The sequence below is a fragment of the Mirounga leonina genome, unplaced genomic scaffold (assembly GCF_011800145.1).
Source record: "Mirounga leonina isolate KUSES-001 unplaced genomic scaffold, KU_Mleo_1.0 Mir_175, whole genome shotgun sequence".
Lineage (NCBI taxonomy): Eukaryota > Metazoa > Chordata > Mammalia > Carnivora > Phocidae > Mirounga > Mirounga leonina.
Window position 1 is genome coordinate 23,604,902 of NW_023270453.1, and position 63,272 is coordinate 23,668,173.

At 54.8% G+C, this 63,272-nt stretch overlaps 4 protein-coding genes across 8 annotated transcripts; 3 read left to right on the top strand and 1 right to left on the bottom strand.

Moving 5' to 3' along the window:
• The first annotated feature begins 9,041 nt into the window (after nt 1-9,041).
• Nucleotides 9,042-19,887, top strand: MMP25 (matrix metallopeptidase 25). Its single transcript, XM_035022073.1, has 10 exons — nt 9,042-9,448; nt 9,833-9,965; nt 11,410-11,545; nt 11,621-11,913; nt 16,187-16,363; nt 16,452-16,536; nt 16,705-16,787; nt 17,065-17,217; nt 17,289-17,546; nt 17,655-19,887. The coding sequence occupies exons 1-10, from the start codon at nt 9,359-9,361 to the stop codon at nt 17,924-17,926; spliced, it is 1,680 nt and encodes a 559-aa protein (XP_034877964.1). The 5' UTR covers nt 9,042-9,358; the 3' UTR covers nt 17,927-19,887.
• IL32 (interleukin 32) lies at nt 18,027-26,147 on the top strand. Of its 2 annotated transcripts, none has more exons than XM_035022093.1 (7): nt 18,027-19,409; nt 23,231-23,282; nt 24,394-24,432; nt 24,587-24,646; nt 25,044-25,070; nt 25,248-25,310; nt 25,750-26,147. In XM_035022093.1, the coding sequence occupies exons 2-7, from the start codon at nt 23,259-23,261 to the stop codon at nt 26,062-26,064; spliced, it is 528 nt and encodes a 175-aa protein (XP_034877984.1). In that variant the 5' UTR covers nt 18,027-19,409; nt 23,231-23,258; the 3' UTR covers nt 26,065-26,147. The 2 variants fall into 2 exon arrangements, with proteins under 2 accessions (XP_034877984.1, XP_034877983.1); XM_035022092.1 differs by lacking the exon at nt 18,027-19,409 and adding an exon at nt 21,516-23,115.
• A 3,495-nt stretch (nt 26,148-29,642) lies between these two features.
• On the bottom strand, nt 29,643-33,431 carry ZSCAN10 (zinc finger and SCAN domain containing 10). Of its 2 annotated transcripts, XM_035022095.1 has the most exons (5): nt 33,015-33,431; nt 32,533-32,800; nt 32,254-32,318; nt 32,023-32,080; nt 29,643-31,255 (listed from the first exon to the last, which is right to left on the bottom strand). In XM_035022095.1, the coding sequence occupies exons 1-5, from the start codon at nt 33,408-33,410 to the stop codon at nt 29,694-29,696; spliced, it is 2,349 nt and encodes a 782-aa protein (XP_034877986.1). In that variant the 5' UTR covers nt 33,411-33,431; the 3' UTR covers nt 29,643-29,693. The 2 variants fall into 2 exon arrangements, with proteins under 2 accessions (XP_034877986.1, XP_034877987.1); XM_035022096.1 differs by lacking the exon at nt 32,533-32,800 and having other exon boundaries at nt 33,015-33,297.
• Nucleotides 33,432-46,361: 12,930 nt separating this feature from the next.
• On the top strand, nt 46,362-57,205 carry ZNF205 (zinc finger protein 205). Of its 3 annotated transcripts, none has more exons than XM_035022070.1 (7): nt 46,362-47,152; nt 49,996-50,133; nt 52,952-53,165; nt 53,483-53,574; nt 53,970-54,090; nt 55,648-55,746; nt 55,924-57,205. In XM_035022070.1, the coding sequence occupies exons 2-7, from the start codon at nt 50,077-50,079 to the stop codon at nt 57,054-57,056; spliced, it is 1,716 nt and encodes a 571-aa protein (XP_034877961.1). In that variant the 5' UTR covers nt 46,362-47,152; nt 49,996-50,076; the 3' UTR covers nt 57,057-57,205. The 3 variants fall into 3 exon arrangements, with proteins under 3 accessions (XP_034877961.1, XP_034877963.1, XP_034877962.1); XM_035022072.1 differs by having other exon boundaries at nt 46,363-47,152; nt 55,981-57,205; XM_035022071.1 differs by lacking the exon at nt 46,362-47,152 and adding an exon at nt 48,900-49,347.
• The last annotated feature ends 6,067 nt before the right edge of the window (nt 57,206-63,272 follow it).

Genomic DNA, 63,272 nt, shown 5'->3' on the forward strand with positions numbered 1-63,272 from the left:
TTTGATAGTTGACAGCCTTAAAGCCACATGCCTCCCTCTTCCCCTTGTGCTCCACATCTGGGCAAGCCAATAAGAAGGCCCTGGTGTTCTCTCTCTGGCACTGGATTGGAAATTTAAATCAGGGAACCCCTGGCCAGTGTGGAGGGGCCCTCAGCCCAGCCCCCCCCCCCACCAGCCATAATGAGAGCACTTCCTTGCTCTCTCAAGCCATTTCAGATCTGCTTGGGGGCTGGCCATGCTCCCCATAGAAAGCCTCATTATGTCAGTAATCAATCTTGTCATAGTCTCTTGGTGTGAGTGGCCTCATCAGTCTTCACATTTGAACCAAATTTTGTGTGAAGATTTGATCCCATAGTGGGGCAACCATGAAATACACTCCTGACAACAGCACATGAGTTTCACCTGCCTCACATCTGGCTACAACTTGGCATCATCAGACTTTTAGATTTCTGCCAATCTGATGGTAAACATGGTGTGAAATAATAGGGAAAAAAATGTGTGTCTATATCTGTATATCTATATATCTATATATGCCCCCAGTTGCTGGCACAAAGTTCCTAAAACCCTTATAAATCAGGGTGCCAGGGACACAAGGTTTTCATTACAGTTGGTGTCGGGGAACTGGGATTTGCTAGAATGGCCCTGACTCACAGAAACATGGTTTGGGAAGAGAAAGGCAAAAAGGTGGGTGACAAGCAAGGAGCCTCTGATTCCTACACCCATGGTATGGAGCAGCACCTGTCCTGCACTCAGTCACTCCAGGTAAGAGTTACCAACTCCCTGAGAGCTGGTTCACTGGAGGCATACGGAAATTCAAACTAGTAAGGAAAAGGCAAAATATTTAATCCCTTGGTTATCTGTAAAAGTTAAAATGCAATTAAAAGAGAATGCTGGGTCTGACCTTGTTGCTGGACCAAGCTCGGTTTGGGTGCATCTAAGTTTCAGCCACTTGCCTAAAAGCCACTCTCCAAGGGAAAAGTTATCCAGTGACAACAAAAAGTACCTCTAAGACCTCTGCTCACCAAGGGGGTAATCAATGTAGGGGAAGGGCAAAACTAATAAGCCACTGAAACCAGGGGCCAGGGTGAAGGAATTGTTTCATTTCGTAGATTGCTATCATTAGCTTCCTGAGGAGCCCTTACTGACAGGATTGTGAGAGTGATTCACGTGGGGCCTGTCTTTGGTTGTGAATGCTGCAGAGTGGAAGAACATGTTTGGGTGAGTCAGGACCCACGGCTCCCTATTAAACTATCACAGATGGTTGCACATGATCCGGACACACGGGAGGGAACAGCCAGCCTGGCTGTTGGGATAAAAGCCACTGTAAGGACCATTTCCCCCAAGAAGGTGGGCCGTCTGTTTCCCCCTTATAAATGCCAAGTGGATCACCCCAGATGAAGCAGCATATGTGCTCTGTATGTAAGCCATGCATGTAAGCTCTATGTAAGTTTCATGATGGACATTCACCCTCTGAATATGCTTGTTTCTTAGGTCATGGTAAAGGCTGTGGTTAAGGGATGCCCTTTTGCATGGAAACCCCATATAATCTGCTGCAAAACCAAAGGGCAGTTTGGGAAATCTTACTGCATTTGCTGTCTCTGCTTCCTCTTGTGGGTCTTAGTAAAAATGAAAATGTGGGGCACCTGGCTGGCTCAGTCAATAACATATGAGCCTCTAGATCTTGGGGTTGTGAGTTTGAGCCCATGTTAGACGTAGAGAATACATGAAATTAAAAAAAAATTTAATATTAGATTAATTAATGAGAAAATGAGGAGTCAGAAGAGAGAGTCAAGAGGCTGGTCTTAGCAGCGTGGAAAATTTAAACAGTTATTAAGGAATAAAGTGAACAAAGTGAATATTGATAGAAATGAAACAAAGAGGAGAAAGAGAGGGAAGAGTGGAGTGGCAGTACACATCCCAGCAGGGTGGAAATCTTTAGAAGGTTTCTTTTAAGTGGGGTGAATAAATGCTGAATTGATGGAATGAGAACAAAAGTTTTACTACAGCACCGTGGGTCTCAAATGAGTCTTCTCTATTGACCCTGGCTTGGAGAAACTGTAGAATCCAGGAGGTAGAGATCACAACCAGAAGCCTGACCAGCACTCATCTGGGGCAGTGGTTGGGCAGATCAGTCAGGTTATGGAGAACAACGGGGCCAGCGTCCCTTGGCTCAACACCTCCCTGGGGACCCAAATCGCTTTTTTTTTTTTTAAACTCTTTTCCAAAAAGTGTTACTGTGATATGAGGGACATACAATAAGCTGCACATATTCAAAGTGTACAGTCTGATACATTTTGATGCATATATACACTCCTAAAACCGTTCTCATTATCCTGGTATTCGGCACCCCCCACATTAACCTCGTGCCCTTTGCTTCCCCCAACCCTGCCCAGGCAAGCACTGATCTGCTTTTTAGCACCATTGACTAGTTCGCACTCACTAAATATGTGTGGGACCATGCAGTGTGATCTGTTTAACCAAATAGCCTGGCTATTTTTGTTTGTTTTCCGCATCAATCTTTTTTGTCACTCTGGTGGAAACACACAGATGTAAGCTTTACCATCTCAGATGTTCAGTGGTACTGACAACATTCACACTGTCGCGCACCATCAACCCCATTGCCCCCAGATCCCTCCTCAGCTTCTTAAACCCAGACTGTGTCCTTATTAAATACTGACTCCCCACACCCCGTCCCTTGGCCCCTGGCACCCACCATCTACTCTGTCCCTGTGGTTTTGATGACACTGAGTACCTCATAGAAGTAGAATCTTAAGAGTGTTTGTCTGCCATTAGTTTTTTTTAGGTATAGTTCCGTTGATTTATTTTTTTCCCCTTTGAGTGGGCCATACTCTCCTGTTCCCTTGTATGCCTTTTTTTTTTTTTAAGATTTATTTGTTTATTTGAGAGTGGGGAAGGGGCAGAGGGTGAGGGAGAGCAGACTCCCCACTGTGCATGGAGCTCCATGCAGGGCTGGATCTCACAACACCGAGATCTTGACCTGAGCCAAAACCAGGAGTTGGATGCTTAACCCACTGAGCTGCCCAGGCGACCCTGCCTTTTTTTTTTTTTTTTAAAGTAATCTCTACACCCATCGCCAGCCTTGAACTCATAACCTCAAGATCAAGAGTCACCTGCTGGGGCTCCTGATCTCAGGGCCTTGAGATCAAACCCTGCATGGAGCTCAGCACTCAGGAAGAGTCTGCTTGAGATTCTTTCTCTCCCTCTGCCCCTCCCACTGCGTGCTCAATAAATAAACAAACAAATAAATAAATAGCATCTTAAAAAAAAAAGTCACCTGCTCCACCGACTGAGCCAGCCAGCCAGCCTGGTGATTATTTGGTGGCATACTAGACATTTGAGTATAATAATGCCCTAGCTCTGGACACCAGATTCTCCCACCCACTTTGTTCTTGTGCTTATTGATTGTTTTTGTTTTTGCAAAGGTCATGGGCGGTCTCTGTGCCTGGGAGCAGCCTGCAGGGTTCACTTACCGTCTTCCCAGGTCTTATCTGAGCCCTTCCTTGGACGCATGCAGTTGCTTTCTCATTCCTCCCATATGCACAATTGTTTTGTTTCATTGTGGTTTTGGGGGGTGGGGGTGGGGGCTGGTGTTTTCTTTAGCTGAGGTATAATGGACACAGAACACTGTGTAAGCTGAAGGTGTTGGTCTAACACGTTTATACACAGCGACGGGTACTACCGTGGTGCGGGTGAACACGCCAACATCATTATCATTTCTTCCACGTGGTGAGAACACCTAAGATCTCATCACCTGGCAATTTTGAAGTGTGTGATACGGGACTGTTGACTGTAATGCCTGTCCTGGATATTAAATCTCCAGGACTTACTTATCTACTAGTTTGTGCCCTTGAACCACATCTCCCCAGTTCCCCCCCAGCCCAGCCCCTGGTAACCACCATGCTACTCTATTCTCTGTCTCCATTATATGCAGTGGTTTTGAACGTTCTAGTTTTTAATGTCTGGCTCCTGAAAGCGGAAAAGGGAACAATGAATGGGGGATAAAGGCACCAGCCCTTCAAATCCCCTGGAAGTCACCTCAGCAGGAGAGACAGGGGCTTGTCACAGGGGGTGGGGGACAGCAGTGGCTGCCCACCTCTGTGCACCTCTGGGCTGAGATTCCTGATACTTGGAGGACAGGGTCCCTTTCGTCCACCCTAGTTCACCCTGCGAGCTACGTACCACGTGGCTGGCTGCCTGTGTGGGGCTGGGGGCCGGAGGCTGCTACTGTGGGAAGAGCTGAAATCGATGGCAATTTACCTTCTGGAGCCTCTGCTGGAAGTTGTAAGCCTTCTACCGGACTCCAGAGTTCTAATGTGGTTACTTTAGATTCTATTAGTGCAGTAGTTGTCCAGGTGGGGAGACAGTTCCCAGTGCTTCTTCCTCCACCATCTTCCCAGGATCTTCTCTGATCCAAGGCCTTTTGCATGAGTGATCCGGGGTGGATCCCACAAAACCTGTGGGTTTTGTCCTAATGGGTTAAGAGCCCTAGTGCTTTAAGTCCTAAATGGAGGTTAACAGTCAGGAATGTAAGGGTTGATGGAATTAAGGTAAAAGTACGAGAATTGGTATGTTGGAACAGGTGTTACATGAGGTGGTTGAGTCTCTCAAGCCAGACTGTACTTTGGGGATGGGGCTGTGCCTGACTGGGGAATGTTTCCTCTAACTGCTATTGTAAAGCAGAAGGTGGTGATCTGATCCCTGTAAGCTTCCAGAGCCAACGGAGTAGCGCAGGGAGGGGCCCAGTCTCTGTGCTCTGGCCCTTGTGTAGACGGTGTGAGCACCCCCCAGCGACGACCACTGGGACTTTGGGCTAGAGAATATTCCGTTTGAGGGGTATGTACTACCTTGCTCCCCAACATAAACTGAAGTTACCCTGGTGAGGGAAGGACTTAAAATGATCCTGGCACCTGTTATACCCGTGTTGTCTTGGGTAATGTCAGAGAAACACTCTCATGGGGACGGCAGTGCCCAGAAGCGTGCCCTGATAAAATGAAAAATGGTTTATACAGGACCGTGCTGCCTGCGGAATGCAAAGAGACACCTCTGAGCACTGAGCCTCTTTCCCGGGGCTGGCTCTGGAACTGCATAAGATGCCGCTGGATTCTGTTGTCCCTTGGACAGTGCCCCGTAAACAGCTCCCCCCTGACCAACAAAGAGCTGCTGGCTCTCTGTGGATGGCCGTTCTGAAGGGAACGGGCAACATCCTGTTCGGAAGGCCACCATTCTGATCAAAGAAGGTACAAACAAGTCAGTCCGGTGGGCTGAATTGCGAACTGTTTTTCCAGCTGTGAAGGAAGACTTGAACAGGGGTAAAAACCCTAATGTTTTGGTTTCTACTGACTCGCAGGCAGGAGGACAGTGGCGACCCGGCCTACTACAGAGGTGCCCATATGAGGCTCTGTCCCGTGGAAATCACTGTGGGACTTTGCAGGGTGCATTAAAGAAAGTAGGGCATGTTGAAGCTGCTCAGAAGAACCCCCTTCCAGGTTTGGAAGGTGACTGGACGCAACAAGCAGATATCCCCATGTGCTCACCTAACATGTCCACAAAATGAGTGGACGTGGGGGCACCGATGGCCGAATCGACACATTCCTCTTGTGGCCTCAGGCGCGCAATGCCAGTAGGAGCTGTTTTGTCTGCCAGCCAAAGAGACAGGCTGCAGGTGGGTCCCTACAGGAAGAGACGCCGACTCTGGGCTGGGCTTTGCTGACTGAGCCACAGGTGGATGCAAATGCTCAGAGAGCCATAAAATAACAAGAACAGAGAAGAGGCCACAGCCAACCATTTCTTCAGACCAAGGACCACCGTTTACAGCCCGTAATGTCCAACAATGGGCAGAGAGAGATCCTCCTCAGAGACTAGTTTGGTAGAGCATTAGAAGAGGCGATGAAAACATTGGTTGTCTAAAACAGGAGGGGGTGTTTATAAAGTTTGTAAGGGCTGGCTTTCAGCCTTCACAGGTGTGTGCTCACACTCACCGTGAACACGAGTGGGGTAAAGGAGCATCCTCTCTGCTTTCCCGGTGGATCTGGGGAAGAAGGCGTGGGGAAGGTGCCAGGATCCCCACATCACCTCATCTGCTTTTTTCCCTACCTGATGCAGTGGTCATATGGCCAGTGTCTGACCCAGCGAGGGCTCCAGAACAAGAAACTACAATCGCATTTTAAACCTTGTGTCAGAATTCCTACGGGCCTGACAGGGCGGGATGTGCCATCACCCCATCTGACAGAATCGGTGTTAACAGTAAAAGCAGCCATATTGGCTGGTGGTAAACATAGCCCCCTAGTTCTGCAGCTGCACCCCTGTAACCTGACTTACCCTATGCGGACGGCAGTGGGCTGAGGGCAAGCACTTGCTAGACTGGTGCTCCTGCCCGCGATCTAGACCAGCACAGTGGCAGAACCCCACGTCCCGTCCAGAGGGGAGTTTGGGTGCAAATGGAGAAAAGGAAGAGTAGCAGTTACGGGGAAAGTAATGAATAAACGAGTTATGTCATAAGGGAAATCCAATATTCCATGAATACCTCCAAAGAGGCTCAGAGCAAGAGATGGATGTTGTCATCTTAGCTCGATTGTACCGGACGTCCAAAAGGGTGAAGCCATACATGTACCAAGACCACTCCTGCTTTGCACCCTGACAAGATTGAGGAGAAGCCTGCAAACCCGAGTGGCCTCACCCTGAGAGACATTTTCATGCAATAGGATGATGGACTGGAATGATTACTAAGGACTGCGTGGGATACTAGTAATGTGCAGTACCTGAGGTATATATCATTTTGCTGCAAGGGGTCCCGTGGCCAGAGACCAGGTGTATGTGTGTCTGTGTGTGTGTGTGTGAAATAATAGAAGAAAATACATATATTGGGCCTTAGCCCCTGGGTCCTGGCACAGAGCTCCTAAATCTCTTGTAATTTCCTAAGTGGTAAGAGCACTAGGAGCATCTTTTGTTCTAACATCTGCTCTTTGACCCCAGTTCCTGACACTGGGCTCCTAAATCCCTTGGAATTTCCTGGGTGATGGGAGTGTCTTTTGTTCTAATGAGGTGACTCTTGGTGAGCTCCTGGAGAGCTCCTGGAGAGCTCCTGGACAGAGGCTAAAAGACCAACCCGTGATTAGAAGCTTGGAATTTTCAGCCCCATCTGCCATCACCCGGGGAGGGGATAGGAACCAGAGACTGAGTTATTAGTTGATCATGCTCATGTGATGAGCCTCCATAGAACTCCCCAAAGTTTGGGGTTTGGAGAGCTTTGGGGTTGGTAACATCTCCATGCTGGAGGGTGGCACCCCCAACTCCACAGGAATAGGCGCCCCTGTTCTCAAGACCCTCCCGGACCTTACCTGGTGTATCTCTTTATCTGGCTGTTTATCTGTATCCTTTGTTATATCTTTCACTGCATAATAAACTGGTAAACTTGTTTCTCCGAGTTCTGTGAGCTGTTCTAGCATATAATGGAATGAGGGGAGAGGGGCTCGCAGGAACCTCCAGTTTGTAGCCAAGCTGGGAAAAGTTGTGGGTAACCAAGGGACCTACTACTAGTGATTGGCACCTGAAGTGGGGGGCTGGGGAGAGGAGGGGCTGAGCCCTTACCCTGTGGGGTCTGTGGTACCTCCAGTGAGTGCCAGAATCTAACTGAGCTGCAGGACACTCACCTGGTGTCCCAAATAATGCTTTGATCTGGGGAAAACCCAACACCTCTCTGGTGTCAGAAGCCTCATGAGTGCGGTTTGAGAATAAAGGAGAAGCTGGGAAGGCGAAGTGCAGGTTTTTATCACACATGGGGTTTATCATGGACTGCACTGTGTTCTCACCCCACACTCCCCAACTGCTGTGTTGAAGTCCTAATCCCCAGGACCTCAGCCTGTGACTGCTTTTACAGGCAGGGCCTTTCCAGAGGCAGCGAAGGCAAAACGAGCCCGTGAGGGTGGCCTGACTGTGCCCTTACGGTTAGAGGAGATGTGGGTGCCCAGAGGCAGCAGGGGTGCCGGGCACAGAGGAAAGACCAGGTGAGGACGAGCCGGGGGCAGCCACCTGCAAACCCAGGGGAGGAATTGAAATGACAGGAAAAACCAAACTTGCCGGTACCTGGATCTTGGACTTCCAGCCTCCAGAAACAAACGTCTGTTGTTTCCGGCGCCCAGTCCGTGGTATTTTGTTAGCGCAGCTGGCTTGGACGCATACAGGATTTCAGTGTTTTAGTTTGTATCTCCAGCTCGCTAATCCTGCTCAGTATTTATTTTATCTAAAACGCAGGAGGCCCCATCGCTGCCCTGCTGCAGAGACAGAGCTGTTGGACTCGCACGCACCTCTCCCCTCGCCGGAAAGCCCCCCCACCTTCCTCCCGGTCCTTCTCCTGCCGCAAGGCCTCCTAGCACTGGGCTTCCCCGGCGGGGGTGAGGCGTGGCTCTACGGGTCCCCAAGTCTCTGCCGGATCCGCTCCGGCTCACCCCCCTCCTCCGTCCTGCGCATCCCGCCCCGGGCCGCTCCAGACTCTGCGCACCTGGCACCGGGTCCTACACGTCTAGCACCTGCGGGAGGGGGCGCGGTCTCGGGGCGGCCGGGACCCCCGCCTGCGGACGCAGAGACGCGCGCGGCCCACGGGGCTCGGGGAACGAAGGCGGGGAGCCCGGGCAGCGGCACCGCGCACACGGGGGCGCCAGCAGAGCCGGGCGGGGAGGCGGCCCCGGACCCCGCGGCGAAGGGAAGCGTCCCAGCCGCCGGCTGCCGGCCGCGGGGTCTCCCGGAAGGGCGGGGGGAGGGGCGCCCCGGAGCCTCCCCTCACCCGCCGGGCTGCGCGCGGTGGAGAAAGCAGAAACGAGCCGGGCCGCGGAGAGTCCCAGCGGAGCCGGGTTCTGGGAAGAGAAACTTGCGGGCGCGGCCGGGGCATCGGAGGCGGGGACACTCGGCAGGGGTTCCTCGCCGCCCCCCCCCCCCCCCCGGCGCCGCCCGCGCTCTCCGAAGCCGGCTTCCCCCTGCTCGCTGGGCGTCCGAAGGCTGGGCCATTGACCTCGCCCGGCCGCCACCGCTCAACGGCTGCGGCAGTCCTGCCCCGCCCGGAGGGAGGGACCGCCGCGCCCCCGGATCCTGCACCTCCGCCCCCTCCCGGGCCTTCTCAACCCTCCCGGGACCCGCAGCGACCCCGGCCCACCTGGGCCCTCCGCTGGACGTCTCCGGGTCCCCCGCGTGGTGCCTCCCAGGGTCCCGGACCCGCAGCGCGACGCCCGGTCCCCCCTCCCACCCCTCCTAGCTCGCGCAGGGTTCTCCGAGCCTCTCCGGGTCCCGGACCCCTGCCCCAGGTCCCCAGAGCGGCCCTGGGCAGGTCCCCTCGAGCCCCGCGGGCATGCTCAGGCTCCTGGCGCTGCTGTTCCCGCTGCTGCCGCCGCCCGCGCGCGCCCGGGAGCTCTCCGCGCAGGACGTGAGCCTGGGAGTGGTGAGTGCCGGGGTCTGGGGGCTCCTGGGATCTGCGGGGTGGGGTGGGGTTCGGACCAGGCTGGGAGCTGATTCAACTGTCCAAAGAGTGACTGGGGATGGGGTCTGGGGACCCAGATTCTTGGACCCATCAGGTTTGGGGCTTTGATTTGAAGATCTGTTGAGGGGTAGGGGTGGGGAGGTGGAGGACAGGACTCTTGGGTCCGGACACAACCCAGGGCTGGAGAGCCCGCACTTTGAGATGGACAGTAGGCAGTCACCGGGGCTGGGCCCCCTGGGCTCCGGATGCCTGGACGCCTGGCGAGAGGTGGGGCTTCCAGGATGGTGGTGGGAAGGGGGCGTCTCTCCCACTCATCCGCTTCCCCTGTTCCCTCCTATGGTCTAGGACTGGCTGACCCGCTATGGCTATCTGCCACCACCCCACCCTGCCCAAGCCCAGCTGCAGAGCCCTGAAAAGCTGAGGGATGCTATCAAGGTCATGCAGAGGTTTGCCGGACTGCCTGAGACAGGCCTCCTGGGTAGGTAGACCCCCCCACACACACCCCTCCCCAGCCTTGCCTCTGCACCCAGCCTGACCATTAGCCAGCAGTATCTAAACCTCAGCATGCACCTGAATCACAGGAGCTATGAAATGCTGGTCTTGGGGCCAAACCCATGAGATTCTCAGGCATTCCTTTTCCAATAAATATTTACTAAGAATCTCTTACGTGTAAGGCCATTTCAGGCTCTGCTGGTGCAGTGAGGAACAAAGCAGAAAAGGTCCCTGCTCTCATGGGACACGCACACAGATCGAGAACAAAAATGTGAAAGATAATTTCAGATAGTGATCTGTGTTTTGAAGAAAATAAAATGCTGGTCAGGGCAGATCCCTCTGAAAGGTGTCGGGGGTGAGAGGAGCTCGAATGACACAAAGAACTCATAGGACACAAATAGAAGGAGCCAACCATGGGAAGATGTGGGAGAAGAGTGTCCCAGGGAAATGCAAAGGCCCTGTGGTAGGCACAAACTGGTGTGTCTGTAATGAGAGAAGGATTGAAAAGTTAAGCAAGAACCTAATTGCGAGTGGGTGGGGGGCGATGCTTGAAAGGTGGGTTTGATTACAAGCATGATAAACCACTGGAGTGTTTGAAGGAGGGAGACAATTGGATTGGATTTACAGTTCTAAGCTTCCTCTGCTTGCTGATGGAGAATGGAGGGTGGAAATGGAGACCAGGAAAGAGGCAGTTGAATCCAGGATGCATATTTTGGAGGTAGAGCTGAGAGGCTCATCTGTCGGGTAAAATGGGGAAGAAGAGAGAACTGGGGGGATGCTGGCTAGCTACAAGGAAGGTAGGACCTTTCTCTGTCCTGCCTACTGCCAAGTAGCGTCTAGCATCTGTATGTGCCCCATTACTCTTTGTCACCTCAACCAATGAGGTGAGGTTTGACCTTCGTTTGAAGATGAGGGGACAGCTGGGAAGGGAGCTGAACTAGGAAAGGGGATTCCAGGCAGATCTAACCTGGGAGACCAGAGGCCCAGCCAGCCTGGGGGCTTTGGACTTTAGGACGTGGTGAGGACTAGGGACCTAGGGCATGAGGTATGGGCAAGCAACCTCCCAGGGGGCTCCGGCCTCAGAGAGAATTCTGCACTGCACCCCATGGCTCCTTTCTCCAGAGTCCCAGTGCCAGGGCTCAGGGAAGCAGGACCCCCAGATCCCAGAGCTGAGCATCACATGGAGGCAGGCAGTCCATCCAGGGCCCAGTGAAAAGGGTAACACTGCCCTGGAGAGCAGGGTCCTAATTTGATCTGAGCTGGCTACCTGACCTGGCTAGCCCGTGTTCAAATCCAAGCTGCGAGGCCTTCTTGGGCAAGTTGTTTAACGTCTCTGAGCCTCAGTGTGTCCGTGTAGAAGGTTAGCGGGTACCATGATTACAGCAGGGTGTCCTACTGCTCATCCCTTTCCCCCACACCCTCTCCCCCAGACCCAGTGACGATGGCCACTATGCAGAGGCCCCGCTGCTCCCTGCCCGACATGCTGGGGGTGGCGGAGCTGGTCAGGCGCCGCCGCCGGTACGCTCTGAGTGGCAGCACGTGGAGGAAGCGAACCCTGACGTGGAGGTAGGTCCTGGTGCGCACCCCACCCTGGCCTGCCTGCTGGGCCCCGTGTGGACCGGCTGCCTTCTGTCTCCCCAGGGTACGCTCCTTCCCGCAGAGCTCAGCACTGACCCAGGAGACGGTGCGGACCCTCATGCACCATGCCCTGGCCACCTGGGGCATTGAGTCAGGCCTCAAATTCCAGGAGCTGGTTTCTCAGGACCCAACAGAGCCTGACATCCTCATCGACTTTGCCCGGGCATACCACCAGGACAGTTACCCCTTCGACGGGCAGGGAGGTACCCTAGCCCATGCCTTCTTCCCCGGGGAACACCCCATCTCTGGGGACACTCACTTTGATGACGAGGAGACATGGACTTATGGGTCAAAAGGTACAATCTCCCTATTCTGAGAGGTCCTCTCCCCAGGTCTGTCTGTCCTTAAGAATTTGGTTTGAATCACATGTATCGATGGGGGCTGTATCAGTTGGGCTTCTCCAGAGAAACAGAACCAGTGGGTGCGTGTGTGCATGTGTGTGTGTGTGTGCAAAGTGATTTATTTAAGGAATTGGCTCACAGGATTGTGGAGGCTGGCAAACCCAAAATCTATAGGACGGGCCCACAGACTGGAAATTCAAGTGAGAGTTGATGCTGCAGTCCTGAGTCTGATATCTGCAGAGCAAGTGAGGTGGCTGGAAACCAGGCATGATTTCTATGTTGCAATCTTGAGGCAGAATTCCTTTCTCTCTGGGAAACCTCAGGTTTTGTTCTCCGGGCCTTCAACTGATTAGACAAGACCCACCCACCATGGGGCATGATCTGCTTTACTTACAGTCAACTGATTGTAGATGTTAATTACGTCTACACAATAACCTACACAACAACATCTAGACTGGTGTTTGACTAAACAACTGGGCACCATAGTCTGACTAAGTTGACACAGAACATTACCCATCACTGAGGCCTCTCAGGCGTCCCGCTCCGAGCTGCGGACTAAAAGAGGTGAAAACAGCCCCTTGCAGCAGCTGAGTCAGAAGACTAACTGGCAGTTGCTACACATGGTGACACAACTTGGGGGAATCCTAGCAGAGGAAGTCCTCCAGCCTGTGGTGCTCAGAGGCTACCCAAAGCCTTTGACTGATGGGGCTTCCTAGAAGTGGTGACTTTATTCATCCCACATGTGTATGCTGAGGGCCAACTAGCACACCAGGTCCTGTTGCCCCGGGGCATGTAGGGCTGCGGGGAGGACGCAGAGAAAAGCACAAGCCTGTGAGCTAGCTGAGTCCAGGGTTGTCAGGGGTAGGAGCACAGGGGGCCATGGGGGGCTGGAAGGCCGAAATACGGTGCTGGGACGGAGAGTGTGTGTCTCATAACAAGAGGGCCTTGGAAGCACGGGGACAGAATGGGGAGGATGGGGGAAGGGAACGGGAACCGTGGAAGGTCTTGCATTCTGGAGGGTCCAGGAAAGGGATGGTGCTGGGCGATGTGGGTCAGAGGACAGTTGAGTCAGGGTGGGCAAGACTGGGATCTAACCGGATCCTGGGGGCAGAGGGGATGGGGAGGAAGGGGTGATGGCTAGGTTTCTGACTCAGGGGCCCCTGGAGGAGGAAGAGCAGACTCTCAGAGGGCAGAGGGGAGTTTAGGTTGGCTGCGTGTTTGCAGCGCTCATGGGCCGTTCAGTGTGGGCGGTGCATTCGTGGTCGAGTGTCTCACTCTAGAACTGGGGCTTCTCTCACTTAGGTCAGCTTCCCCGTAAGTAGAGATCAAGATGAAAGTTCTTGTGCAAGCAGTTTCTCAGGATATGTTGGTAGGGGAAAGGGAAACCAGAGCGAGCTGGGGAAAGAAGCTTAGTCAGGATGCGGTCTCAGCTGAGAGGAGCCTGACCCACACGGCTGGTCCTGCCTGGAGGCAAGGGGTCCAGCTCTTCTAGTCCCTCAGCAATCTGCCGTTGACTGTGAGCCGCGGCAGGGAGGCTGGCCAGGAGGGAGCGCGGTTTTCTGGGGAAGGGGGCAGCCAGGGAATGAGCACACGGGCTCTGACTTGGGCAAGGTGCCCACAGCATCCACAGAAGTGAGCATTTGAGCACGCCAGCTTGCAGCGAAACTCCGGTCAGGGTTCCTCCACTTGCTACGCCATGCTCAGTTTCATCATCTGAGAAATGGGGATTATAATAGTACCTGCCAGCAGGTGGGCTTGTAATTCACCTACAGCGGTCAGCACAGGGCCCGCACGCAGGAGCACTCTGCTCACTGCAGAGTGGCCTGGTGGCACTCGGGGGGTGGTAAGATTCCAGGAGGAGAGTGTAGAACATGAAGGTCAAGCACAGAGCTGTGGAGAGCCCCACAGTTGAGGGGAGGGTAGAAGGAGAGGAGGAACCAAAGGAAATGGAGGAAGAACAGGCCCACAGGTGACCAGGAACAGGGTGACGAGGGGAACAGGGAGCAGTGGGCAGGGCAGCGAGCCAGGCCAGTAAGTTACAGGGGCCTGGATGTGATCATCTGAGGACAAAGTGACCTTAGTGCCTACAGACTTGGCGGGTGGGGAAGGAGTCCCGACCACAGTGACGTTAGGCATGAGAGGGACCGAGGAAGAGAAGACTGAGTTTAGACCACTGACTACAGAACTTGCTAGGGAAGGAGAGGGGTGTGGATGGGGGCAGATAGGTACTGGGGTGGCTTAGGATGAGGGAATCTTGAGCACTTGGTGATGCTGGATGAGCCAACAGAAAGAAAGAGATGGGGGATGGATGAATGGATTCATACATGGATAGATGGACGGATGGATGGATGGATGGAAGGATGGGTGGATGGATAGACACATGGGTGCAGGGATGCAGGGATGGATGGAGGGGTGGGTGGGGCATTGTCCTTGTCCTTGAGGAGGTAAGGGAAGCAGGGTCCTTGCACAGGGCAGGGCAGGAGGCAGGAGGCGAGAATGGAGGAGACGGAGGTATCTGCCTAGGCACACAGGAAGTTACAGATTGCATCGGATGGTCTGTCTTGATGAAATAGGAAACACATTTGTCAGCATTTGTCACCTAAGAGTTGGGGGCCAGAGCTGGGGAGCAGCTTGAGGGGCTATGGGCCTGGAATTGAGGCTAGTGGAGAGCGCAAAGGAGCTGTCTGATGAGGTCCAGAGCAGAGCTGAGAGGAGGTGTTCAGGACCCCCGAAGACTGGCCACCAGGAATCTCATGGGCTGGGGCTGGGGCTGCAGTTGTGTGTCTTCCCCCAGCTGCAGAGCGTGAGAAGGGTGCAAGGAAGGGTGTGGCCAAAGGAGAGGCAAAGCAGGGGGAGGAGGGGTGAGGGATGAAGGAGATCTACTTGATGTAGACACCCAGCTTCCTCCAGTTTCTCAGAAAAAGGCCTCAGGGCAATAAGAAAACCCATAGTCAACGACCAAATCCATCAACACGTACACAGTTTGACCAAGACCATCTGAAGTCGCTGCTGAAAGGCAGGACAATACGGCCAGAGTACTTGGCTATACTGTCATTTGACTTGACCTCCCTGTGCCTCAGTTTCCCACCTGTCAAATGAGGACAGAAGAAAGAGGTTTTGTGAGAGGAGAATGAGAGCAAGTACTTGCTACTCTTCTTAAGACTGACCCACGCATTTCTTTCTTCACTTTCATCCAGCAGACCTTAGGGGCTGAGAGAAATTTGCTTTTTGGATCACCAGGCTCCTTCCAGTAAACCCACTTTCAACAGTGCTGGCCCGAGTTAGAGATTTCCAGGCAGTAGATCAACATCTGTGGAAACTGTGCTTCCTTGGGCAGCTGCTCACCTCTCTGGCTATCTTGCAGTCTTGCTCTCTTGGCCTCTCAGCGGCTGAAGTAGGAGCTAGCAGGTGGATCGATGAGGAGCTGGGACTTGGCCAGCAACTGGGAGTGTGAAGAGGCTCACTCCTGGCACCTGGGCTGGTCCCCAAGGAAGAGGCTGTGGTCAGAGAGGCTGGGAACGAGGCTGGCCTCCAGGGCCAGCAGACTGGTCTGAGTGTCTGCCCGAGGAGATGGATGAAGCTGCAGAGGCAGGGAGGCAGCCCAGGACCGGAGGGAGGCAGGGGAGGGGTGGAGGCTGTGGGAAGGGGGAGATGGGGGAGGGTGACAGAGGACTGAGGGGATGGGGGCACTGGCGGGGTGCACATGGGAGGAGGGGGAGCACCATGGGGGTGGGAGTGGGGTGAAGGTCTTGGGAACCGAGGCCAAGGAGACCGTGGGTGGGGAGTTCTGACCACAGACTGGAGCGGGACTGGGGCTTCCTTGAGAGAAATGCATGCACCCCCAGGTTCCTGCTCCCCCCCCCCAGAGTGTTTCTGCATGCACAGCCTTCCTTGCTTGGGGGCCGGCGCTACATCCGAAAGGTCACCCCTTCGTCTGTCCAGACTGTCTCCTCCTACCCCTTCCCTTACCTCTTCTGTGGGTCTCTTCAGCCCGGTACCCAAGTTCCCAGAACTGCCAAACAAGGCTACTCAAAAAAATCTACCAAATAAGTGAATGCACACAAGAAGGACAGAATGGCTCACAGAAGGGTCTGGGTATAGCCACCTCTGGAGGGTCTCCTGGTTATTCCTGTCTGCCGGCGGGCCCCACTCCAGGGGCTTCCCGGCCACCTTCGTTCCTGGTGTGGGGGCAGGGCACAGCTCTAGCCCAATTTCCCTCCTTCCCCAGATGGTGAGGGGACTGACCTGTTTGCTGTGGCTGTCCATGAGTTTGGCCACGCCCTGGGCCTGGGCCACTCCTCAGCACCCAACTCAATTATGAGGCCCTTTTACCAGGGCCCCGTGGGCGACCCCCACAAGTACCGCTTGTCCCAGGATGACCGTGAAGGCCTGCAGCAGCTCTACGGTACAGGGCTGGGGAAGGGCGGTTTGCCCTGTGGGCTCTGCTGCAACGGGGTCTGGGAACTCACGCCTCTCTGACTCTCTCTCCACAGGGAAGGTGCCCCAAACCCCACATGACAAGCCCACAAGGAAACCCCTGGCTCCTCCTCCCCCGCCCCCTGCCGTGCCCCCGGACAGGTGAGTCCCTCTCCAGCTGTATGACCTGGGGGCAAGTCCCTAACCTCAGTGTGGTCCTTGGTGAGATGGGCGCGGCGAGAGTCCCTTCCTCATAGGACTGTCCTAACAGTTACGCAAAGAGACCAGGAGCCTCAGCCCCTCTCTGCTCACCTCCCCTTTCCCTTATAGCCCCTCTCTTCCCGTCCCTGACCGATGTGGTGGCAATTTTGACGCTGTCGCTAACATCCGGGGTGAAATCTTCTTCTTCAAAGGTGAGTCCCTCCAGCTCTCCCCTGACCCCATAGAGTTGGCTTCCTGCCCCCTTAGGATGACCCACCGCGCCTGTGGGGGTTCCCAGGATGCAGGACTTGGAGTGCTAAAAACACAAGGCAAAGCCTAGGAGAGCTGCTCACCCCAGAGCCACTGCACCCTTAAAACCCAGGCGGACTTGCTCCGCCAGCCGCGGGAGACAGAGCCAGCACTGTCTCCCAGCCACGCGCCCTGAGGGCGAAGGCCTCCTGCCATCTCCTGCCCCTCGGTCCGCCACAGGCCCCTGGTTCTGGCGCCTGCAGCCCTCGGGACAGCTGGTGTCCCCCCGGCCCGCCCGGCTCCACCGCTTCTGGGAGGGGCTGCCCGCCCAGGTCAAGGTCATCCAGGCCGCCTACGCCCGGCATCCGGACGGCCGCATCCTCCTCTTCAGCGGTGAGTGGGCGCCGGGGCGCGGCGGGGCCCGCGCGGGGGGCGCACCCGCTCACAGGCCGGCTCCCCCGCAGGCCCCCAGTTCTGGGTGTTCCAGGACCGGCAGCTGGAGGGCGCCCCGCGGCCGCTCACGGAGCTGGGGCTGCCGGCGGGAGAGGAGGCGGACGCCGTGTTCTCGTGGCCGCTGAACGGGAAGACCTACGTGATCCGGGGCCAGCGCTACTGGCGCTACGACGAGGCGGCGGCGCGCCCGGACCCCGGCTACCCCCGCGACCTGAGTCTCTGGGAAGGGGCGCCTCACGCCCCGGACGATGTCACCGTCAGCAACACAGGTGCGAGAGGCCGCGGGGACGGGCAGAGGGCCATCCTGGGGGTGTCGGGGAGCCCGCGGGAGGGGCGGCCTGGGCCGGCCCCCGAAGTGTCTCCTCCCACCCCCGCAGGTGACACCTACTTCTTCAAGGGCGCCCACTACTGGCGCTTCCCCAAGGGCAGCGTCAAGGCCGAGCCCGAGGCCCCTCAACCCATGGGCCCCAAGTGGCTGGACTGCCCGGCCCCCAGCGCTGGCCCACGCGCCCCCAGGCCCCCCAAGGCGACCCTGGAACCTGGGACCTGCGATTGTTCGTGCGAGATCAATCACGCCTCAGGGCGGCCGTCGCTGTCCTTCCTGCTGTCCCTTCTGGCCGTGCTGGTGGGGGGCGTCGCCTCCCGTTAAGGGGGACGGGTCTCCCACGGCGGGTCTGGGTGTGTGTGTGTGTGTGTGTGTGTGTGTGTGTGTGTGTGTAGGGGGGGGTGTCGTCCTGAGTAGCCGCGGAGGCACATCCTCTGTTCCCAGGGGCGGGACTCTGCGGGGACGCAGCTGGGAGCATGTGGGTGGAGCTAAGCCCTGGGGACCGGGGACAAATGGCTGGCGCGTAGACTGGACCAGTCCTGTGCTCAGCGTCGCCTCCCCCGCCTGCACCCGCGCCGTTGCGGTGGCGCGCTTCTACCGCAAGACGCTCCTTCTCTCGGAAGAGCTGGTGCTTCTTGAGCACACCAGCCGACTGCAGCCCTGCGCCCGCCTGGCAACAGCGGCTCCCAGTCCCGGCTCTGGGCTGGGCTGGCTTCAGAGGAATGGCATGACTGGGCAACTGAACCCCAGCCTCTATCTCCACCCGCTGCTCCGAGTTTCCCAGGACTGTCCCACCCTGTCCCGCTTCCAAGACGTCCTCACTGCCACAGGGATTGGGGGCCCCAGCCCCAGCCCCGAAACTACCCCTGAGCACCCGTGGGTGTGTCCCACGTCTTGGGTGACATCAGTGGCCACCCAGACGACCCTCCACAACCTAAGCCCCGTGGACCTACTTTCTGGTGCCACTCTGGCCCCAGTGCTGTGTCCGTTCAACAGAACACCTTCCTATCCCTACAAGTCCCCTCAGTGCCTCCACACTGGAGGGCCTGCCGCTTCCCTCAAGGAGAGCTCCTGGACTCTCCTCAGCTCCATGCGGTGGGAAGACCGTGGACTCAGCCATGGCTTCCTCAGCACCGCTGGGTGATGAGTGGGTGGGCCACCTCATTCACCCACCCCACCGCCCACTCCTCTCAGAATGCAGGATCTAAATCAGTGCCTTTGGAACTATACTTCTGGAATATTCCACATTAGAATCACCTAGGGAACTTAAAAATGCAGACCTCACGCCCTCACCCTGAATGCAAGAGTCTGCATCTGAGTAAGCTTGAGGGGTGGGCACGGGAGCTGGGACAGCAGCTGTCCCCCCCGCCTTCTGGTTTTCCTGTGTCTCTGCCATGTTCTTCCTCCTAGGGGCCAACCTCTTCATGTTCTTGGTAGAGTCAAGTTGATGTCCCTGGTCTATGGGTGGAGCCACTTAGCGACCATTTCTTGGGTTGCCATCCAGCCCACAGGGCTGGCTTGGGCGGGGGCCGCGGGCGAAGTCCCAGCACGCCGGGAGGTTGCCTGCCATCAGTGGGTCACAACAAGCTGACCAGTAGGAGGGCAACAACAAGAGGTCTTCAACCAGTCCATGACTGGGAATCCTAAGCCGCCAGAAAACCAGAAATCTGGGCCTCTGTCAGGATCCTTTCAGAATATGTGGAGGAGGAAACTTGTATTTTAAAAGCTTATGAGCCCCATACAGGAGGACAAGGAAAATAATTGGAGAGAAAGCCCTTCATTGCTTCTGTGCACAGATGGACCTGGGGTGAGTTTGGCTGCAGGAACTTGATAGACCTGAATCGCTCTGTTTTGTAGAAGAATTTGGGGTTCAGAGTTGATGGGCAGTGGGGTGGCAGATGGAGAGAGAATGAGTGTGAGAAGGAAGGAGAGAGAGGAACCCAAAAGTCAGCTAGGGGAGCTCAAAGGAAGTGTCCAAGGTGAAATCTGTGGCTACTACCATGCTCTGTGGAAACTTCTCCAGCCTTTAAAAATATATTAAGTATACTATGGAAAAAGGCCATGTCAAATTGATTAATTTTATTTTTAAAATGATATGCTCCCATAATCAAAATGTAAAACATTTGTGCTTCAAAGGACACCCTAAAAAATGAAAAGACCACCCACAAAATGGGAGAGTACATTTGCAAAGGACATATCTGATAAGAGACTTGTATCCAGAATATACAAAATGCTCTTATAATTTCATAACAAGAAGATAAATAAACCAGTTTTTTTTATTCTTATGTTAATCCTCATACATTACATCATTAGTTTTAGATGAAGTGTTCCATGATTCATTGTTTGTGCACAACACCCAGTGCTCCATGCAGAACGTGCCCTCCTCAATACCCACCACCAGGCTAACCCATCCTCCCACCCCCCTCCCCTCTAGAACCCTGTTTGTTTTTCAGAGTCCATCGTCTCTCATGGTTCGTCTACCCCTCCGATTTCCCCCGCTTCATTCTTCCCCTCCCGCTACCTTCTTCTTCTTTTTTTCTTAACATATATTGCATTATTTGTTTCAGAGGTACAGATCTGAGATTCAACAGTCTTGCACAATTCACAGCGCTTACCAGAGCACATACCCTCCCCAGTGTCTATCACCTGGTCACCCCATCCCTCCCACCCCACCCCCCACTCCAATAACACTCAGTTTGTTTCCTGTGATTAAGAATTCCTCATATCAGTGAGATCATATGATACATGTCTTTCTCTGTTAGACTTATTTCACTCAACATAATACCCTCCAGTTCCATCCACGTCGTTGCAAATGGCAAGATCTCATTCCTTTTGATGGCTGTAAACCAGTTTTTTTTTTTAAGGTTTTATTTATTTATTTGACAGAGAGACACAGCAAGAGAGGGAACACAAGCAGGGGGAGTGGGAGAGGGAGAAGCAGGCTTCCCGCAGAGCAGGGAGCCCGATGTGGTGCTCAATCCCAGGACCCTGGGATCATGACCTTAGCTGAAGGCAGACGCTTAACGACTGAGCCACCCGGGTGCCCTGATAAATAAACCAGTTTAAAAATGGGCAAAGGATCAGACTAGACACTCCTCCAAGGAAGATAGACAAGTGGTCAACAAACACAGGAAAAGATGCTCCACATCACTAGTCCTAAGGGGAATGCAAATCAAAACCACACCGGGATGGGCTACTATTTCACACCCACTAGGGTGGCTAGACTCAAAAGAACATCATCGTAAGTATTGGTCAACCCAAGAGAAGGAAAAACCTCTGTACAGAAACTTGCACACACATGTTCACAGCAACAGGATTCATAAAAGCCAAAAGGTAGAAGCAACCCAAATACACCATCAATAGGTGAATGGATACATAAGGTGGCATACTGATGCAGTGGAATATTATTCAGCCATAAAAAGGAATGAAGTTCTTTTTCTTCTTTAAATATTTATTTATTTGAGAGAGAAATAGAGAGAGCACGTGCGGCAGAGGGAGAGGGAGAGGGAGAAGCAGGCTTCCCGCTGAGCAGGGAGCCCGATGCGGGGCTTGATCCCAGGAGCCCGGGCTTGTGACCTGAGCCGAAGGCTGAGGTTTAACCGGCTGAGCCAACCCAGGCGCCCCAGGAATGAAGTTCTGATTCATGTTGCCGGATGGAAACACTGTGGATGGAAAACACTGTGCTGAGTGCACGGAACCGGACACAAAAGGTCACATAGTGTGACCATTTCCATGTGATTCCATTTATATGAAATGTCTAGAACAGGAAAATCCGGGAACAGATCGTAGATGAGGGGTTTCCTAGGACTGGTGCAGGTGGGGTTTTGGGATTGGGGGGTTCTGGCTAAGGGGTATGGGATTTCTCTTTGAGGTGATGAAAATCATACACTTTGATGGGTGAATTGTATGTGAATTATTTCTCACTAAAACTATAAAGAAAATGGTACAGTCCGCAAAGAAATACAAAATGCCTGCAGATGGTGGTCTTTGTGAGCCAGTCATGGAGGGGCCAAGTGTCCCATGGGGTCAGGGAGCGAGGCGTCCCCAGATGAAGCCCAGAAGTATTACTTGCAGGTGAAGCAGGAGCAGCTGTCTTCTCTCTTTCCACCTGGGATTTAAAGGTGGCTCAGGGAAGGATCTGGACTCCCAGGTGCGCAAAAGGAGTTTCAGACCAATGATGGGCTCCTAGGGGCAGGGAGACACCAGCCGGGGTCTAGTTAATGCAAGTGAGACCTTCACCAAGGAAATGTGCTTTATAGTTCCGTCCTTCTGGTGGAACCCCAGGAGCCCAGGTCCTCTTTGAGGGTGTTAGGGGCTGGGTTGTATCCCCCCAAACTCATATGTTGAAGTCCTAACCCCCAGCACGTCAGAATGTGACCTGATTTGGAGATAGGGTCTTTACAGAGACAATCAAGGTAATGAGGTCATTGGATGGGCCCTAATCCAATAGGACTGCTGTCCCTATAAAAATGGGAGATTTGAGAACAGACACACATACAAGGAGATTGACTCGGACATGAAGATGGCTGGCTGCGGGCCTGGGAGAGAGGCCCTTCCCCCAAGGCCCTTAGAAGGAACCACTGCTGACGCCTTGATTTCTGCTTCTGGCCTCCAGAAGTCAGAGAGAATACATTTCTGTGGTTTAGGCACCCCAGCGGTTGTACTTTGCTGTGCCCGCTCCCAGACACCAGTACAGAGGGCAGACAGAGGCTGTGCTGAACTGGGAGGGGTTTTGGCCCCAGAGCGGGGTAAGGGGAGAGCAGGGGCTGGGCCTGGCTGTGTGAGAGGCACGCTAGGACCCGGGACTGCCCCCCAACCACCACACACAGGTGCCTGAGTGTTGCAGGACTATGGCATCCCTCGGCCCCAGGAGGGCTCAGGATAGCCTGGTCGGCTGGGCCTAGGCCGACAGCAAGCCATCCCCAACCTCTCCTGAGGGCTTTACCCTGTCCCCTGGCAGATAGGCATGGCCTCCAGCCGCCCCTGCAGGGGCACATGGGACAGTATGTTCAGGCGCCCCGCCTGGTGGGCCCACCTGAGGGGTCTTGCAGGTCCTGCTACACTGTAGGCCAGGAGGTTCTGGGAACCTTCTCTGGACTTGGCAGCTGGGCTACACTCTGCTCCAAGTGACCTGGCCAACATTCCTCGTGACTTCCCCCAGCTGGATGACCTCATTTTCCAGAGCTCAGGGATCATCTCAGTCTGCTTTCCCAAGACTGCACTTTCCCGCTGCTCCTCCCCCATCTCAGGCTGATGAGGTTGGGGAAGAGGCCTGTTTCCAGGCTCTGAGATTCCTGCTCACTCCAGAGTGGAGTGGCCACAGCTAGAGCCATGGCCACCCCCTCCCAGACCCTTTAGTCTCCCTGTCTGTCCTCTGCTTCTGTCTCTGTGTCACACACACACACACACAGAGCCCCACATCCGGCCTTTAGGGCGGGCTCCCCCCTCCTCCCTCTTAAAAGAGCAGCTTTCTCTCAGGAGCAGAAACCTCAGCTGGGAGAATCTGTGAGAAGGTGATGGCTCCGTGGAGGCCCGGGGAGGGAGCTGCAGCCAAAGGGACTTTCTGTGGGGGTGGCGGGAAGCCTGCTTCTCTGAAGACTCTTCCTTACACCTGTTCTTGCCCACCAGGTCACAGCCCCTGGAGGCCTGAACAACCATGTGCTTCGCCCAGGTGTCGAGAGTGAGTAGGGAGGGAGGGGAGGGGGCGGTGGGCCCCGGATACCATTTCCGAACTGTGGGTCCCCCTTCTCCCACCTATGCTGGCCCCCGGACCTGCTGATCCCTCCACATGCACCTGGCTCTGTCCCATTCTCCTAGACCAGTGGAGGAGCCCCCTGAGGAAGCAGGGGTCTGAGGCACTCAACAGGGCCCCAGTCTCATAATGAGCCTGAGCTTGCTTGGTCGAATGCTCTGCCATCACTGTCCTGAAATTCTGAATAATTGTTGACAAACAGCCTCACATTCTGAGTCATTCACTTTATTTATTTTTTTAAGATTTTATTTGTCAGAGGGAGGGGGAGAGAAAGAGAGAGAGAGAGCATGCACCGCATAAGCAGGGGAAGTGACAGGCAGAGCAGGCAGAGCGAGAAGCAGACTCCCCGCCAAGAGCGGGGAGCCCGGCATGGAGCTCAAGCCCAGGACCCCGGGATCATGACCTGAGCCGAAGGCAGATGCTTAACCCAGTGAGCCACCCAGGAGTCCCTGAGTCATTCACTTTATAGAGCAGGTCCTTGTGGGGCCAGATTTCCTGTCTGGGGGTAAATTATGGGGGGCAGCTCTGTGTGTGTGTCGGGGTCCTGAGGAACAGGGTGTGCTGTGGGACAAGGGGGTTGCTCTAGGACCCGACATGTTTGTGGGGCAGCTGGAGAGGGCCAGAGGAAGCACCAATTGCAGTAGACCCTGTATGCCCTGGAAACCAGATGTGGCCCTAAGGTAGAGATGTGGGAGGGAGGCTCTGGTGTACCTCGCATTTCTGTGGGTCAAGCCAAGAGTCTGGGCAGGGGAGATGGGTCTGCAGAATCTGCAGTCAGGAAGCGTTTCTGGCCACGGGTGTCCCTGCATCTCTGTCACCACCTCAGAGAAGACTGGCCACTGCCAATCCTTCCCTTGGCCAACTGTCAGCCTGGACGGAGAGCTCAGGTATTCGGTAACACGGTAGACCCTGCACTCTCCAGAGCAATGTTCCTAGGTGTGTGTGTGTGTGTGTGCGCGCGCGCGTGCGCACGAATACAGCAAGTGTGGGGGGTGGGAAGGTCACACGAGCCTGAAAAAAATTACTGTTACCTCCACAGGAAAGCAGAAGTCTGACTGAGATTTTAAAATTCAGAATGGTAAGAAGCTCTTCCCAATGCATGGTTGGGGGAGTGAGGGGCGTCTGGGTCCTGCTGTGTGGAGCTAGGAATGTCCAGCCCACCTGGGCCCTGGGGGCGGGGGTGGGGAGGATCAGGCCTTTCTTTCCCACCGCTGCCTCTCCTCCCCTCACAGCACCAGATGGTGGACAGTTTCTTTAACAATCATCAACATCAACCAGAAGGACAAGAGCAGGTGGGTCACTGTGCCCCCCACTCGCCTGCTCTCTACAGTTTGGCTTGGGTGGGTGGTTTCACGATGATGGTGGTGATGGAGAAGATGAAGATGCTGCCCCAGGTTTGCCCATTCCTTCCACTGGACAGATCCTTGCAATAGGCTAATCTCTCAGTTCACACCTGTGTGGCAGGTGTGTGCACAGGTGAGGAATGCAGAGGCCCAGGGAGGCTTAGGAATGTGTCCAAGTCACTGGGCATATCGATGACAGGGCAGGGATGCCAGACACCTGGTCCCCAGACCCCTGGGCTGGACCCAGCTATGGGGGCCTGGCGAGCCGAGAACAGCCCGGGGCTTGGGGATAAGACTGAGTGTGGGAGACGCTGGGAGGATTAAACGAGTGATTTTTCCCCAACAGGAGCAGGTCGCGCTACTGCAGCTGGAGGTGAGTTGGGCATGGCTCCTCCTCCACAGCTTAGTCCCCAGGGTGATGCTCAGCTGCGTTACTGGGTCTGGGCTCCTGGCTCCCTGTTGACTCACCTGGCCCCATGGAGGTGACAGGGGACTGCAGACTGCAGCAGGCAGGAGCAGGCCGGTAGCCTCCGCACCCTCTTCTCCCCAGGACGACTTCAATGAGGCCTTGCTCGACGCCGCCATGGATCTGCATGATCAGAACTGCAATCAGGTGCGTGGGAGGCGCCCTCCTCGGCCCTCCTTGCTTCCCTTCCCCACCTGTTCTGTCTGGATTTTGGTGTGGCCATGTATGGACACAGGGGGAAGGGATGCCCCTCGAGACCGGGGAGGTGGCAACCTCCCGGCACCGGCCTCCCCCGCCCAGCACATCCGGGCAAGAGCCCCCTCTCCGCCCTCAGTGCCGCATCCGCTGGGCCCCAAGGGCTGGGGGCCGGGCTCCGATCGAGGCTGCTCAGGGTCCGCACCACGTCGGTGGTTTATGCCGGGAGAGGGGGAGGAAGTCGGCGGGAGAAGTCCGCGCGTGTGGGGACCTGCTGGCGGGAAAGCGGGCAGCTTCGTCTGTGGGCTTCTGTCTCCCAGATTCTCAGGAAGGTTGGGAGGCCTCAGCCCGGGGCCAAGACTTGAACGGCCCCCCAACCCCGTCCCTGCAGGACTCCTCTCCGTTACTTCCCGAGGTGCGGCAGGAACTGCGCTCCAGGGTCCGGAGGTCCTCTGTCCTTTCCCTGGAAGACCAGAGTCCTGAGGGCTGCTCTCCCAAGGAGTCCTTTTGTAAGCGAGCCCTGAGGTACTTTCAGAGGCTGCTGCACTGCCTCTGGCAGAAGTGGCAGGCCGCGCTGGCTTGGTTGAAGACGACCCTGGCTGCTGGAGTGCAGGCCCTTTGCAGGGCGGTGGAGGCCATCTGGAGTGTGTTTAACGATTTCTGCTCCTTCATGGCTCAGGTCATCAGGAGCACCATGCAGGCCTAGCTAACCCCCCCTTACCGGTATCCTTCCCCGGGGCTGGCCCGTCGTTCTGGCTATGGTGTCTTAATAAAAGTTGGTCAAACCCAGCGGAGTGCCTGTGGTGTCGGGAGCAGGGGGCCCCAGTGGTTGGGGGGGGACATGTGTCATGTGGACCCGCACTGGGGTCCACCTGACCGCTCTAAATCTGTACGTGGGACACCGGTGTCACAATTGGTCACGGACTCGTGGTGAGGACTGGAAGGCCGATGCCTTGCCTGATGCATAGTAGAGACTCAGTAAATGGTGCTCCCAGAGCAGCAGGGCGCTCGGGCCTGAGGAGCTTTCAGCCCTCTTTTCTTCTCCTGACCCGAGTCTTCATCCTTCGCTGGGCCACAGAAGCTCCTCGGTCTTCCTTCCAAGATCAGAGGCCTTGAGGTTGGGGCATGGGGCGGGGGGAAGGATGGAGAACGGATGGGGAGGGAGGGGTACCCCTGCCTGTGCCAGGCAGAGAGGCAGCTTGGGGGGGGAGGGCAGGAGTCACATCTTAGGCCTGCGGCCTGTGGCCTGGTGTGGGTCTGCAAATGCAGGAACTGGGGGGAGGAGGAGAAGGCCAGGGCTGGAAGGGCTCAGGTCAGCTCATCATTTTTCTTTTCTTTTTTTTTCAAAGATTTTATTTATTTATTTGACAGAAAGACACAGCAAGAGAGGGAACACAAGCAGGGGGAGTGGGAGAGGGAGAAGCAGGCTTCCTGCTGAGCAGGGAGCCCGATGTGGGGCTCGATCCCAGGACCCCGGGATCATGACCTGAGCTGAAGGCAGATGCTTAACAACTGAGCCACCCAGGCACCCCTCTTTTTTTGTTGTTGTTTTAAGATGATTTATTTGAGAGAGAGAGAGAGTGTGGAGGCAGAGAGCGACTCTTTCTCAAGCAGACTACTGGCTGAGCGGGGAACCCAATGCAGTGCAGGCCCAACCCATGAGCTCAAGCAAGACCAGATCTGAAACTGAGGCTCAGCTAACTAAGCCACCAGGCACCCCTCCTCCTTTCCCCCAAGCTCCCCTGCCCCCCACTGACTTCCTGCTTCTGGTAGCTGCACACAGATTTTGCACTGGGAGTGTCCGGCCACAAATAGCGGCTGCTGAGGTGGCGCTGAGGGGGGTGGTTCCAGGGCCCCGACCTGAGAACAGAGCAGGAAGGAAGGAGGAAATGGGCCTGGGGCAGGGGACCACAGGCACTCCGCTGTGTCTGAGAAGGATGCTGAGGTGAGAGAGGCATGGGGGAGGGGCTTGGGAGCCAGGAGGCCTCAAGGACTGGGGGCGCTTCTGTGAGTCAGCATTCCCCTCTCCTGTCGGCCAGCTTCTTCAGACCCTTTCCCTTTCATAGGAAAGAAACTCTTGATTCTTAGAAAAATCGCCTGCCTGGGGGCCACCTGTGAGTCCAGCAGGAGGCGACAATGGCTGAAGCATACCCTGCTAGTAACTTCTTGGTGGCCCTGATCATCCTCAGGGACCCTGCTTGCTCGCAGCCTCTGCCCTACAGGGGAGAGTGTTGGGGGGATCTTCCCCTTGGCCGTGTCCTCTCTCCCCACTTCCTGTCAGCATTTGGGTTGTTTTAGATCCTTGCCCTGCATTTTCAAGTGACCCTGTGTCACACTGCCACTTCTCCTTGTGGCTTCTGCACGGATTTCCCTTGAGGAAACCCTCCTCCTGTGCTGACATCGGGGGCTTTTATGAACCCATGGCCCCATCAAAGTCACCGTCAACCAGAGCCTAGACAACTTCCAGGCTCTTCTCGTTGGTCTCCCTTGTCTTGCCTCTTTCAAGCCAAATCTATCTAGCACCAAGGTCAAAACAATTTCATTGCAAAATGAAGTAACTCCCTGCTTAAAACCCTCCCCTCTTCCCATCATAAATATACTCTGACTGGGGCGCCTGGGTGGCTCGGTCAGTTAAGCATCTGCCTTCAGCTCAGGTCATGATCCTGGGGTCCTGGGATCGAGCCCCGCATCAGGCTCCCTGCTTAACGGGAAGCCTGCTTCTCCCTCTCCCCCTCCCCCTGCTTGTGTTCCCTCTCTCACTGTCTCTCTCTGTCAGATAAAGAAAATCTTTAAAATAAATAAATAATAAATACATAAATAAATAAACTCTAACCTTGGCCTCTAAGGTGGTCTGTATCATCAGGTTCCTACAGAACTCCCTCAGGGACAGTATTCTTCAGCTGCCTGCTCAGCAGCTCAGGGCCTTTGCACATGCTGTTTCCTCTGCCAGGGATGCCCTTCCCCTAGTTCTTCTGTGGTTGCCTCTCCCTTCTATTTCAGGCCTTGTTCTCCTCAATAGCCCAGCACATTCCCTAGTACACAGTAGGTGCTCAAGAAATAATAAAGCCTCCAAATGCTGTGGGTTCTCCCAACTCCTTACTTTCTTAGTTGACTAAGAAAATTATCTTCTTGAAATTTTCTGCTCTGGGGTCTTCCACGAGTCTAATTTGTTCTGTGACATCCAGGGACTCTCTGTACCCTACCTGATCTTCCTCCCAAACCCCAAAAGCATAGACCTTCCCCAGGCTCAGAGCTTCCCACTCAATTGTGCCCAAGAACCATCTCTACTTTCCCACATTTGGGAGCAGATTTTCCCCAAGTCCCGTGAGCACTTGTTGACGAGTTCACCTCATGTTCACAAACATCTGCTAAACAGCAATTACGTGTCAGGTTGGAGGGACAAAAACAACTTAGAAAAAAAAGTGTGGGTACAAAAAGCCACAGACAGAAGCAGGAAGAGCATGTGTGTCCTCTGCAGCTGAGGGGGGCTGTTTTCTTTCCTGTGGTCTTAACAGAAGTCACATGATTTTAAACCTGTCTATTAGTTGTGAAAAAAACAACCTGTCTTCCAGAGTAGAGAAGAGGCCAAAATTGCCTGGTAGGTAGAAGGTGTGGAAATCAGCCAAACCAGCTTTGGGTTTACAGGATCATGGGTCGTCAGGGGTCTCGAGCCCACAATCCAACTTGGCCATCAAGCAGGTTTCATTTCATCTGCTAGCATCTTCAAGTTGAACTAGTTACCTACATTCCAAAAACAAGGTTTCCCGTAAGAACCCAGAATCTGGGAAGTCAAATTTTATTCCATTTTAATTAATTCAAGCAGCCACATGTGGCTAGAGGATACAGTATCGGACAACAGAGATTAGGGGCAGACTCCAGAGAAGGGAAAATTCCAGGGCGGCATTCGGTGGCCTTCCTCACAGCTGGCTCTGAGAGTTGGCACCCCTCTGCCCTCCCCCCAACTCTGGGCCTTTCCGGGGGGTGTGTGTGGGGGCGGGGCTCTCTCTGGGCCTGCTCCTATCTAGAGTACTGTAGAAGGAGCTGGGGTAGGGAAAGGAAAAGGCATCCCCGTCACAGTGCTGAGGGTAACAGACAGCGTTTTGGTGGATCTCAAAAAAATTAGAAGAGTGGTTTTCAAGAAGGCCGTTTTACTTTAGGTACTTTGAAATACAGCCCTGCGGCCAGGGAGAGATGCCTGGGGCGGCGGGGGGCGGGTGTACTAACACGCAGGCTTGGCGGAGCCAGAGGGAGGCCGGGGGAGTGGGGCCCCGGGACGTCCTCTGCAGGCCACCGGGGAGAGGCGCGCAGGGCAGGCCCGGCGGAACCCGGGTGGGGTTAGTACAGGGTCTCGCGGGCGTGCGTTCTCAGGTGCCGCAGCAGGTGCGAGTTGCGGCTGAAGCTGCGGCCACACTGTGCGCACGAGTAGGGCCTGGCGCCCGTGTGCACCAGCATGTGGCGCAGCAGGTTGCAGCTGCGGCTGAAGCTCTTGCCGCACTCGCGGCACTCCTGGGGGGGCTCGGCCTGCCGGGCCGCCGCCTCGGTCCCGGCCCCCGCGTGGGTGGCCAGGTGCCGCTGGAGGTGCGCGTTGCGCCGGAAGCTGCGGCCGCACGTCGGGCAGCCGTAGGGCCGCTCGCCGGTGTGGCTGCGGCGGTGGCGGGCCAGGTTGGAGCTGTTGCGGAAGCGGTAGCCGCACGTGTCGCAGGCGTGGGGCTTCTCGCCCGTGTGGATGCGCTGGTGGCGCGCCAGGTGGGCGCTCTGGCTGAAGCCTTCGCCGCACTCGCTGCAGCGGCAGGGCTTCTCGCCCGTGTGGCTGCGCCGGTGGCGGGCCAGGTCCTGGGTCTGGCTGAAGGTCTTGCCGCACTGGGCGCAATGGTGGGGCCTCGGGCCGCCGTGGGTCAGGAGGTGGCGGGCCAGACCGGCCCGGCGCACGAAGCGCTTGCCGCAGTGCGGGCAGCTGTAGGGCTTCTCGCCCGTGTGCACCCGCTGGTGGCAGACCAGCTGGGAGCTCTGGCTGAAGCTGCGGCCGCAGACCTGGCAGGAGAAGGGCCGCTCGCCCGTGTGCACGCGCCGGTGGGCCCCCAGGTGCTCGCTGCGCCGGAACGCCTTGCCACAGTCCCCGCACACGTAAGGCCTGCGCTCGGGGCCCGGGCGCAGGCTGCCCGAGCACTCAGAGCACTGGTGGCCCTTGTCCTTGGCGTGGATCCGCAGGTGGCGCTTGAGGCTGGAGCGGCGCTGGAAGGTTTGGCCACAGTGGGAGCACAGGACCACGGCCAGCTCGCGCGCTTCGCTCTTGGTCTCGGGGACGCACGGGGACTTCTGGTCCTGGGCGTGCGCCAGCAGGTGCTGCATGAGGTTGGCCCGGCGCTGGAAGCCCTGACCGCACTCGGCACACAGAAAGGCGGGCTCAGAGGAGTGAGTCTGAAGGTGTTTGTTCAGATGTGAGCTCTGGCGGAAGCGGTGGCCGCAGAGGTGGCAGGCGTGTGGCCGCTCGTCCGTGTGCGTGCGCATGTGCAGCTTGAGGATGGAACTCCGGCCGAAGCTCTTCCCGCAGCACTGGCAGGGAAAGGCCCGAGCGCCGGGGTGAGACCGCAGCTGGTGGGCCTCCAGGCGGGCCAGCTCCCGGAAGCTCAGCCCACAGTCTGTGCAGATGAATTCCATCCCTGGCTCCGACCTGGGTGTCTCCCCAGCCACTTTGACCTCCAGAATGTCACTCCTGCCGTGAGCGGACCCTCCTTCACCGGAGCCACTCACTTCTGGGCCCGGCCCCAGCACCTGAAGGTGGGGCTCTTCTGCCACCCCAGGACCATCTGCCCCAGACTCTGTGGAGACCGCAGCAGGCCAGGCCACCCCTTTGGGCTCCTCTTTAAACTCCTCATCTGCGGTTTTGTTTTCAAATCCTGGGAAAGAAGCAGAAAACGGGGACAGGCAGGCGTATTCTTAGAGGCTCCCAGGAATCGCCTAGAACCTCAACGCCTCAAAGCAGAAAGAAACCCGGGGTTCCTGCAAAGCTGGTGGGTGGGCAGAAGGGGAGGGTAAAAACCAGACAACATAGAATTTACCATAGTAACAGCTTTACTTTTTTTTTTTTTTAATTTTTAAGTAGGTTCCATGCCCAGTGTGGAGCCCAAACTGGGCCTTGAACTCACGAGCCTGAGATCAAGACCTGAGCTGAAATCAAGAGTTGAAAGCTTAACCAGCTGAGCCAGCCAGGCACCCCAATGACTACCCATTTTAAAAGCTCAAAGTTAACGGGGTTGATGATTAGATCAGACACAATGAGCCTTTAAAATAAATGAATGATTGACTGAACGAAGGAAGAAATGAATGAATCCTTATCAAGATAGCCCATTTTTATATATTTTTAAGATTTTATTTATTTGAGAGAGAGAGAGATCGCACAAGTGCATGTGCACGCACGGGTAGGAGGAGGGGCAGAGGGAGAAGCAGACTCCCCTATGAGCAGGGAGCCTGAGGCGGGGCCTGATCCGGGGACCCTGAGATCATGACCTGAGCGGAAGGCAGACGCTTAAACGACTGAACCACCCAACCCCACAGAGCCCATTTTTAGCCAAAGAGGCCAAAAGTCAGGTAGGATCTGAACCTCAGGGACCATTCTTGAAACACAAAGAGCCTTCAGCGGTAATAAGCGGGAAGGGCCTCTTACCCAGAGGGTGCGCCGGCCAAGCCTTCTTTGCTGGGACATCTTCAAAGGTCAGGGACTCCTGTAACAAAAGGATGGGCAGAGACCCTCGGTGAGAGAGGGTCCCCCTATGACCTGAGGGGGATGATGAGCTTTTAAGGTTTAAATGAAGGAAGACATGGATTCGCTACAACTGCAGAGGCCGAGGACATCCAGGGCAGAACATTCTGGAATGAGGGTACTAGTCCAGCTCACCAGCACAGCTGCCAGCTCCTGATCTCGGGAGTTTTCCTCCAGCCATAGGACAGGGCCCTGGGGAACTGACAGCATGGGGGTGGGGTGGGGAGAGCTGTTAGAAGCCAGACTTACCCTCCACTTGGCTATAGGGAGTGCACCTGTTGCCAGGGCCCCAAGAGAGACATTGGCTCTCTCCCATCCCCGTCAAAGAGGGGGGCTGCCTATTTCTCACCCCACCCTCCACCCTCACATACCGTGCCTCCCAGCTCCCACCTTCCCGGGGTACCAACTCCTCACCAGTCTCTTGCAGGGCCTGGAATGTCCTCTTGGGACCTGGGCTCAGTGGCTGCTTTGCACTTGGGGGATGTCTCCAGGTCTCCAGCTCAACGGGCTTAGAAGGCCCTGGCTGGGATGGCAGGGGTTCCCTCGGTGCCTCCAGGGCTGGAGGTCCTTCTGAGGGCACTTCCTTTTTGGGGCTGTGACTGGAGACCTGGGAAGAGCCCCCCTGTTCCTCCAAAGTGATGTCTGCCCGGGGACAGTTCTTACCAGTGTTAAAACTAAAATCCTGTTCAAAATACATCTATGTTAGGCGACGGACAGGACAGGGCAATAGTCCCTGTCCTACTGACTCCCAAGGGAAACGCGACCAAGGAAAGGTGAGAGGCGGCAGAGGTGGGAGGTCAAAAAGAAATTATTGGAGGGAGGGAAACGGAGCGATTTCTTCATGGGGCACTGAAGTCCCCGTCTCCCTACCTGCTGTCCAGCCACCACCCTCTTACCAGGGGCCCCACGGCGCTGGACTCCCTCTGGACGCCCTCCAGCAGCAGCACCACCTCCTCCCCGTCCCTGAGCTGCTGGCCCTGCAGCCGAGCCAGGAGGTGGGGGGGCAGCACGCTCAGGAACTGCTCCAGCACCAGCAGCTCCAGGATCTGCTTCTTGGTGTGCAGAGCCGGCCTCAGCCAGTGGTTGCAGAGCTCCCGGAGCCGGCTCAGGGACGCCCTCGGCCCCATGTCCTCCTGATATTGGAAGCATCTGAAGAGCTGGTGAGCCACCTCGGGCCGGGGCCTGGCCTGTGCATGCCTGACGTCCTCCTGCCCAGCAGCCTCCTCTTCCTCCAGTTTGACTGCTCCAAGCTGCTCTGGCTCTCGGGCAGCCGGGACGGGCTCTTCAAGCATCCTTCAGCGTGGGGGGTAGCTCGCTGCAGCAGGTGCCACTCTCGGGTCTCTCCCTCTCTGCTCCCACACCTGTGGTGTTAAGAAATGCCGAAGATGTGGCCTCCAGAGGAAGCGCTTCTCTCATTGGTCATGCGTAAGGACTCAGAGAGCAGGACAGCCCAAGGCCCCAGCCTGACCAAAACACTAAAAGGCAGAGAAAACCGATAGTTCTGTCTTTTCGTCCCTTCCTGCAGCATTCAGAACTTCACCCCAGTGATCAAAATTGGCATTCCTGAGACAGGACGGTTGAGTTTCCCTGCCTCTCGATGCTGTGCCGTGGGGAGCATGCAGCAGCACCAAAGATGCGCCGTTGCCAAAAGTGTTTCATGGCGATACAATCCAGCTCTACTTTAGCCCCAGCTTTGCATTGCAAGGAATAAGAACGGGTGGGGGTGGGGGTGGTGGATAAGAGTGATGGTGTTGGGGCGCCTGGGTGGCTCAGTCATTAAGCGTCTGCCTTCGGCTCGGGTCATGATCCCAGGTCCTGGGATCGAGCCCCGCATCGGGCTCCCTGCTCGGCGTGAAGCCTGCTTCTCCCTCTCCCACTCCCCCTGCTTGTGTTCCCTCTTTCGCTGTGTCTCTGTCAAATAAATAAATAAAATCTTTAAAAAAAAAAAAAGAGTGATGGTGTCTAAGGTACAAACTTGTAACTAGGAGCAAATAATCCACAGAAATCTAATGCACAATATAATGAATACAGACAATAATAGTGTACTAGAAGTATGTAATGGAATAAATATCACTCCCCTGACAATCATATTACAATATATGAATGTACCAAAGTAACATGCCGTACACCTTTAAGGTATACAACGTTACATGTAAAATTTATTCAATTAAAAAAAAAAAAAAAAAAAGAACAGGGAGCCTCCGTGGTGCGGTCGGTTGGGCGCCTGACTCTCAGTTTCAGCTCAGGTCATGGTCTTGAGGTGGTGGAATGGAGCCCTGGGTGGGGCTCAGCACTTGTCCCAGAGTCAGCTTGGGATTCTCTCTCCCTCTCCCACCTGTGCTCTTTCTCTCTTTAGAATAAATAAATAAAGAAAGAAATCTTAAGAACAAACAAACAGGGCGCCTGGGTGGCTCAGTCGTTAAGCGTCTACCTTCTGCTCAGGTCATGATCTCAGGGGTCCTGGGATCCAGCCCCACATCGGGCTCCCTGCTCAGCAGGAAGCCTGCTTCTCCCTCTCCCACTCCCCCTGCTTGTGTTCCTGCTCTCGCTATCTCTCTCTCTGTCAAATACATAAATAAAATCTTAAAAAAAAAAAAAAAGAACAAACAAACAAGTGAGATGATCCCTCAAAGAAACAATGGAACAAATTGCGAATTCGGAATATCCCGGCAAACAACTGGCCCAGTTTCTTCGGTGTTATTTTAACAAGCGCCTGTAGGGGGAGCGTTGCTCTAGAGGAAACTAACAGCCACACACGCAAATGAATGAACTTTGACTGGAGACGGATGTTTTATATTATTTTAAAAAATATTTTATTTAGGGGTGCCTGGGTGGTTTAGCTGGTTAAGCGCCTGCCTTCGGCTCAGTTCATGATCCCAGGGTGCTGAGGATCCCTGTTCAGTGGGGAGCCTGCTTCTTTCTCTCTCCCTCTCAAATAAATAAATAAATAAAATCTTTTAAAAAAATTTAAAAATGTATGTATTTGAGAGAGAGAGAGAGCATGAGCGGAGGGAGGGGCAGAGAGAGCTCTAACTGTGCAAGGGGGAGGGGCAGAGGGAACTCTAACTGAGCCACCAGGCACCCCCCTTGTGCTGTTCTTTCAGTGTCTCTGAAAAATTGACAGTTTTGAAGATAATAGGTGTGCATGTGTCGGCAAGGGTGGGGGGAGCTCATGCATGTGATTCCTCCTTGACCAGACATCCTGACTCTCACTTTACTGCTGTGGAGGTGGTTCTCAGCAGTCAAGGCCAAGGCCACCCAGGTGGTCAGTGCAGGGCTGAGCACCCACCTGGTGTTCCAATCTCATTTCCCAGGGTTCTGCCAGAGACAGAGGCCAGGATGAGCCAGAGAGCGGGGAGGGGTGGGTGGGTCTCCAGATGAGAGACCAAGACTAAGGCTTACGACTGGCAGAAATTTGTGACAGATATGTTCCCAAGGCCGACAAAAGTGGCTCTGCCCACTTCAGAGGCCTCTAGTAGGTACACTCTTGGGAGCTGGGTGATGGGCAGGAGAGGCCATTGTTTCTCTTTCTTTCCTAAAATTTTTTTTTTTTTTTTAAATTCTGGATTCTTCCTGGGTCTACCTCTCTGGAAAGTATCCACCCCCAAGTAGCAATAAAAGTGTTAACTGGCCACCAGGGGGCAATGGTTCCACACACGGATCACCTCCCAAGCTCTCTTCCCAAGCCGGCACCAGGCCCTCCCCTGCCAGAGGGCTAAGGGGCTACTCACTCTTTCCTTGTGGGGCCGCCCAGATCTACCAACAGGGAGATGCCTCAAGTTCAGCCTCACCCAGAGGACTCAGTTCAGTCCTTCAGCAGAACCCAGAGGGCTTTCATCGTCCTGAATAGGCCAGCACTTTTGCTCCAGAGTTTTGAGGCACTTTTATATTTTAATTTGGGCCAATATTACTTTATGGAAACAAAAACCCAAGCTCCAACATTTGTCTGCCCTCCCTGCTCTCTGGCCTCAAGGCTACAAATGAGCTTCTCCCCAGTCTGTCCCCTGACCCAAACCCCATGGACATCCCAAGCACGGGCAAGGGAAAAGAGGCTCTTGCGTCACTCTGCACCACATAAAGGGAGTAGAGCAGTGCTGGGCACCTGGACGACAGCACGTGGTGGGCGTGCAGGAGTGCTAGCAATCGCAGTTCTCATTATTACTTAGCAACAACACAAATGACCACAGCTAACAGTCGGTCCCATCACTGGCCCATTTTACAGCTGAAGACAACAAGGCTCAGAGGTACAGACATTTGCCAAGGAGGTAACCCAGCCTTGGCAATGCCGCCAGGGAGAAGTCGGCCTGGCCAAGAGCTTTGGACAGTTTATTGAGCCCCCTTGTTGCGGGACTAGGGGGCTCCCTGAGGCTCCTGTTCAGCTGGGGGGAATGAGGTGTGGCAGAAGAGAGGAAAGTGGGTTTTAAACCTGGCTGGTCACTTCCCACCCGAGGAGGAGGATGATGGGGATGCTGAAGACCCAGGCTTCCATCCTGGACACCTGACCAGGCTGGCGCTCATCTCTCCAGCCAGCCTCCCCCTTCCTGCTTCTCCCCAGGCTCCTGCCCAGCCGCGCCCAGCCGCGGAGCCAACATTCTTTCCCGCATTTGGCATCTGACCCCGCATGGGGCACCTTCCACCCCTTGGCGGCTCTCTGCAGGGACTCCACAACACACCAGCAACCTGTCTCTCCCTGTCCACTGTCGTGCTCTGACACAACCATGGTTGAGTGTCTCTCTCCCCTTGGCAAGTAGGAACCGCGTCTTGTTCAAAACGGTTCCCTTAGCTCTTGAAGGGGCTTCAGCGTTTGTTAGTAGAAATAACAAAATGGGAATGATAATGCCTACCTGGAAGATGTGCTACTGAGGAATGCATGCAAAAATGTCTGATGCAGAAAAGCTCTCTGGTAAGTGTTCAGGAAAATGGGCTTTTGTTTCATTGTTTTGGCAGCATGAGCAAAATAATAGAACCAATCACGGGTAATCAGTCACCTTGTAATAACAGCTGGCAGGTACTGAGTGCTAATATGTATGGGCTCTCAGCTCAGGGTTGCTTAATCCCACCCCAGCCTATGTGGTAAATTATAATTTCTCCATTTGACACAGGGTAAAGACCATGCTCCAGGAGGATGGGTGATTTGCTCAAGGTCACACCAGGTGGAGCCAAGATTTTCTTTAAGGTAAGAACACTGATCTTGACCACTATGCAAAAGCTCAGAAACAGAAAAGGACCCAATTTCTCTCTCTCCCTGTTCAATTTGCCTAGTTTTAGCCAGAATATCACAGCGCAAATCGGAGGGAAAAAAAATGAGATTCCAAGGTCTAGCCCTTGGGCCTAGACACACGCAGGGGTGCCCGGAACCTCCAGGTGAGGTCTTGCCAAAAGGTTTGAAAGAGATGGAATTTAAGGGAAGTTGGCCTGAAAGTCTCTCCCTCCCCCCTCAGTCTTCAGGACAAAAGCTCTGTTCATATGCACATCTGTGGGGGGTAGGAGGCTCTTCAGCCACCCTCCAATATTCGACCAGCTTAATCTGGAGCCCAGAGGTGGGGAGGCAATGGCTGGACCTGCCCAGGCTGGAGGTGCTGCCACAAGACCCACGCAGACAGCAGGAGAGCCCAGAGCCAGGATCCTTGGCCAGGAACCCTCCCTTTCTCCCTGGACACGGCTGGCAAGAGATTGGTTGGCTTGTTTCTGTTGGCCAGGCTCCCTTCCCGGTGCTGGGGTGAGTTGGTGAGGCCGGCCGGTCCACCTGGGGACACATGGAGCCTGCCTTACCCTCCCCAGTGGGTACAGCAAACCCATGCTACAGGAAGCCCCACCAGCCTCCTTGATGACCCCATAGCTGCAGGTCTGCAGAGCTGGCTGGCACTGGGCTCCCAGCATAGACGACCCACATCCTCCCAAGATTTCTTTCCAGCTTCCTAATCCCCCATCCCATCGCTGAGGCCCAGGTCCCCCTTTTCCCTCTGAGCTGCTAGGAACTCCTTAGGTCTGTCCTGGCAGCCTTCACCCCAGGCTTCCCTGCAACTCACCACTCGGGTCCCCACTCCAGAGGTGGAAGTGCTAGGGGTTCTTTGAGGGCCCCAGGGCCAGAGTCAGCCTCGGCCAGACTGGGAAAGGACTCCGGGAAAACTGAACAGGAAGTTCCCTGCTCTAGTCCCATCCAGGTAATGAGGGGGCTTCCTCGAGTTAACCCTTAACCTCCCAGTTTGGGAGTGGGGTGGGGGAGAGGGCGGGGCCAGAGAAATGAGGACAGAGTGGCTAAGCCAGACTCCAGCCGGGGACCGAGAATGAGAGTCTAACTACCCCTCCAGGTAAGAACTGCTCCCCTCCTAATCAGGACTGTTCCTGTTCTCCTTGTGGGGAGGGGGTCTGTCAGCCTGTACTTTCTGGGGCGGCGGGGCGGGGGGCGGTGGCCAGAGCTGCCATTTTAAAAGCCCTGTTGTGCGCTGGGCTCTTTGCTAGCATTTCATTCATGCGACAGATCTCTGCCAAGGGCCTGCTATGTGCCAGGCACAGTTGCAGGTGCTGAGGTCAACAGGAGCCGGCCCCGACCTCAGACGGCTTATGCGGAGGTGTGCTGGAGCTGTCCCGGGGTAAGAAAACATGACCACGTGACGGGGGAAGAAAGCGCGCCACCAACACCACCTAAGATCTTCCCAAGAATCTTGCCAGGTGGCTTTTGTCCCAGCTTTCCCAAAGAGGAAGCAGGGACTTCCGGGAGGATATGACCTCCCCACTGGCCTTGAGCCCAACTCGACCTCTAAAGTCAAGCCTTTCCCTTTGCTCTGAGGTGTCTTTTTGGGTCGTGCTCTTGGCTGGCCGCAGCCCGTAGGGCGCTTTCCTCAGGGGAACCCGCGGTTCAGAGCCCGCGGGCACTCTCGTGGCACCACCTGTCCCGGGCACCCGGGACACCTGCTCGGTGGCGGGAGGCTCGGCGTTGGCCGCCCCTCGGCCTAGGCCCGTTGATCGGTCGGGGCCAGACCCTGCGCTCGCTCTGGCTCTTCTGCCGGGTCCTTGTCTCCCTGCACGTGGCACCTGGGCTTATCTTGTTCTTTATTTTCATTGTCTAGTGTGGGCCTCCCTGGACCGCAAGCTCCCTGTGGACAGTGGTGTTTCCCTTGTCTGCGCCGCATCCTCCACACCTAGCCCAGAGCTGGCATGTGTCAAGACGGACGGAACGGCTCAGGAGCCGGCCCGCGAGGCCCACCGCCCTCAGAAGTGTGCAGCGCGCCGGACGCCCAGAGCTCAGCCGCAGCGGCTGCGAAACCCCACCTACCGGACCCGGCTTGGTCACCGGACCCCGGGGCGGGGCCTGGAAACCCCCTCCCCTGGGCGGGGCCCGGCAACCTCCTCTCCTGGGCGGAGCCTGGAACCCCCACCCCTCGGGCGGAGGCGCCTCCCGCACGCGCAGGTCAGGATTCCCGCCGGCAGCCCCCGCCCCCAAGCCTGACCGGCTCCCCGGGGGCTGTGACCTTGGAGGACGTGGCCACGTCTGAGCCCTGGGAGTGGGGACGGCTGCGCTGCGGGCCACGGGGCCTGTACCGCTACGGTGGAGGGGACCTGCTGGAACGTGCGCTCTCCGGGTAAGGATCGGAGTCCGCAGTCAGGGCCTGGGGGAGCTGGCTGAGAGCGCGGCGGGAAGGCTCGGGGTTCCGCTGTTAGCACTGATTTCCAGGCCTTCGACTCAGAAGTGATACCTTTCCTGGAAAAGTGTCAGAAAAGCAGAAACCCGCTTGACCAAACCACCAAAATAGCATCCAGGCAGAAGGGCTTGGCGCCCGCATTGAAACGAGAATAACACTAGCTTTTGGTCTCCTTCATTCCTAAACCTCTGCCCGGGCTTTGCTTGGCCAAAAACCCCGCTCCTGGCCCACCGCCTGCGTGCACCCCTCATTCATTCGGGAAAGGTTTGCTTCCCTCCTGTGCGTCTGGCGCTGTCCCTGCCCCTGGGAACCCAGTGCTGAGCTGGACAAGTGCTGCCCCCGTGAGGCTTACAATCTGGGCAGCCAGGTTACCGAACCTGGGATTCCTTTTTTTTTTTTTTTAAGATTTTATTTATTTATTTGAGAGAGAAAGAGCACAAGCAGGGAGCCCAACTTGGGGCTCAATCCCAGAACCCTGGGATCCTGACCTGAAGGCAGGGGCTTAACCAACTGAGCCACCCAGGTGCCCCTGGGGATTCCTTTTGACTTCTATTAACTAAAGGGACTTTGCAGAGAAAAGGGCTTAATGAACATTTAAGTCCCTTCCAATTCTTCCTGATCTTTGTAAATACACTCCCCTCTCCCCGCGGTACCCGCTAACAGATGAAAATTCTTGTGAAGTTGCTGGATTGTTATTTATTTCCACAAGTGATCTACACACCTCCAAAGGAGAGACTTTTAATAAAAATCTACCTATTTGGGGTATATTTCAATATCTCCTAAAATTATTTTGAAAATGCATACAAACTGTTCTAGGTGTTACCTTACAATTTTCTTTTTTGAAGTATCTGGTGTCAAAAAAAAAAAAAAACAAAAGCAAGAAATCTTTTTGTTTTTGTTTCCTGATTTAATAATTCTTTTTTTAATTTTTGTAAAGATTTTATTTATTTATTTGACAGAGAAAGTGAGAGAGTGTATGTGCACAAGCAGGGGGACTGGCAGGCAGAGCCCCTAAAATAAAAAAACTTAATTTAAAAAAAAGAATTATTAGGGATGCCTGGGTGGCTCAGTAGGTTAAACGTCTGCCTTCGGCTCAGGTCATGATCCCAGGGTCCTGGGATCAAGTCCCAAATCGAGCCCCACATCAGGCTCCTTGCTTAGCAGGGAGCCTGCTTCTCCCTCTCTCTCTGCCTGCCGCTCCCCCTGCTTGTGCTCTCTCTCTCTCTGTCAAATAAATAAAATCTTCAAAAAAATTTTAAAAATAGTTTAAAAAAGTTTTTGTTTTAATTCCAGCACAGTTAACACAGTGTTATATTAGTTTGACGTGTACAACAACTTTACTTATCAAACATGAAGACATTTTTTAACTCTAGTGTCAGCCAGTTAGAGCACCTGACTGATGGGAGTCTTCCTCTCTCCTCTTTCATCTTTTCAGAGATTACAAAAGAAAGACAAGTTTTCCTGTATTTTCTGTTTCCATAGGATTTGCCCATTCAGAATAATTCAGGCCAAAGGGAGAAATCCCTCTCCAGCTCTGGGAGCGATTACTATAAAGATCTCTGTTATCTATTATTAAATAGCTTCTGGTTATTCCAGCGGCTCAAATGCCTGTCTCTAAATCGTGTCAAATAACACCTTTACCTGCAGCTGAGACCCCAGCGTTTTCCTGTGGTGCTTGCAGTGAAGGATTGCAGGGAGTGGAGGGCGCAGCCCTCACTGAGGACCAGCCCTGGGACAGAGACACGGGGGGATATTGAGAACACGAGGTGAGCCTTGGGCCCGACCCCGTATTTCTCTGGTGTCCAGAAATTCGCGCCCCCACCCCCAAGCCTCTGGTCTGTCTCACTGGCTCCAGGGGCCTGAGCTGCAGCCTCAGCTTTGCCATTTGCCACTATCCGTGTGCCTTCAGCATCATTTGATGGGATCTAGTCTCTCTGCTGCTCCAAGCTCCTCTGTGGTTTCCCACCGCGCCTTTGAACTACATGCAGACAGCTCACCCCCGGCGCCCACCTGCAGTCACATCTTCTGCCCTCTGCCTTTGCCCTTCAGTCTCTGAGCACGCCAGCTCCATCCTCCTCACGGCCCTGGCCTGGAAGGGATGCTCTCGCCCCGACCCCTGCTTCATTCGGAAATGTCCACCAGTGATGTCAGTCTCCTTGTGGAGGCTGCTTCCGCCCATTCTTGTGACAGTGTCCCCTCTGTCCTCTCTCCGTCCATGCTTGTTCCCTCCTCGCATGTGCCACAGTCTAATTCACTTGTCGCTTTTTTGTTTGCTTGGCTTTCGTCTGTCCCTGCACTGGATGGTCAGCCACAGGGCGTGTTTCCGTGGGTCGCTGGTTCCCAGTGGACCTCTCGGTCGGTTTGATCTTCTCCTTCCTTCCTTCCTTATTGCCTATCTTCTCTTTCTCCATTTCTCCCAAAGTCTCTGCTCAGCCTCCTGCACCAGCCTCACCTTTGAGCATTTACTGAGCAGTACCTGTTGGCACCTGCGAGGCTCTGGCTTGGGGGCCTCCAGTGATCCTTGCCTCTCGTTGGTCTCACCCTTGTGTAACCCACTCCCTTTGGGTGGGGGCTGGATTTAGTGATTCACTTCTAATAAACAGAATTGAGTAGGAGCAGATTAGGTTGTAAACAGACTGTGATTTCTTGGCAGCCCTGACGTGCTCTCTCTCCATGTCTTGCTGGCTCACCCTGGGGGAGCCACGTCTGAGGAGAGAGAGGCCCTTGTGGTGAGGGACCAAGGCCAGTCAACTTGGACCCTCTCCCACAGTCAAATGGATGACTTGACCACGGCTATTGACCTTGAGCTTGAGGAGCTAGAGGCACCCAGCTAAGCCCTGTAGGGTTCAGAAACCATGAGATAATAAGTATTTATTTTAAGCTACAATGTTTTGGGATCATTGATTACACAGCAATAAGTAACTAATGTACCTCCCTTGCTGGTTTCATAGCTGCCTCCATAACCATTCTCGGTGCCAATATCCCTGTATTTATATTTTCTTTCTCGACTCTTTGCACTTGGTGTTGCCACCTGGATGTCTCATCAATGCCCCAGAGTCTTCGTGTTCAAGACCAAGCTCACGCAGCTCCTTGCAAGCTCCACGGCAGGGGCTCAGTTGTCCTTGCCCGCTGTGTCCCCAGGGCCCGGCAGGTAGCAAATCCTCACTACACGTGGCTCAATGAGTCCTCCACATCAAACCTCTGTGCCTCTGGTATTTTCTGGTTTGGTAAACATGTCACTCAAACCAGAAATTGGGATTTATCCCTGATCCCCTCGCTTTACCTCATTCTCACATCTCGTCAGTCTCCAAGTTCCGTAGGGTTAATATCCTAAATGTTTTTCAAATCTGCCTATTTCTGTACTTCCACTGCTTGTCATCCAAGTCCAGGCCCCCATCGTCACCTGCCAAGGCCATAGCAATGACCTAACTGGTTTCTCTCTCTTTTTTAAAAGACTTTATTTATTTATTTGACAGAGAGCACAAGCAGGGGGAGCGGCAGGCAGAGGGAGAGGAGAAGCAGACTCCCCACTGAGCAGGGAGCCCAATGTGGGGCTCCATCCCAGGACCCTGGGATCATGACCTGAGCAGAAGGGCCAACTTGTAGTAACCAACTGAGCTACCCAGGCGCCCCACTGGTTTCTCTTCATTCACATTTTTTTTTTTAAACAAAAGTTTTAGGTGTAACATACAGAAATGTACATAAACCAAGAATGAAGAGTATGATGAATTTCCACCGAGTGAGGACAGCCATTGCATTCCTGGCCTACTCTGGTGCCCCCTTCTGGCCATTTCCCTCCCCCATAATCACCATCTTAACTTCCAACTACAGCAGATACATTTGGTCTGGTTTTGAACGTCATGTAAATGAAGTCACAGAATAGGATTTTTTAAAAAAGATTTTCTTTCTTTTTTTTTTTTCAAGATATTTAACTTAGTTATTTGAGAGAGAGCAAGCGAGAGCACGAGCAGGGGGGAGAGGGAGAGGCAGACTTCCCACTGAGCAGGGAGCCCATCGTGGGAGTCCATCCCAGGACCCCAAGATCATGACCTGAGCTGAAGACAGACACTTAACCAACTGAGCTACCCCAGGTGCCCCTAAGATTTATTTTTAAGTAATCTCTAAACCCAAGGTAGGGCTCAAACACACAACCCCAAGATCAAGAGTTGCATGCCGTACCAGCTGAGCCAGTCAGGCACCCCCAAGGGATTCTTCACCTTGCTTACCCCATAGTGGGAGACCCAATCCATGTGTTGCTTATTTCCTGAATGGTGTTCCCTGTTGCATTATTTGTTCATCCCACCTACCTAGACAGTAGGTGGTTTTTCTGTTTGGGACTACATGTAGTAGTTATTGTAAGTCTCTGGTGACCATGGGATGTGAGTTACTGCTGGGTTTCTACCCAGGAGTGAATCACTTAGGTCACAGAATATGTAGATGTTCAGCTTTAGAATATTCTGCCACCCACTTGTCTAGAGAGCTTGCAGTCTTTCCCCTCCCACCATCTACAGATTCATCTTGTGTATATTTTGCCCTGGTCCTAGGATCACCCATTTCTCCAAGGGCCCTGATTCTTATCATTAGCTGATCCCCCCCCCATTATAAAACATTCACAAAGGGGTGCCTGGGTGGCTCAGTCCGTTAAGAATCTGACTCGATCTCAGCTCAGGTCTTGATCTCAGGGTTGTAAGTTCAAGCCCTGCATTGGGCTCCATGCTGGGCATAGAGCCTACTTTAAAACAAAATCACAAAAATTGAATTTTTGAAAGGATGAGATAAAGTAAAAATAAATGGAAGCTCTACATTTTTTTTTTTTTCACACCCACTGAAGTAAAAAGAATATAAAAGATTCTGTGTGAGACCACAAGATCTGTACAGGGAGTCTGACGGCTGGGGAGTGGGGGAGGGAGAATGTAGCAGGATGAAGGGTTGTAAATATAAGCCGAAACTGCCATCAAGGGTGGGTGCTTGGGTGCCATTGCCATTTGCTACTGTGAGGGGCCTTCAGTAAGGGTCCTCTGGTGCTGAGCCTGGCAGAATGCCTTCTGAGTTCCCCTATCCTCCCTGCCTCAGTGTCTTAGGCTTGCATGAATGAATGTAACCTGAAACTCTACCCGAGACTGGGGGACACTTTAGGTATGAGATAGTAGGAGGTGGCAGCTGCAACGAAGGGTATTTTGGGATGATGACACTCTCCTGGTTTCCTAAAAATGCACCAATCTCTAAAGAAAAAGTAACTTAACTTACTCTAATTTCCACACCAAAGGGCCAGCCGGAGTGAGTCTTGAGCTATCCAGCCTAGTTTCACTAGAGTGTATCCTCCCTGCCTGTACTGTAAGCTGTCTTTAGCTCCCAGGTAAAGTCATTGTTCCGGAAGGTGGGATATGGGTGCTCTGGGAACATATCCAGTCTATCCTATTAAATTTGGGGGGTTTCTGGCCTTGGAGTCCACAGCTTGTCTGGCTGAGGCTGAAGCTGCTAGCCTTGACAATCATGGAAGGAAGCACTTGGTGTTGCTGCCTAGGACGGGGCCTCTTGGCCATTTCTGCTGACTGTGATGGGCAGGCTGCTGGGTCAGCCATACAAGGGAATGTGCCATAGCTAAAACCAGCAAGGCACCGCTTGAGATTTATAGAATTCTCAGCACATAACCATTCCTCAACCAGCACGGAGAGACTTGACCAGACTCTAGGATGGCTTCCGGCAGCGCACGGCTAGGATGACCCCAGCCCTGCCTGAGAAAGCTCAATGCTGCAGGGAGAATTTAGTGTTTGTTCCAGCCAACAGCTGACCTCCCTTAGAGCATTTACTAAAAAGGGTTTATTATTGTATGTGTCTCTTAAAACCGAGAAGCATCTGTCACAGGAGAGCCATTCCTTTGGAGGGACCTGGCTTCGGGCTCCCTTCTCCGTGGGAGGATAGACTGCTGACTTCCATACCTGCCAGCGACACACCTCCTGGCCTGGTCACACCCCCACTGACCCGCTGTCTGTGATCGTTCACGACCCTGACTCTAGTGGGCCCTGCTCTCCTCCTCCCTCCTCCCTTTAAAACCCCAGTCACCTCTGCACAAACCAGACAGAGCTCAGCTCTTTCCCCTGCTGTCAGCAGTTACTGAATAAAGTCTGCTTTCGCTGCCTTGACGGATGTCTGGCTGTTTGGTTTTGACACAGCATGGTTTTTGTCCTCTCTGTTTTTATATTGAACAAGGTATGCGTCACAGAGGGGGCAGGTCGGCAGCATATGCTATACTCCCGTTTTTGAAACAAAATTCTGAACAGGTGAGTGTCGGGGCCGGGGGCCCGGCCCTCGCGCAGACAGCTTCAGGTTCCCCACGCGAGACGCCGACTCGAGGGCTCGTGGCCGTCCTCCTCGCGGTCCTCACCGCCCCGGCTGTCCCCGCGCACGATGCCCACCGGCGGGCGCCGCGAGAGGGCCGGGAAACCGGAAGTTGAGATGAGGCAGCCGGACGGGAAACGCGGGCACACCGGCCAGAGGCAGGCCGCCCAGCGTGACCCTCCCCCCTCGGCGGGGCTGTCCCTCAGGGGGGCGCGGACGGGAGCGCGCAGCTAGGGGCGGGGCCCTGGGCAGGGAGATGGGCCAGGCCGTCGGGCGCCAGCCAATCACCGGTGGCTGCCGTAGGCGCGTGGGTGGGGCGGCGACGCTGCGTGGGCGGGGCGGCGTTGCTGCCTGGGCGACGCGGTCCCGCGTCGGTGGTCGGCCGGCTGGGGGTGGAAGGCGCTGACTCGTGGGCGCGGGGCTCCTGGGCCCCTCGCGGCCGGGAACGGTGGCTTGTGCGGCCGCCTGGCGTCAGGGCACGGGGCCTCGGGCTTGTCGCTGGCCGAGGGGGCGTCCACGCCCTGGTCTCAGTGGCCCTGAGGGTTCTTAATTATTTGCTTTAAAAAAATTTGTATTCCTGGGGCCGCACCTGATTTGCCCACCTATCCGCTTTCCTTTTTTTTCTTTTTCCGTGGTTAGCATTTGCTCTGCTGTTTACTCGATTATTCCTGTTTTTCCTGGCCTCTCTCACATTCCTTTATTTCTCCTTATCTTCTCTCCTTCCTAAGGCTAGATAAGAGTTCTGCATTACTCTGTCTCCAGCTTGGCTGAACAGCCGTAATTAGTACAAGCTTTCTTCCCTTTCCTTTTTAAACATTTTTTTCCCTTCTTACTTCAGGTGATGCCTTTTTCTAGTTCTTATTATTCTGACCGCTTTTGTGGGACCGGAGTCAATTCTCAGGCCAATGTCTGAAAGTAGATCATGATTCATTTACTGAAGGTGACCTCTTCTTAAGCTCAGTGAAGCCGCCAGATGCGGGAATGTTTGCCCCGTCTGAAGCCCAGATAAACGCCTCCATCCGTGATAGTTATCCTTGTGACAGGCTCCTGAGGTGAGTACATCCCGGAACTGGTGCCCCATGAGCTAGACAGCAGGTGTTTTCTGCTGAAGTTGTATGGAGTTCTTAAATTTTTATTTGAATCATCGACATTTAAAAGTCGGGATATTTCACATATAAATCTTTTTTTTTTTTGGTGTCTCTTGAAAAGTCCTCAAGCTTTGGCAATATTGAGCCCCAACTGCCCCCTTTGAACAAAATATGATTTCTTGAAGCCCCTGCAGCCCTCCCCCACTACCATCTTTCATCCAAGCCACTGGTCATTTGTGGTGCTGCCTGTTTGCTGGAGTCATTTAGGTTTTTGATCTTTGCTTTCCCTGGTGCCTTTCTGCGGTCTTTTAGGGACTGCAGTTCCCACACAGCAAACGTGAACACCCTTCCTCCTAGACCTGCTCAGTCCTAGAGCCAGCCCTGGAGGTGTTTCCTCTCATCTCCAGGAAGGGGCTAATGTCTGTCATATAGTAGATGCTCAATAAATATTTTCTGAACAGTTAAATAAATGTTGAGACTTCATTTGGTTTAGTTTAGGTGATCTCGTGGTGGGATCCAAACTGCTGGGATTCCCCAGCATCCCTGAAGTGGCCCCTTTTGTCTGGTAGAGAAACATTTGCCCAAGAATCAGGACACTCCCACTGTTTTGGGACTTGGTGCATGCCTAGAGCTGACGTGGGCTGAAATGGGTCACCACAGGAGTGAGTCTCCTTACTCTGGACATTGGTCATATTCCTTGTTGATGGAGAAACATTCACAGACTGAGTAGTTAATCTTTTTCACAGCCCCCTGTGACTTCTCAGTTTATAGTTTTCTGGCTTGACAATCGTATTGACTTTTGCTACAACTTTGGACATCCCTCTTTACCTTGAGGATTAAAACTCCTGGAAATACTGACCAGAGGCAAACCCCAAGGCTAATATTTTTTGTTCATCAAAGTGACAGTAGGATAGATCAGAATCCTAAAACATGTTTAACTCCAAAAGCAGAGTTGCAAATTCAGAATGCTGCAGGGGCAAGTGGGGACCAAATGCAGCTACATGAGAGCAGCCCCCGAATGTGGGGAATATGAGTCCAGGGTTGCCTGATGTTCTGATTTTTCAAGAAACTTGATTTTATGAGAACTTTACTAATTGTTAAATGTTGGAAAACTAAGTTTTAAAGTAGTTAAGCCCCTGTGAGCCCACACAGCACAGCTGTAGGCTGGCACGGGGCCACGTGTGCCTGTCTTACTGGGTGAAGGGTCAGAGGATTCTGATGGCTGGACGCCACACGCATGGGGAGGTTTCCTGGAATCTGACTCCAGAGCTGGCCCCACTCGTCTCCTGAGACCCATCTTCTATGCCCTGCTCAGGGGGGAGATGGGTTCTTCAACCTAGAAGTGAAGCAGTCTCGGCCTCCATTTTGGGAGCCTTGGTTCTCAGGGCCCAAAGGGAAAGCCAAGACTGGGAGATGGAGTCTGGGACCCTATTGATGGCTGGGTCAGACCCCGTTACCCCTGTTACACTCCCCAACCTTGAGACGGAGCTGGGGAGAGGAGGTCTAGAGGAATCAGATTGGTCCGACATCTTTTCATGGGGTGGGGCACAGGGGTGGGGGTAGGGGGGAGTTCCCAGGCCTGTTTGCTAAGTTTGCTCTCGGGGAGACAGAACTCCACGCCAGTCTTGGGGAGAGCCCAGAGGACCTGCTTACCGGCCTGGGGGCCTTAGGTGAAATCCAGGAACGTCTCTATGGAGACACCATAAGACCTTCAGAAGCCCTGTGTGTCAAAAAGGACCATCGTACCCCTCTACCCAGGAAAGTACCCTTCCTTCTGTGAGAACAGTTGCAGTGCCCTCTTTGAAATGTCAAATGTCAGAATCCTTCCACAGAATTTATTTCCCCATTTTGGCATCCCTGCTTTCCTGGCATCACAAGTGCATGCCAGGTAAAGCGATCGTGAGCAGGCAGCGCAGACCTAGGACTCACCTCTCGGCCGAGAGCAGGTGCAGCCCAGCTCAGGACCCCAGACCCGGAACCCTCGAAGCCGGGAACCCTGTAGGGCTGCAGCTGCGTGGGGAACGGGATCTGGGAGGGACTTCCTGTTGTCCCTAATCCCAGTCTCCACCCGGCTCCCCGGCCCGGTGTAGGCTGTGGAGTCTCCCTTCCTGGGGGAGGGGGCCCCCACCACCCGAGGTGCCCCCTCTGCCTCCACCTCGGTGAGAGGGGCACTGGGGAGGGAGCCTGGATCCCGAGATCCATGTGGGTGGCCGGCTGGCAGGAGGGGACGGGGTCAAAAGTGGAAGGCTTCAGGCTGGTGGGGAGAAAAGGGGGCCTGGACCCAGGTTAGGGAAGGGGAAGGACATGGTCTGTCCAGGCCCCTGAGCAGGATGGACCTGGAGTGTTGTTGCAGCTGCAGGCTGCTCAGTTTCTGGATCCCAGGCGGGGCTGAGTCAGGTCAAGCGCAGGGTGTATGTGTCCTGGGTGGGGGAGACAGTGGGGCCTCGCTTCTCCCGCTGAGCTGGCTGTGACGGGTGTGGCCACACCCAGCACCTGTTTTGTAGGATCTCTGCAGACCTTTTGGCTCCTGATGGCAGGAGAGACAGATTCCAAGTCGGCCCTGGCTTTCCCTAACTGGGCTGCTCTGAGATGCAGAGTCCTGGCTTAAGTGACAAAGGGGACGATACAAAACAGCATTCTGTCAAGCGAGGGACCAAAAACCATCACAGAGAGCGAGGTCACTGGAAGGCATCTGGGAGGCTTTATTTCTGATTGGGACCGAGGATGGGTCTGGTCCTGCGTGGGGATTTTCACAGTGCTTTAGAGGTGCCCAGCAGACGCTGGCTGATTTCTTCCTGCTCTTTCAGGCTCCTGGCCAGAAGCTGGAGGGGGTTGGCCAACAAGAGGGAGAAACGACTCAGCTGTGCTTCCTACCTCTGATCTCAGAAATGTCTGCAGACGGTGGAGGCACCCGCGCTGCCCAGGACAAGGAGAGAGCCCGAGAGGTATGGACGGGGCACTGGGTGAAGGATGCATGTCTTGGAAGGACTCAGAGCAGGAGGGGATTTTCAAGGCAAGGAAGAATTAGGCTCGCCGGGGTGCAGGGCTGGGGATGGGGGTGATGGGAGGTGTTGAAGGGATGGTGGTATGACAGGAAATGCCTTCCACCTGGGAATCGACAGCTACCAAGCTGCTCTGCTTTGCCTGGCAATTTCAGTCATCAGTTGGCCAAAGGCCACACAAAATAGCAAGGAGGCTGCATGGGGGTTCTCCTGGTGGGGTTGCTCTCTGAACAGTGCCCAGAGCATGCAGGGAAGCCTCAGTTTACCCTCCCTCTGCCTAGGACCCCATCTCCACTCTCTCTGGGTCTAAGCACCTACTCCTTCATGTACCTGTTGCCCATGTGTGTAATTACAACCTGTTGGGGGGCGGGGACCAGGGCCACTGGGCTTGGAATTAAAGGAATAGGAGTCAGCTACAGCCAGGTGTGTGACCTTGGGCAGGTCCCCTGCCTCTGGGAATGAGGAGTGTCACCTATAACATGTCTATCACGGGCCTGCTGTTCCTACCTGTCTCATCTAGGTGGCTGGGAGGCTCAGAGCAGGTAACTATTGTAACATAAGATAACACCCACAGCAACTAGAACCTAGGTCAGAGAAACCTACAGCACCTCAACTAGTAGTTCCAGGGGTTGCTAAGTTCAAATACAAATCAAGTGCAGATCTTCCTCGACTTGCTTTGGGGTTACATCCTGATAAACCCATTGTAAGTATAAGAAGTCGAAAATGCATTTAACACACTAACCTACTGAACATCATAGCTTAATCTGCCTCCCTCAGACATGCTCGGAACACTGACATCAGCCTACAGTTGGGCAAAATCGCCTCCCACAGAGCCCATTTCATAATGAAGTGCTGAGCAGTATCTCATGTAATACAGTGAATACCGTACTGAAAGAGAAAAACGGGATGGCGGTCAGTTTGTCGGTCGTTTACCCTCGTGAGCGCGTGGCTGACAGGAGCTTCGGCTCCTGCCCCCACATCCCCAGGGAGGACCGTGCTACAGATCGCTAGCCCAGCGGAAGATGCAAATTCAAAATTCGAAGTGGTTTCTACTGAATGTGTTATTACTTGAGTGCCATCGTAAAGTTGAAAACTGGTTAAGTTGAGCCGTTGTAAGTCAGGGACTGTCTGTATTAATTGTCCCATTTTCATGCCATAGACGCACAAAGCAGTGTCAGCTCTGTTTGCTTTCCCTTCCACAATGCCTTGGTAACACCCGATGGGTCTCACACATCCCTGACATTCTGTGCTACTGCTGGATTCTGTCAGCTCACACAGTAGAGTAATAATAATAATTATTGGCACCACTCTGTGTTTATCCTGAATGTTCCAGAGTGCACAGCTCTTTCTCACAGGTTATCTGTTCATGAGGCAGAGCAGTTGAGTCTCGGAGGCTGCCTGGCCCAGGTGGCTCCCTGACCTGAGGGTCTTTCCCTCTGAGACCCTAATACCATAGGCGGTAGGTGGGGGGTGGTGGAGGGAGAAGCCTGGCCAATCCCTGTGTTGTGGATGACAGGGAGGCCTCACCAGGGGCCTCCCAAGGCAAAGGAAGTGACTTTCCCCAAACTCTTGAGGTTTGTGGGAAGGCGGTGCCTGCTCCAGGTTGAGCAGCTAGTGAGGGGCCGGCCTGGATGGCCTGGATCTGAGCCCTGGTTGCCTGACTCCAAAGCCCCTTTCTCACCGTCCCAAGGGCTGGAGCTGAGGCTGGTGTGAAGAAGTGGGGACTGGGTAGGAGGACCCTGGAAGCGCCGTTGTGGTGGGTGGTGCTGCAGGGGTGAACCGGGAGGTTTTCCTTCTGTCGGACCCAGGTGGGCGCGGGCCTTGGCACAGTTAGTGGTACCCTTGGGCTTTTCTCTCCAAACCCCAAAACTCCAACTTCTGTGACCAAATTGAGTCAGGCTGGAAATGGCCCAAGGCCACATGATACTTCCCTGTCATCTCCAAGAAATGGTGGCCCTGGGGTTGACTTGTGAGTCAGATACCCTTGAGTTCCACTCTTGGTCAAGCACTCATGGGCTCTGTGATCTTGGGCCGTTGTCTGATCTCTGAGCCCGGATACGTCAGTGTCCTGCATCTGTGTAACAACCAGAATTTATTCCCTCAGTTCTAGAGGCCAGAAACCCCAAATCACAGCATTGGGGGGGCTCCCTCCCCAGCCTCTAGGAAGAGGATCCTTCTGCCTCTCAGCGTCTGGGGGCTCCAGGTGTCCCTTGGCTTCACCCCAGCTCTGACTCCATCTTCACGTGGCTTTCTCTGTGTTTCCATGTCTTTTCCTCTTATAAGGACACCAGTCATTGGATTTAGGGCCCAGTCTAAATGCAGGATGATTTCATCTCAGCATCCTTAACTAATTACATCTTCCAAATAAGGTCATGTTCTGAGGTTCCGAGCAGATGTGAAATTTGGGGGGACACTATTCAATCCACTACACTTAGTTTCCTCAGTGTTAAACAGTAGCAGTCCACACTGCTGTGGGAGGTATGAGGCTGGAATTGAGAAGAGGCTTCTGCTCTGTGGGCACCTGGCCAGCCTGCCCCTGGCCCGACCTTGCGCCTTCCTTCCTTCCCTTGCTGCCCCGGCCTTGTGGAGGTAAAGCAGAGGTGTGCGGGTCCCCAGGGCCAGGAGAAGAAAGCAAGGCCAGTCCTTCAATCTGTGCCTTGCATTTGGGTGTGTGTGGCCCCTGCCAGGACCCTCAGGTGTGGAGCTCGGCTGTGAGTCTCCCATACTCTGCCCAGGTGCTGATGGGGGCTGTCATTCCTAGGTTCCAGGTCATGGGGATCCTTGTCAAGAAATGCTTTCTGAGTCGGAGGAGATGGTGCCTTTGGGAGCTGCTCAGGAGTCACCCCACATCAAGACGGAGCCGGAAGAGCCACAACCTGAGGGGGCACTGCAGGGGGATGGGGCTCCAGGAACGCCGGGCTGGGTGTCCCTAAGCCAGGGCTCTAAAGAGAAAGCTCTTTTCCTGCCTGGTGGAGGTGAGGAGAGGGATGGAGAGGGACGTAGAGAGACGCACTTTGTTGGGTAGCAGCTGTGGGGAGAGGTGGAGGCTCACAGCATGGGGGGGGGGCACAAGCTCTCCTGCCATGGAGATGCCCGGATGTCTGCCCACCTGCCCCTCAGAGGCCGCTCCTGCACAACCTCAGAACCTACTGACCCTCTTCTTGGGTCAGGTTGGGGGTGGGGTTTGAGGCAGCTGTGGTGTCCCTGGTAAGCCAGGCATGGTCCGCTCAGGGGGAGTGGCCGGGCCCAGCAGGGTGAGGTGGCCGCCCTGAGGACCTCTCTCCTCTCTCAGCCCTCCCCTCCCCCCAGATCCCCGGGCTTGCTCGCGAGGGCAGGACCAGAGACCGGCAGATGGCTGCGGCACTGCTCACCGCCTGGTCCCAGGTGAGTGTCCCTGTTCAAGTGCAAGGCTGGAGGAAGAGCACAGGGATGTGGAGGAACGGCATGTCTGCCTCAGCGTCTGGATCTGAGCGCCAGACCCGAGGATGGGGGCCGGAGGGGGGCGCGTGGAGAGCCTGAGCTTTGGTTGTGGTGCTGGAAAGGGCCCTTGTCTTTGTCTTTTGTTTTCTGTCGTACACAGCTGCTTTGTTATTGCCCCCCCAACCCCCAAAGTCACCCTTGGGCGGCTGTCCTCCTTCACCATCAGACAGATTGGAGGACAGGCCTTACTCGGGGCAGCAGGTTGGAGGCCGGGGAGGGGTCGCCCTCATTTGGAGCCATTGTGCCCCTCCACGGTGTCCCGGCGTGCCCTGGAGAGTGGGCCTTCTGTGTTGTTTCAGATGCCGGTGACCTTTGAGGACGTGGCTCTGTACCTCTCCCGGGAGGAGTGGGGGCGGCTGGACCACGCGCAGCAGAGCTTCTATAGGGACGTCCTGCAGAAGAGGAATGGGCTGTCCTTGGGTAAGGGCCCGAGGTTGTGCTGGGGTGGCCACTCTCTGAGGCCCGGTGCCAGAAGTGGGGCCATCCCGCCATCCCCTCCTTCCAGGGCTAAGCTCCTTCTCATCGTTCATGTGGGCCGCTCTGGTCTGTAACACCTTCCTGGTGAAGGACGTGTGCTCTGTGCTGACCTGGGGCCCATGAGCCAGATGTGGCTGCTCGGCACTGGAAATGTGGCTGGAGCGCCTGAGTTCATATTTTATTTCATTTTACCCGGCTCAAGTTTGAATTGCAATAGCCCCACATGGCGAGTGGCTGCTATGTTGGGCAGTGCTGGCCTCGAGGTTCTGCTCCTCAGTCCTTCTGAAGTGTTTAGTCCGCTCCTCCCACTGTCCCGCTCCTCAAAGCCCCACCTGAGAGGTGTGTGTGCAGAGAGCTTGGCTGCAGATCAGGGATGCCTGCCGCGAGTGGGGGGCACGGGTGCCAGCTAATCTCTCTAGACCCCAGACCCTGAGCTGTCACATCTACCCTGAGGGGCCTGTCGTTTTTTCAGAGGGGCCTTGTCTCCCTCATTGTTTCTCATGGTAAGTAAAGTCCCAGCACTCCGACTCCTCCGTTTCAGACCCTGCTTTTGTTGGCAGAATTTAGGAGGTCTTACAGACAGCTCCTGGTGCTCATTCCTTCATTGCCGTTCATTCATATGTCTGGTCTGTCTGTCTGTCCATCCATACACACCAGGGGCACACTTGCTAGTCCGGGGAGCTGGGGGCTTGGTCATTCCACCCTTGACTTCGGTGGTGGGCCTCGGAGTCAGGAGAGCTCACTCCTTTAATTATCTCGGGTTTGCTTACCACCTATCCTTAGCACTCCCCAGGGCCCAGAGCGGCAGGTCCAGGCAAGTCCTGAGAGATCAGAGGGAACTCAGCACCCATTTGCAGCCCCACGGCAAGCCTCACAAATGCCCTAAACCTGCTGGTGGGTCCAATACATTCCTTCCCTCCAGCAGGGTATGGATCAGGACATGGAGGCTGGGGCCTCTGCTCTCTTACTGACTTGACCAGAATCCCCAGGCCCTTGCCCCAGGGGACTTGGCCAGTGGGCCTTTGGTCCCTGACTAGGTGGTCAGCACCCCTGGCCTCTTCTCCCAGGCCCTCCCACTGGGCTTCGTTGCACCCACTGTCCCTCCCCCAGGAGCCCTTTTTGCCCCTGGTCTGGGAAGGTGCAGGACTGGAGATTGCTGGGCTCACTGCTGGGGGCCTGTGTGACAAAGGGGGTTGTCGGCAGCTGACCTCACCCGGCCCCTCTCCCTTTGCTCTTGGGGCTCGTTCAGGGAAATGAGATGGAGCCCAACTCAGCCCCGAGGAGAGTAGGTCTGGCAGTTACCCTACAGGGTGCTTCCCACAGAGGGCTGGACACCTGACCCCAAGCGATTTTTCAGCTTATGTCGTTTTATCCCATGTTTGCAGGGCTGCCTCCCCACTTCTGCCTCTTCACTTGGCAGATGGGGGTGGGGGTTGTCTCCTGCAGTGCAGCCTGAAAGTTCACGACTGAGCGCAGCATCTCTTGTCTCTTTTTGGCCAGGATTTCCCTTCAGCAGACCTTTCTGGGCCTCCCAAGGACAGGGCAAGGGTGAGGCCTCGAGCTCGTGCCGGCAGATGGGAGATGAGGAGGAGAAGCCAGGTGCGTGCAGAGGTGGCAGGTGGGTGGGTCACTGTCACTCCGGGGTGCCCCTTGTCAGTGCGGGCCCTCTGTTTCCTGGGGTGCAGATGCATGCCAGGGGCAAGGCTGCCGGCTTCTGTCCTCTGCCGGGGGGGTGGCTTTTCCTTCCAGGATCCTTGTTCTTACCTCCATTTCCAGAATTTCCCTGGGTCCCTCACGGAAGTCTCTCTCTTGCTGGAAACTCTCCTTCTCCAGGAGCCACTGAGATGGGAAAGGAGGAGCCAGCCCCATCCCTGGCATCCCTGGCAGCCCTTGGGGATGTGAAGTCTTTCAGAAGCAGGGTGGGGAGAGCCCAGGGGGACATCCTGCAGTGCGGGCAGCAAGCAGGCAGCGGCCAGAGCTCGGGGCCAGCCAAAGACGATGGGCAGCCGGGTCCCCTGGAGGAGAGGCAGGCGAAACCGACCCCGCCCAACACCAGCCTCGCGAAGGCCCAGGAGGGCCACCTCCCAGAGAAACCCAGAGAGGGGCGAACGGGCACCCCCGAGAGCAGCGAGGAGGGCCTGGCCCCCGACGGTGACGCCAGTAAGAAGACCTACAAGTGCGAGCAGTGCGGCAAGGGCTTCAGCTGGCACTCCCACCTGGTAACCCACCGGCGCACCCACACGGGCGAGAAGCCCTACACCTGCACGGACTGCGGCAAGCGCTTTGGCCGCAGTTCGCACCTCATCCAGCACCAGATCATCCACACGGGCGAGAAGCCCTACACCTGCCCCTCCTGCTGGAAGAGCTTCAGCCACCACTCGACGCTGATCCAGCACCAGCGCATCCACACGGGCGAGAAGCCCTATGTGTGTGAGCGCTGTGCCAAGCGCTTCACCCGCCGCTCGGACCTGGTCACCCACCAGGGCACCCACACGGGCGCCAAGCCCCACAAGTGCCCCATCTGCGGCAAGTGCTTCACGCAGAGCTCGGCCCTGGTCACCCACCAGCGCACCCACACTGGGGTCAAGCCCTACCCGTGCCCCGAGTGCGGCAAGTGCTTCAGCCAGCGCTCCAACCTCATCGCGCACAACCGCACGCACACGGGCGAGAAGCCCTACCACTGCCTCGACTGCGGCAAGAGCTTCAGTCACAGCTCACACCTCACCGCCCACCAGCGCACCCATCGTGGCGTCCGGCCCTACTCCTGCCCCCTCTGTGGCAAGAGCTTCAGCCGCCGCTCCAACCTGCACCGGCACGAGAAGATCCACACGACGGGGCCCAAGGCCCTGGCCATGCTGATGCTGGGGGCGGCGGGGGCTCTGGCGGCCCCCCCACCTGCTCACACTTAGGAGGCCGGGCACGGGGGAGACGTGAGGGCAGCGTGAGAAGGGGTGTGGGAAGGGAGTGGGAGGTGCTGGCATGGGGTGGGGCATGGCAACACAGGAGCTAGGGCGAGGCGCGGGCACGCTAGCTGCAAATTAAAGGCCTTGGAATTCTAGCCACCGCTTATGCTCTGTCTCGTGGGGCCCTGGCGGTGAGTCCGACCGGGGGGCCTCCATGGCTGAGGCATCCCTGAGTCATTGCTGTTGGGGCTTGGGTACTCTCTTTCCCAGCCTTGACCTGACTTGGGGCCAGTCCAGAGCATCCGGACCCTAAGTTTACAAGCAAAGGCTTCTGGGCACAGAGGTTTCCAAACCTGAAGCCAGCCAGCCACTTTGGAGACTGTGGATCCCCCTGGAGGGGCGGTCTGCTGCCACCACTGCTCCTGTCCCCAGGGACATTGCCCCTGAGCCCAGGACCCTCCCTTGGCTCTTCTGTTTGGGAGCTGGAGCAGGGTTGAGCCAGCTGGGAACTCATGTTCCTTGTCTGCGGCCCTCCCTGTCTCCTGTCTCAGGCACTGGAGGCCTGTTTTGTGACTGGACATTTTCCATGTGTTTCCACTGGGGCCTGGCCGTAATCCAGTGAGGATTCCTCCCTTACCAGGGACCACTGTCCCTCCTGGTGCCTTCTGAGGCTGCAGTCAGCTCCTTCTGGTACTTTTCACGTCCTTGGCCTCTTTGTACATGTCCTTTATAATTTGCCCTACCTGCCCCTGTCTGGCTCTTTTACTCTTGGCCTTCTGCTTTTCTGACCTCTGTATTTCTATTTCCCATTCTCTTTTTCTCCTGGGGAGGAATGGGCTCAGCCTGCTTATTATCCAAACTTTGCAGCTTGGCTTCCAAGATGACACTGTGTTCTGACGCCGACTGACCTTGAGGACACCTGCATATGGGCGGCCATTGAGACTCCACCTGCCTCCCTGAATCGGGGCCAGCAGGGTGGCTGCCGCCCTGGCTGGCTCCAGGCTCTCAAGGGAGTTGGAGCAGGAGCGGGGACTGACTGATAATAGCTGCCAGTCAAGGGGCCAAGTGCCATGTATATGTCGCTTCTAGTCTCCACAACTCTGAGCAGTGGACCCCGTCCCAGTCTTATAGATGAGGAAACAGCCGAGAGAGCAGTCCAATAACTTAGCCAACAACCAGAGAGCTGGAAGCTGGGGTTCAGGTCCAGGGATTTCATTGTGTAAAGAATACCTCTGCTTCCATGCATCCCAACGACTACTGGCTGGCTAGTGCATGTTATGAGGTGGAGCTGTCCAAAAAGAGTAAGACAGACTGTAGACTTGAACTTCAGGCTGCTGGACTCAGCTGGAGATGGCGAGTCGGGGAGCAGGTCATCAGCCAGATGCCAGGAAGCTGCGGACTAGTGGGAGCCCAGGCAGAACTTGGTTGTGTCTGGCAGGTCTCAGTGGGATCTAGGGTTGGGTTGCTGGCCGGACTGGTTGAATTAGATGGCTCTTGAAGACGTGAGAAAGAAAGCTGTTTCTTCCCTTCAGCTTGTCTTCATGGCTCCGGTCACTCAGTCAGAAATGGGATTTCTCAGCTTGGCTCAATGTAAGGGGCTGAGGGGGGCTTATTCACATAAAGCAGGCTTGCAGCTTCCAGGAGCTTGTTTTCTGATGAAAGAGGCAGGAAGGACACTCGTTAAACTTGGTACAAGCTTAGCACAGAGGACGTATTTGCACAGTGCCTATTCATTTGCTTCTTTGGGCTTTATGGCCAGTGTGCCAGGACTTCAACAGCTCAGAGATCTGTCGAGTGAGCCAGGGGATCGTTTAAAGACTCCACTCTGGCTTCTGAGGAACTCAGAGACCTGGAGAAACTGTTTCCCCTTTTCATAGCACCGTGGAGAGGAACGTGATTCCAAGGGCCCCATGGGTCTCAGTCCACTTCTGCCTAGAGACCCATCCAGAGGCTACCATTCTGGGATAGAGCTGGCGAGAACATTTTTTGACTGGAACTTGGCAATTTAGGAAGCATTTGACAAGAACAACTAAGACTGCAGAGGTAGTGGAGATGTCGTGGAAGGGCCTAGAATGTGAGGCTGAAGGGTGTTCGTGACATGGTGGGTGATGGAGAAGTAGCTGACTGGGAAGGGGGTCGCCAGGGAAGGGTCTTGGTGTCTCTGGCCTGCTTCCTCCTGGCTTCTGCTCACACCTGGCCTCCTAGCCTTCCGGCCTTGGAGGGCCCCCACCTGGTTGCTCACGCTTCATCTGCGCCTGCGCCGTCAGAGGGAGGGCAAGGGTGAGGGCGGAGGCGGGGAATCGTCCCTGCGGGCTGCCCACCCGCTGCCTGTGCGGCCCAAGGCACGGCCCAGGTATTTGCTGCAGGGGCTGAGGGCCCAGCTGGCCCTGCTGCGCTCCCCAGGCCGGGGGCGTCTCCCGCACTTGGGTGACTCCGCAGGGTAGCGAGGCCGGACGCGAGCGATGGGGTAGGAGGCCCATCCTCACTAAGGGGCCTCCCGGCGAGGAGGATGGGTTTCCGGAGGGCTCCGCCCACCAGCTCAGACCTTAGCCAGTCAGGGGGCGGGGCGGGGCGAGGGGCGGGCTGCAGCGGAACCGGCCAATCACGACCCTTTTTCTCCCCCACCGCTCCCCAAGCGGCACGGTTGCCCGGCAACATCCGAAAATCTCCGCTTTGAAGTTTTCCCTTTTCCCCTCTGTCCGGTGGCCGTTGCCGAAGGGACTAAGGATGGGGGCCTGGACTGCTGACCTCGCCACCCCCCTAGCCTTCACAGCCGGCCCTGGGCCTACTACCGAAGTGCCAAGCCTCCTGCGGTCCTAGAGGGGCCGCGGGCGAGGGCCGGACGGCCCGGGCCAGAGCCGCTTCCGGTTTCGAGCTCCCAGCCCCGGCATCTCGTTGCTGGCTGGGAACTCTGGGAGCCCGATCCCGGCAGCCACCTATGGCCCCTGCACTGGAGCTGGGCGGGCGCGCGGACACCTCCCGCCGGCGCTCTAGCACCTTCCGAGCCCCGGAGCAGGGCCTGACAGTGGTGCTGGGGAGACCTGGGCGCGGGCGCGGGAACCGTCTGGAGGGAGACCCCTCTTGGGGGCGGGGGGAGCCGGGGAAACTGAGGTGGCCAGTGCGGGGGGAGTGGGGGTGGCTCTGGGTGGCGGGCGGAGGGAGGTAAAGGGCAGGGAAACGTTAAGTATGGGCTTTGCTGCATTCACTCATTCGTTTTTCAAATACGAAATGAATGCCTGCATTCCAGGTTCTTTGCTAAACGATGAGGAATACGCGATAACAAAGCCAGACAAGATCCTTGCCCTCACGGGGTTCCGGTCTAGTGAGGGAGACTGATAAGCAGATAAGTGACACAAACATTGCTTTCAGGTAGTGACAAATACCAGAAAGAAAGGAACGTGTGAAGCAATGGAGGGTGTTAGGAACCGACGGTCAGAGAGGGCCCCTTCAAGGCGGGAACATTTAAGCTGAGACTTGGAGAATGATGAGAAGCTGTTTTACAAGGATTTGGGGGCAGAACCTTCCAAGCAAGGGGAGCAGAATGAATAAAGGCTCCGCCATGAGGAAGAGATTGATGTACCAGGAGCTGAAATGACACCTCTGGTGGGAGGTGCCTGCAGAAGGGGAGGCTAGAAGGTGAGACTTGCCAGAGACTGTGGGCTGAGGTTTCTCCTTGGTATATGGCGGAGAGTGGAGAAAGGGAGGTTATGAAGATGATCCAACCTTCCTCATCCTCACGCTCCTCTGCCAGCCTGTGGTGTGTGGTCAGTCAGGCTGCCTTGCCTCGGTTGCAAAGACAGCACTCCGTGGCCTGCAACTCTGTCACCTCCTAGAGCACCCCAGTTTTTCTGTTTTCAACTAACAAAGTTCGAGGCTAGTCTTGAAGATTAATACTACAACCCAACAGGCCACTGACCAGAACAAGCTGGACTCAAATGTTCAGGGGAAAGTGGAAAAAATACCTGGAGGGCCTAAATCCAGCAGCTTCTCATGTACCTTATGCTCCTGTGGGCATGCCCCTGTGACAGGTTCCTGGCAATACCTAACTCCCTGGGACTAGTCACTCTTTATTGAGCACTTCCTGTGTGTTAAGAGTTAGTGCTGGGCTCAGTGGTCTACTTGTATTCTCTCATTTATTTAATTCTGATAACAGCCCTGTGAGGCAGTGGATCAGTTAGGATTACAAATAACAGAGATCCAAAATAGCAGGATCTTTTTTTTTTTTTAAAGATTTTATTTATTTATTTGACAGAGAGAGACACAGCGAGAGAGGGAACACACGCAGGGAGAGAGGGAGAAGCAGCCTCCCCGCTGAGCAGGGAGCCCAATCAATGCGGGGCTCGATCCCTGGACCCTGGGATCACGACCTGAGCCGAAGGCAGATGCCCAATGACTGAGTCACCCAGGCGCCCCCAAAATAGCAGGATCTTAACCAAGATGTAAGTGTATTTCTCAAGATAATATGTGCAGGTGGGCTGGAGGTAGGCAGCCTATGTCAGGACTGGTGTGGCAGCCCTAACCCACAAAGTCAACAGGGACCCAGGCTCTTCCTAGCCTGCTGCTCCACCACCATTCAAGTGCTATCTCAGGATCCCAAAACAAGGAGTAGGATTTAACCATACATGCTGATTTTTAAAATTTTAATCAAATGGGAATACTACATACAACTTTATCTTCATAAATTTGAAGTTGTAGATGAAAGGGATGATTTCCTAGAAAAAACTATCAAAATTTAGTCAGGATGACATGGAAATTCTGAATATCTAATATCCCACCAGAGAAATTATAAAAATAAATATTTTTATGTTCTATTTTTTAAAGCTTTATTTATTTATTTGAGAGAGAGAGAGCACAAGTGGGAGGGACAGAGGGAGAGAGAGAATCCCAAGCAGACTCCATGCCAAGCACAGAACCCGATGCTGGGCTGATTTCATGACCCTGAAATCAGGACCAGAGCCAAAACCCAAGAATCAGTTGCTCAACTGACTGAGCCACCCAGGTACCCCTTATGTTCTTCTTTTTTTTTAGATTCCATTTATTCATTTGAGAGAGCGAGAGAGAGAGCACAAGGGGGGGCAGGGGGAGAGGGAGAAGCAGACTCCCCGCTGAGCAGGGAGCCTACCGCAGGTGGATCCCAGGCCCCTGGGATCATGACCTGAGTGGAAGACAGATGCTTAACTGACCGAGCCACCCAGGTGCCCCCCTTATATTCTATTTTTTTAAAGTTTTTATTTATTTATTTAACAGAGAGATATACAGCAAAAGAGAGAGCACAAGCAAGGGGGAGCTGGAGCTGGAGAAGCAGGCTCCCTGCTGAGCAGGGAACCAGATGTGGGGCTTGATCCCAGGACCCTGGGATCATGACCTGAGCCCAAGGCAGATGCTTAATGACTGAGCCACCCAGGCGCCCCTTTATATTCTATTTTTAATGAAAAAAAAACTCTTACTAGGTAGTAATTTAGTTAGGGTATACACTCTGTTTACAATAGAGGTTCAAAATAGCAGTGGCTTAAACTTGGTACCCATTTCTTTCTCACATCACTGTGTGGGTATAAATCCAGGGCTAGTTTGGTGGCTCCACAATCTTCAGGAATCCAGGCACTTTCTGTCTTATTGCTTTGATATCTCTGAGTGTTACTCTCATCTGCATGGTCCACGCCACTATATCCAAATTTCTGTTAGCAGCTGGGAAAAAGAGAATAGGAAGACAGGACCCACCCCTTTCTAGTAAGATAAATACATCACGTCTGCTCACATCTCATTGCCTTCAATTTAATACATGGCCATGCTTAACTGCAGGAGAGGCTGGGAAATCGTTATTCTTTTTTTTTAAGACTATTTGAGAGAGAGACAGCATAAGCTGGGGTGGGGAGGGGCAGGGGAGAGGGAGAAGTAGACTCCCTGCTGAGTGGGAAGCCTGACATGGGGCTGGATCCCAGGACCCTGAGATCATGACTTGAGCTAAAGGCAGACACTTTAACCAACTAAGCCACCCAGGCGCCCCTACTCCTTATTCTGAATGGCTTTGTGCCCACTGAAAAATTCTTACTGTCAAAGGAGAAAACCGATATTGGGGAACAGCTAGTAGTCTTTTTGCTGCAAATGAGAATAGATGCTCCTTGATATGAGCATGGATATATATCAGGGACAAACAATGGATAATTGTAAATCATTAAAAGTATTTTCATTAAGCAAGACAATAATACCTGTTGTCCTCAATTT

Coding starts and splice junctions, on each gene's coding strand:
- MMP25 (XM_035022073.1), top strand. CDS start 9,359: ATGCTCAGGCTCCTGGCGCTGCTGTTCCCGCTGCTGCCGCCGCCCGCG. Junction 11,546..11,620: donor AAGCGAACCCTGACGTGGAG/GTAGGTCCTGGT, acceptor CTGTCTCCCCAG/GGTACGCTCCTTCCCGCAGA. Junction 16,788..17,064: donor TGAAATCTTCTTCTTCAAAG/GTGAGTCCCTCC, acceptor GGTCCGCCACAG/GCCCCTGGTTCTGGCGCCTG.
- IL32 (XM_035022093.1), top strand. CDS start 23,259: ATGTGCTTCGCCCAGGTGTCGAGA. Junction 25,071..25,247: donor TCGCGCTACTGCAGCTGGAG/GTGAGTTGGGCA, acceptor TCTTCTCCCCAG/GACGACTTCAATGAGGCCTT. Junction 25,311..25,749: donor ATGATCAGAACTGCAATCAG/GTGCGTGGGAGG, acceptor CCGTCCCTGCAG/GACTCCTCTCCGTTACTTCC.
- ZSCAN10 (XM_035022095.1), bottom strand. CDS start 33,410: ATGCTTGAAGAGCCCGTCCCGGCTGCCCGAGAGCCAGAGCAGCTTGGA. Junction 32,081..32,253: donor AGGAGCTGGCAGCTGTGCTG/GTGAGCTGGACT, acceptor CTTTTGTTACAG/GAGTCCCTGACCTTTGAAGA. Junction 31,256..32,022: donor TTGGCCGGCGCACCCTCTGG/GTAAGAGGCCCT, acceptor CTTCTTTCCCAG/GATTTGAAAACAAAACCGCA.
- ZNF205 (XM_035022070.1), top strand. CDS start 50,077: ATGTCTGCAGACGGTGGAGGCACCCGCGCTGCCCAGGACAAGGAGAGA. Junction 53,166..53,482: donor TCTTTTCCTGCCTGGTGGAG/GTGAGGAGAGGG, acceptor CTCCTCTCTCAG/CCCTCCCCTCCCCCCAGATC. Junction 54,091..55,647: donor GAGGAATGGGCTGTCCTTGG/GTAAGGGCCCGA, acceptor CTTTTTGGCCAG/GATTTCCCTTCAGCAGACCT.